Raw genomic sequence first — 72089 nt, forward strand, 5'->3', positions numbered from 1 at the left:
TGCTTATACTGCTTCTTGTATATTGAATTCATAATATTATACAGTTCAAATAAGGTAACACAGTAACATATAAGTCGTAGATATTAATGTATTAATTTCATTTACTGGGTAAGTACTGTACACAATATTCCAGCTAGTCATTACTTAGTAACTGGAGATCGATTGCACAGCAAGGTTTGAAGGCAAGAATCCACCGACAGAAATGTCAAGTCTTGTTTTTCTGGACTTTCAGGATCTTTTCATGCACAGTATATAATGAGAAACATGATTCACTTAATACTGTCTGTTATCTTATGACAGGTTTGTTCGTTGCAATGCTGTAATATGATTTTTTAAAATTTACTTATTCTTTTCATGCCATACTTCTGTTCAAAGTAATGTGCTTGTTGATGTGCATAACACAAACTCAAATGGACTTTTGAGTGTTCATGAAGTTTTCGTAAGGCAAAGTACGAAATTTCATTTGTATGACTATGAAGATGGGCACATTTTAAAACAAAATACTAAACAGTTACGTCAACAAACATAGCTACAATTCACATACGACAAATCCAGAATAGTCTTTTCTGCGTTCAGACTGTCGAGCCTTGTTATCTGAGAATTCTGTGTGTGTGTGTGTGTGTGTGTGTGTGGTCTTACCTAATTGTATCTTCACAAGAATGAGTCAAGGCATACACTATTTCATTCGATAGTGCATTCCACTGATCAATTGCTCTATTTCTTCGTGTCTTAGATCCCTTAAGCTTGGTACCCATCTTATATCGGCCCTTTGAACTTTTTCAATCTTGTCTATGTGTTTTTTAAGATGAGGACTCCAGACTACTGACGCATACTCCAGGGTTAGTCTGATGAATGATGTTATCTTTTTTAGCACGTCTTCATTTATGTTCCGTACCTTCTCACTGATGTGGTCAGCCGGAGATAATCTGTTATTGATAATCACCCCTAGGTCCTTCTCTCTTTCTGATGTGTGTAGGGTTTTATTTCCTAACTTATAATCCCAATCAGGTCTATTTCCACTTTTACCAAACTTGATTACATGACACTTGTCCACATTGAATTCCATTTGCCATGTATTACTCCATTCATGTAGTTTATTTAATTCTTCTTGTAGCTCTTTACAAGAGTCTGTGTTAGTAATTCTCCTTTGTATTTTTGCATCATCTGCAAACATTTTTCTAATACCTTGCTTACAACACTGGTTAGTGGTAGTGGTCGGTAATTGAGTGGATTTTGTCTATTCCCTTTCTTAAATAAGGGAACAATGCTTTCTTCCAAATATCAGGTAGTTTACCTTGTCTCAAGGATTTCTTAAAATTATAGATAATGGTTTACTTAACTCCTTTGCACATTCATGTAGCACCCAACATGAAATTTCATTAGGACCATTTGCTTTTCCTTTGTCCAATTTACTTAACTCCTCCTGTATTACTTTATCTGATATTTGTATATCTGGTAGTATGTGTGGGCATGCATGTTCCACATAGTCCCTCTCAAAATTTTTTTCTTCTGTAAAAACTTAATGGAAATTCTTATTTAATGCTTCACAAATATACAATTATACTTCCCTTGTGTGTAAGTGATTCCCTCGTCCGTAATGGATTGTATTTTATCTTTTACTTTGGTTTGGCTTTTGATGTAGCTGTAAAATAGCTTCGGCTGGTCACTGCGTTTATTTATGATATCCTCTTCAAACTGTTTTTGGGCTTTCCTCCTTATTCTTGTTTAATCGTTTCTTGCCTGTTTATATTTCTTATATGCCCTTTCACTATTGTGTCTTCTGTACCTATTCCACAACAAATCTCTTTTTTCTTTATATTTCTTACATTCTGTATTGAACCATTTCTTTCTTTTCTTTTCTGTTTCTTTGTGCTGTGGGATGTGCTTCTGGACTTCTATTTCATAAAGTTCACAGAATTTTTTATATATAGCATTTAAATCTTGTCCTCTAAGCTCCTTTTCACAATCAGTTTCTAAGAAGTACTTCTTTAGGTCATGATAGTTTCCCTTTTTATAGTTTAGGCTCTTTATATAACTTTCATTGCTGTTAACTATGTCATATGCAATCCTGAAGTTGCAATTTAATACCGCATGGTCGCTTTTGCCGAATGGAGGGTGATATATTAAATTGTCAATATCGTTTTCTTGCCTAGTAAATATAAACTCTAGCACTGAGGGTACATCGAGTCCTCTTTTTCTGGTACTTTCCCTTACATGTTGCGTTAGGAAAAACTCCTGCACGAGATCCAGGAGCTTTTAGTCCCAGAAGCTTTCTTGGCTTATTATGTCTAGAGTATTCCAGTTTATATTTATATTAAAATCCCCAGTTAGTATAATTCTTTCAGATTTCTCTTCCATTCTGTGTAGTAATGCTCTTAAACTCTGGATTGTACTGTCCACCAGGTCCTGATATTCACCTCTTTCCCATGTGTTTGACCTAGGGGGCATGTACAAATTGGCTACAATTACTCTCCTTTCAGATGTATTGATCTCTACTGCAATCAGTTCTACTTGTGAGGGTATATCTAGTTCTATTTCTTTGACTTTTAGATATTTCTTAGTTAATATTATAATTCCTCCTCCTTTATTTAAGTTCCTATCTCTTCTCTATATATTGTATTCCTCTAAGTTTAGTATGTCATTTGATATCCTTGGTGTTAATTTTGTTTCAGTTAGGCATATTATATGTGGTTCATTTTCTCTGATATAATCATTCTTTTCTAATAATTTAGATATCATTCCATCCACATTTGAGTACATAAACTTAATCATCTTGTTTAGATACTTATCATTATTTGGTTCTACTACTTTCCTCCTTTTTATTCCCTCCTGTTTAGCCTATGTACCGCTTTCGTACCTGCAATCCAATTACCTTGTAAAAAAGATTTATTCTTCTCCTCCTCTGATCTTTCCTCATTTTTTGTTTTTGCTTCCTCCCTCTTCTCTTTCAGTAATTCCAGTTCCTCTTGCATTAGGCATCTTTTTATCCATACATTTTTTAACTCGTCTTTTTCCATATGATTCTTTGCATTTTTTGTTATCTCCTCCACAGTGTTTACACTCTGGAAGGTTACCTTTAGGGGTCTTGACTTGCTTCTCTCGTATTTCCCTAACCTTTTGTGTTCCTTTATGTGTACCACAGATTTCCTCTGATACTTCTTTCAATATGCTCATTACATTTGCCATCTCCTTTTTGTCTCTCGAGATATTGTTTCTTACTTCTTCCTCTTCTATACCAGTGATTACTATAGATTTGTTGATCTCTGCTGAATCTCTGACTAATTTATGATTGTTTTGGATTATTCTTTTCACTTCCTTTTTAATGTTTTTTTCTTCCACCCTTGTTTCTAAGTCTTTCTTTACTTTCACTATTTCAGCATATGTGGTTTCCACATCATTTTTGTAGCTTTGCACAGCTTCATTCACCTGTGTTATCTTCTCCTCAATATCACTGCTCTGATCTATGAGACTGCTTACTTGACTAATTGTCTCTGTATCATTTTTTAACTCTTCCATAATAGGCAGTGGCTGAATCGGTAGAGAGGCGGCCTGCAGTCCTGATGGACCCAAGTTCGAATCCCAGCTGGGGCAGGGAACAGTTTAAGGATTTGAATTTCATGAAAAAGTAGACTTTCCTGATCTACCAGATGACCCACCGACATGTCATAAAAGTACCTCCACTAATACCAATACACCAGTCCTTTATGAGACAGCCGTAGCATGTGTTCAAAATGGACGGTGGGTGCTAGCACCGAAGTGGTGACATGTAGAGAGGTGTATGGTATGTAGAAGGACTACTGGGCCTTGAGAGCAGGCTGTGAAGCCTATGCCCAGAGTTCGGACACATAAAAAGAAAAAAAAAAATCGTGGTTTACTACTGTACTTGCCATTTCACTCATTTTTCTCCTAAGTGAACCCAATTCTACTGTCAGCTCATCTATGGTTGTGTCTTGCTTGTTGACTTCCTTTCCTAATTTTTCTACTTCCTTTTGCAAGTGCATCTGTTTCTTAATTTCATCAATCTCATTTTGAAAAGCCATCTCTAGTCTGCGTACTCATTCCACCAGTTTATTGTGAGTCTCCATTTCAACCGGTTCTTGGTAAAAATCATCATCCTGCTTTCTACCTTTATCCCTTTTCTTCTCCAAATTTGCTTTACTAAAGTATGTGGTCATTATGCAGTACTAAAAGCACATACAGTAATTACATTCCCTGGTGCAGTTGTAGACTAAACAAACGATCAACTAATTTAGCGCATTCTTGCGCTACTTTGTTTTCTGTACTGTTTGAACAAGTCTTACTTAAAATTTCTTCTTTTTTTATATTAGAACACCATTTAGTCTAACGTGGTACAGAGCTTGACTCATATATAGATACTAATTTAGGTAATGCCACTGGCCAAGTTGGCCAGGTAAGGAGTTGTGTCAACGTGCGTCTGCTCCCCTCGGTGCCTCGTGTGTGTGTGTGTGTTCAGTTGTTACAAAGTGTTATGGAAAGAAGCTGGACTAATAAGGTAAATAAAAATTATAATCGTGATCGTTTCTTTACATTCAGGGCATAGACAAACAAAAACATGTCGTGGCTGTAAAATCGAGTACTGAACTATTATGTCAAATGTACTATTATATACTGTACAGTACATGACGTAGTGGTACTGGGCGAGAGTAGAATGGTAATAAATTATTAGAGTGGAATGGAGGAGTCAATGCTGCCAGTTTCTTTACGAACACCGGAAATATCTCTCTGCTTTTTTTTTTTTTTTTTTTTTTACGTGTCCGACTATGGGCAAAGGCTCAGGGCCTATTTCTTGGAGGCAGTCACCTGTCCCAAGGCCCAGTAGTCCTCCTACACCTCCACATGTCACCACTTCGGCGCTAACACCCACCGTCCATACTGAAGACATGCTAGGGCTGTCTCATACAGGACTGGTGTACTGGTATTAGCGGGGGTACTTTTACATGTCGGCGGGTCATCTGGTAGATCAGGAAAGTCTGCTTTTTAGGTAACATGGCGCTGTCAAGTAGGTGTAGGAAACTTTTGTTACTCTGACTCCATAGCAGGAAACAGAGATATGAACAACGTAACTACTGGGTGCATCACATTAACAGGACACGAACATCACTGGGTGAATATCACCACCTCTTTCCCCAAATACTTGATGACGAACATAGATGTGTGAAGTATATTCGAATGAAACCGCAGACATTCCGCCACCTGTTGAATCTTTCCAAAGATCTTCTAAAGAAGGAAGAAACAAACTACAGGAAACCAATATCTGCAGAAGAACGAATGGTCGTCACACAGCTCCACATAACGTTGGAATCAAACGGACAAACGAGGTGCGCACTTTTATGCGCCGCAAGATTCTGAGATTATTCGGACCACCGGTGTGAACGCTTCACCAGGTTCATGAAATATTTTAATGGTTGTTACCACGGCCGTTTGTTTCCGACGCTGGAGGTCGGACAATCCGCACCACAATATGTCTGGTTCCGGCATTGGTGTGAATGGGCCCTAAGACAGTTTACTGATGAGCGTTGCGGAGATTTAACAGAGAACCACGAGGGAATAAAGCACTGTGTTTTCACAACTAGTATCCAAAGTTATTGTTTTAGGAAAAATGCTTTCTCTCTCTCGTGGGGGAAGTGAATTTTTTTGCCACGACTATAATAAAACCATCAGTTTTATGGTGCACAACAGCTGAAATTCTAGCATTATAGAACCTTTTACCTGTTTCATGATTTGCATTCCTCTTGCGTTAATGTGTTAACGGCACTGATGTGTTGATTCACCCCGCCCGCAGTTCATTGCAGAAGGGATGTATGTGAACGTCGGCGTTTATTTATTAATTAATTAATCACTTATGTATTTGTTAGTCTGTGCATCGATTATATCTACAGCCAATGAACGGATCATCATCAAACTTTGCACAGAGGTTAGGTATGACTCATTGAGGAAGTGATGCGATTTTGGTGAAAATGCCCCAGTGTTAAGGGTGGGAGTTGGGGTTTCGAAATGTTAGACTCAATGATAAAGATAGGAAGCAAATTTTTCAAACTCTCATAGGAGGCAAACGATGAGAGATAGACACATGGTTACTCAAAATCACTAATAGGAAGTCATATATGGGGATTATATTGGCACCATTACATTTGACCTTGGGTGACCTTGAAAGGTTAAAGACACGATCACGCATATTTTGACAGCTTAAATCAGCCAAACGTTGATAGGCACATGGCTACTATTATCACTCATAGGAAGTCATATATGGAGATTCTGTTAGCACCTTAAGATGTGACTGTGAATGACCTTGAAAGGACAGCCTCAAGGTCGATCAAATTTTAAAGTTTTATATCTCATAAACTACCATTTCATTTGGTTTCAGTGCAATTATCAAGTCGTAAAATTCATTTACCCAGTTTTCCTTTCACCCTAAGTGACTTAGACCCCAGTTCAGCTGATGCAGGCGGGATGCTGTGACCTCGGGTCACTTTGCAGTAGTTCTACTGATGTGTTAGTCATTAATGTATTTATACCACTCATGCGTTATGTTAATGCCACTGATGAGTTGGTGCCACTGATGTGTTAATGTCATTGATGTGTTAAAGCCACTGATGTATTGATGCCACTGATATGTTGATGTCACTGTTGTCTCGGTGTACCCGTATTGTCACTGATGCGTTGATGCCACTTACTTAATGTCAATAATGTGGCGATGTCACTGAAGTGTTGTGTTAATGTCACTGATAAGTTGTGTTAATGTCTCTGGTGTGCTACTTTAATAAATGTGTGGATGTTGCCAATGCGTTAATGCTACAAATTTACTGATTTCACCGATCCACTGAAGTCGCCGTTGTGCTAATGCCATTGGTATATTGATGGCACTTCTTTTTACGTGACGATGTCGCCGATATGTTGATGCCGCTGATGTTTGATATCCTGATGTCACTGTTGTGCTGATAGCATTAATATGTTGATGTCCTAATGTGTTGGTGTCACATAAATGATGTCACTAATGTGTTGATGTCACTGATATTTTAGTACCACAGATGTCTATCTATCTATCTATTACCAGACGCCTCAATCCCGTTCGGGGTGGCCACAAACAAATCGCCTCCACGTCGCCATGTCCCCTGCCATTTCACTGCCCCGCTCCCAACTCACACACCCCTCTCTCATATACCTCTCCAACCCATCCCTCCACCTCATCCTCGGCCTATCCCTCCCTCTTCCCCCCTCCACCTCACTCACATACACTCTCTTCGTCAGTCTTTCACCCTCCATCCTCTCCACATGGCCAAACCACCTAAGTGTATTCCTCCTAACGTTTCCTACCACATCCACATCCACACCACAACGCTCCTTTATATTCTCATTTGTCAGCCTGTCTCTCCATGTGACTCCACAGACTCCTCTTAAATAACTCATTTCCACTGCTCTCACTCTTGACTAGTGTCCTTCCAGCAACGTCCAAGCTTCGCTTCCATACGTTAGAGATGGTATCACAATACTGTCATGTAGTAACTTTTTCACTTCCATGCTCACTTCCTTGCTTCATATCACTGCTTTCAAGGAACCAGCAACCTTTCTTCCCTGCTGTACCCATTCAAGCACTTCACCCTCCAAACCTCCATCCTTACTCATCACACTACCCAAGTACTTAAACGTACTCACATTTTCCAATTCCTTACCATTCAACCTCCCTGTACATTCACTGACTTCACCTCTCTCAAAGACAATCACTTTACTCTTCCCAACATTCACCTTTAGATTCCGTTTCTTACACACTTTCCCAAACTCATCCACCAAGCCTTGCAGCTCTCCTTCGTCTTCACTCAACAACACAGTATCATCTGCAAACAACAGTACAGGGATTTTCCAAACACTACCCTCTCTCACCAGGGCCACTCCAACATCCACTACTCTACCTTGTACCTCCTTTATTACCCCATCCATGTATAGATTGAACAATCATGGAGACATGACACATCCTTGTTTCAACCCAACCTTCAAAGAGAAAAATTAACTCAGTTCACCATCCACACGCACTGCAGCCTTAGCACCATCATACATACTCTTCACAGCATTCAACAACTTCCCATCTACTCCATATATTCTTAATACTTTCCACAATCCTTGTCTATCCACCCCGTCATATGCTTTCTCCAAATCCATGAAAGCCACATACAACTTCTTTCCCTTCTCTAGAAACTTTTCCACTAATGATCTAAGAATGAATATCTTATCTACACAACCTCTTCCCTTCCTAAAGCCTCCCTATTCTTCTCCAACTAATTCCTCTGTTCTTTCTCTAACTCTGTCAATAAGTATCCTACCATACACTTTTCCTATTATACTAAGAAGACAGATGCCCCTATGATTACCACACACTTCTTTTTCTCCTTTTCCTTTGTACAAGGGAATAATTATACCTGACTTCCAATCCTCCGGGACTCTACCTTCCTCCCAGGCCAATCTGCTCATCTTCCACATCCATTCTACTACTATCTCTCCCCCATACTTCAGCATTTCACCACACACTCCATCAATTCCTGGGGCTTTCCCCAATTTAACTTTCTTCATTGCTTCCTCAGCTTCTATCCTACTGATTTCGTCCTGTCTTCTCACCTCCCTCCTCCTCCCAGGCATTCCCCAGCCACTTATACTCGCATTACTTCCATCCTTTATGTTCAACAGTTCCTTAAAGTGTTCTCTTCATCTGCTCACTTTTTCTTCCTTCTCCTTTAGTAATCTACCATTTTTATCTTTCAATCCCCTGCTAACTTCACTTCCACCCTGTCTTACTCTTTTCACCTCTCCAGAACATTTTCTTACAGTCCCTCCACTTTACACTGAAGTTCCTTCCAAATTCCTCATCCGCTCTCTTCTTACTCTCTCTTACTAATCTTTTCACCTCGCTCTTTCTTTCTACATCTAACTCTCTCTTCCCCTTATCAACTTCTTCCACGCCCCTATTTCTCATCAATTCATTGCATGCTTTCTTCTTTTGTGCCACAGCCTTTCTTACCTCTTCATTCGACCACGCTGTTCCTTGCACACCCTTCTGTCTTCTCTTCATCACACACCATATCACATGCTGCACATATTTCTTCTGTAAATATTCTCCACACCTTCCACCTCCCCCATCTGCTCCAATTTATATTTGCCAAATCGTTCCTCCACTTCTCCCTTATACTCTGCCTTTTTCTCGTCCTCTTGTAACCTTTCCACTCTCCTTACAAATACTCCTTTTTCCCGTCCCTCCCTTCTTCTATTTCTCCATCCTAATTGGACCTTGATTCTGGCCACCACCAAGTAGTGGTCAGAAAGTCCACTCCCCCAACCTCTATAAGCTCTTGCATCCATTACACATTTTTGCATCCTTTCATCCACACACACATAATCAATCATTGCCTTCCTTTCATTCAATTCACCACCCACCCTTCTCATTACTCGCCATGTATACGTGTGGATCATTTTGTGCCTGAAGAGGGTATTGGCTATCACCAACCCCCTCCCAGAACAAATGTCCACTAATGCACTGCCATTCTTATCTATCTCAGCAGGCACAGCCCACTCACCAACTATTCCTTCCACCTTCACATTCCCTACTTTACCATTCATATCGCCGATCAAAAACACTCTCTCATTCCTTTCAAACTTTTTCATACACACTTCCACATTTGCCCAGAACTTTTCTCTCACTCTGCTTGCACGATCTTGCGTTGGCCCATACACACACACACACACAATCGCCCATATTTGTATTCCAACTTTCAATCTTACCCATACAATCCTTGACCCAACTGATCCATACCCTCTTATGCTCTTCTTCCATCTTTTGCTCACAACTATACATACTCCTTCTTTTGCCCTCTCATTCTCACCTACTTCTGCACATATACCCCAGCCATACTCCCATTCTTTCACACTCTCACCTCCCCATTTCGTTTCAGTTATTCCACATACATCAACTTTCGCACCCTCAAGCACCTGGACAATCTTTCTCTCTTTCATCTCATCAATCGCTCCCCTTACATTCCAAGCTTCGATAACCATGTCCTTTGTCCGGTTCTTAGTCGTCATCTTTTGGTCAGTCCTTGTCCGAGGCTTATTGTTTGTCTTTTTAGTTAGTTGTTTTCCGGGGAGGGGCACTAACCCTCCGTCAATCCTTTTAGTCGCCTTTTACGACAAGCAGGGATACCGGGGGAGTATTCTTGAAAAAACCCTCTACTTCTCTTATTGTTGTGATGATCTCATTGTTGTCTTGAGGTTACTGAAATATTGATGCCACTGATGTTTTGATGCCAGTAATGTGTTAATACCATTGATGTGTGATTGTCAGTGGTGTCTTGCTGTCACATGTAGTATCACTAATGTGCTTAATGCTGATATTTTAATGCACTGCTGCCATCGAGGTGTCTGTACCAGTGATGTGTTGATGTGTTGTCACTAATGTGAGTGTCATGTTGTGTAGATGTCATTGATGTGTTGATGTCACTGACGTATTGATTTTACTGATGTATTCATGTCAACAGCTTTTCTGATGAGCATGATGTTTTGACGTCACTGATTTCATGCAATCAAGGATGTGTGGTGCTTTGTTGTCACCTGATACGTTGATGAACTGCTGTCACGAAGGTGTTGATGCTACTTGATGTATTGTTATTGTTGTGTTCAGGTGTTGATGTCACTGACATTGTACAGCTGATGTTTTGTTGCAGTGATGTATCGATGTCACTGATGTGATGCTCTGACTGTTCTGTTGATGTGTTCATGCAAAGATATGTTGTCACTGGTTTTCTTACTTGAATGTTGATCTATCTATCTATCTATCTATTGCCAGACGCCTCAATCACGTTTGGGGTGGCCACAAACAAATCGCCTCCAAATCGCCCTGTCCCCCGCCATTTCACTGCCCTGCTCCCAACTCACACCCCCCTCTCTCTACGACTGATTAACTAATATCACCGATTAATTCCACAGATTTGTTGATGTCAAGATGGCTGGACTGAAGAGCTACGCCAGCAGTGACCCTTTGGTGCAGTACACAGTTCAGCATTCGATCAGGTTAGTAACCTGGATCATTTTCACTTACTTACTTTACATCTCACTTACACCAACAAAATTTGACTGTATTTCCTTAGTTTCTTTCTTTCTATATTTCAAACACGTCTCTGTAGATATATATATATATATATATATATATATATATATATATATATATATATATATATATATATATATATATATATATACTGTATATATATAGATAGATGGATAGATAGAGATATACAGATAGATAGATAGATAGATAGGGCTGGTCGAAAGGAACCAACTTAGGGTTCCCAGGTTGAAACAGAGTCAGAATGGTGCTCCTTTACAATGATAGTAACACTACGAAAAAAAATGTTTCGATATTGTTACGGAACAGAGAAAGATAATGTACACTTTAAGTGAGAATACGAAGAGTCACTACTGTCCCGTAAAGTTCCAGGTTCAAAACAAAAGAGTTAGGTAAAATTACAAGTTAAAGTTTAATGCTTAAACTAACAACAAAACATTCAGGATTCATAAGGATAATGTAATGGCAAATAAACAGGTTAAATATATGGTTAACAGCAATAGCCTCTATTAACACGAAATTAGCATGAGTAAATTTATCTAAGTCAGCCCTGATAAAATGAGATACCAGATAATACTCAGTGAATGCCAGATAAATTATTACAGTTACAAACTATTATCAAAAATAACTGACACAACCCAACATTAATCAAAACCACACTAGGCCTAAGAATTAACCTTATGCTACACAGTACAAGAAAAAATGCAAGAACAGTGATACTCAAATTACACACAGCTGCTAGATGTTTGGAGATTTCTTGAGCACTCACAATAATAATATCTGTACAGGGGAGGACAGAGATGTGAACAAAATGAGGAGCAGATCTAAGTGGCAATGATGCAGAGACTGAGCTCATTATATAGGGGCCAGCAGAGCTTGATACAACTTGAAAGAAGGACGCGCAAATGAAGCCATGGGAACAAAAAGCTGAAAATCCCGCTCTGAATAACAGAGAGAACGACTTACTCTACTATAACGGTAGAAGGGGGACACTGAGGCAGAACACGCTCGTGATCAAACATGCAGCAACTGTGCGTTAAAATTACACAAAGGATGATGAAATCATAGGCTATGTAACACCTCCCCACAAAGAAAAAAGAAATTTACAAAGGAAATTTCTTATTACTCTAAAACAATCTGTACATGGCATTACAGAACATGCAAATGTCTTTCCTAGTGTTACAAAACATGAGATCTCCCTAGCACATTCTGTCATAGGTACTTGCCAGTATCCCTTTAACAAATCAAACTTACTTATGTACCTAGCCTTTCCGATCTTGTCTATGCAATCTTTCACACGAGGGAGAGGGTAAGTGTCTGTTTTGGTGATCTGATTAACACGTCTGTAGTTGATGCAAAGCCGCTGTGACCCACCTGGCTTAGGGACTAGAGTGACAGGAGAACTCCACTCGCTCTGGCAGGGATCAATCATCTTGTGGTCCAACAGGTAGCCAAGCTCCTTCTGGATGAGGGGAACTTTCACTGGGTTCACACGGTAAGGAGGCAATTTAATTGGCTTTGCGTCTCCAACATCGACATCATGCATCAACACAGTGGTTCTTCCTGGAGTGGCACGGAACACTTGCGGGTACTCCTGCAGTAATGCCGAAAACTCCTGCCTTTCCTTGGGAGGTAGATGAGAAAGCTTAGTCTGGAGATCATTCATGATATCAGGATTCTTCCCCAAACTATCACTCAGGCTCATACTGCATGGGAGAGCTTCACTTGCAGACTCGGGTGGAACAGCTACAGTGCAGACTGGATTATTTTCGTCCCGCCTGTGATATAACTTTAGCATATTGATGTGACATAGTTGCTTGCTCTTTCTACGATCTGGTGTGCCGATGACATAGTTGACATCACTGAGTTTCTTCTCCACGAAATAATGACCACTAAACTTGGCTTGAAGAGGTTGCCTATGAACTGGTAGCAGAATCAAAACCTGATCTCCTGGCTGAAAGTGGCGTAACCTGGACTTCTTATCATACCAAGTCTTCATCTTCTGAGCAGCTCCTAAATTCTCTCTCGCCAGCTGTAAAGCAGTGGACAGCCGTTCTTTGAACTTCATCACATACTCCAGCAGGTTGACGTCATCTTCCTCCGACAGCCAGCATTCCTTGAGTAACTTAAGGGGTCCTCTTACTTCATGGCCAAACAGTATTTCAAAAGGTGAGAAGCCCAGTGATTCATTTGGAGATTCTCTTGCGGCAAATACAACGAATGGAAGACCTTTATCCCAGTCTTTCTGATGTTCCAAACAGTATTTCTTGAGCATCGATTTGAGTGTTTGATGATATCTCTCCAACGCTCCTTGAGTCTGGGGATGGTAAGCTGAAGACGTGATCTGGGTGATGCCCAACTCTTTCAGAGACTGCTTGAAAACATTTGACATGAAATTACTTCCTTGGTCTGACTGTACCTCCTTGGGCAGACCAAACTTTGTGAAGAACCCTAGCATTTCCTTAACCACGTTCTTTGCTGAGATATTTCTAAGTGGAATGGCTTCAGGATAACGAGTAGCCATATCAATCAGGGTCAACACATAAGAAAATCCTGAAGAAGTCTTAGGAAGAGGGCCCACAATATCCACCAACACACGGGTGAAAGGCGCCTCAAAAGGAGGAATGGGAACTAGAGGTGCAACCTTTTCGGTCTGATTACACTTCCCCACAACTTGACAGGTGTGACAAGACTTACAATACCAGGAAACATCCCTGAAGATACCTGGCCAGTAGAAGTGTTTCAAAATGCGTGCCACAGTCTTCCTCACTCCAAGGTGTCCTGCCAAACTGGAATCATGAGCCACTCGAATGATATCCTGCCTACAAACACGAGGGATGACAACTTGATGTACAACCTCCCATTCACAGTCGGCTGATGCTGTTGGGGGTCTCCACTTCCTCATAAGTACTCCTGACTTTACATAATAACAAGTAGAAGCACCGGCTGACTCTTCTTCACTGTAAGCAGAGTTAGCTAGACCTTTCAACTCAGGGTCAGCAACCTGGAACTCAACCAACTCTTGACGAGACAAATTATCAACACTACGGGGTACTGCCTCATCTGGTGAGTGGTCCAATCAGCAAGAAAAGTGTCAGCTAGGATAACATCATCATCATCATTATCCTCTAAATCACCAGTAACTTTAGACTTAGCCCTAGTGACAGCACATGCAGGGAACACATGAGGGACATCACAATCCTGGGACACAGCCACTGGCTCACTAGACAACTGAGGAGCTGGACACACTTGACTTCCACCAATATCATTTCCAAGTAAGAATGTTACACCTGACATTGGGAGTGTCTCAACCAACCCAACCATAACGGAACCATTAACAAAACCAGACTCTAAATTCACTCTGCACAGAGGGACAGAGAAGTAATTATTCCCTACACCTTGTAAGATTACAGTTTCATCAGAGGAATTAACATTAGAGCCTAGAACACTGGTCAGCATAAGGGATTGGCAAGCACCTGTGTCACGATATATTTTAACTGATTTCCTGTCATTACTGTCCAGAGGACTGACAAAACCATCAGACAGGAAATTAGCACATGAACTCTTGAGAGTGTCACCCACGTTACTGCTCAAAAGAGGAGCTCCATCAAGAGAATTTAAGTTACCCCTCAAAGCAGGTTCAGTTAACTCAGTTAAAGAATTCTGGGAACTCTCAAGAGTGGACACTAGACCAATTGACTGAACATTTAAAGACTCCTTTTTGTTCACATCACGCTGTCTCCTGAAACATCTCTCCGTAGTATGACCAAGCTTACTACAATAAGTACATTTACTTTTCTGAAATCTAGAGGTGAAGCTGGTATTTACTTCCTGAGAAACATCATCTTTATTTTCTTTCCTGTTACCTGTACTCTGAGTAGAGGCAACGTACTTACTCTCAGCTTTCCCTTTTTCTCTAGAATATCTCTTGTGAGTGAGAACATACTCATCAGCTAAAACTGCAGCATCAGACAAATTATCTATTCTTTTCTCATCAAGATATAGGCTTACATCTTTATAAATACACCTTTTGAAGTCCTCCAGCAAAATCATCTGCTTAAATTTGTCAAAATCAGAATCCACATTCTTAGAATTTAACCACTGCTCTAACAAATCTTCTTTGATTTTTGCATACTCAACATGGGATTGCTTATCTTGCTTGTAAGTTGTCCTAAATTTTACTCTATAGGCTTCAGGAACAAGCTCATAGGCCTTAAGAATCAAGCTCTTAACTACATCATAATTATCAGACTGATCCTGAGGCAAAGATGCATAAGTTACTTGAGCTTTACCGGCGAGAACAGTTTGAAGAAGTACTGGCCAATACTCCCTAGGCCAATTAAAACCTGTAGCTACCCTCTCAAACAACTGAAAATAATTTGTTAAATCAGATTCATTAAAAGGAGGGACAAGTTTAACATTTTTAGCCACATCAAAATCATCAGAGCTAGATGATCCAGTTCCACCTTGTTTCATGCGATACTCATGGTCTGCCTGAATCCTGGCAAGTTCAATTTGTGCCTGAGCCTGTACCTGTGCCTCTTGAATACGAGCATTTGCCTGAAATTCAGCCTCCTTAGCTTTTGCCTCCTGCAGGGCTAGCTGTAACTTAGCTAATTCAATCTGCGTTTGCTCATTTGGAGGAGTTACATTAAACAAGCTTTCATTAATCATGTCAACAATTTGATCTTTAGAATGATGAGAGCGAACAGCAATTCCCAATTGTTGAGCAACAAGCTTAAGTTCATTCTTTGTTCTGTGTTCTATATCACACACTGTTTGCACATTTGACAAAAAATCTTTGGCTTCATCAAGTGTAGTAATAGTAGACATCATGAATAAGTAACAGTCACAAAATATCAAGCAATATCCTTATGATAATATCCTGAATATCCTGATATGAGGTCGCCAAATTTATGTTACGGAACAGAGAAAGATAATGTACACTTTAAGTGAGAATACGAAGAGTCACTACTGTCCCGTAAAGTTCCAGGTTCAAAACAAAAGAGTTAGGTAAAATTACAAGTTAAAGTTTAATGCTTAAACTAACAACAAAACATTCAGGACTCATAAGGATAATGTAATGGCAAATAAACAGGTTAAATATATGGTTAACTGCAATAGCCTCTATTAACACAAAATTAGCATGAGTAAATTTATCTAAGTCAGCCCTGATAAAATGAGATACCAGATAATACTCAGTGAATGCCAGATAAATTATTACAGATACAAACTATTATCAAAAATAACTGACACAACCCAACATTAATCAAAACCTCACTAGGCCTAAGAATTAACCTTATGCTACACAGTACAAGAAACAATGCAAGAACAGTGATACTCAAATTACACACAGCTGCTAGATGTTTGGAGATTTCTTGAGCACTCACAATAATAATATCTGTACAGGGGAGGACAGAGATGTGAACAAAATGAGGAGCAGATCTAAGTGGCAATGATGCAGAGACTGAGCTCATTATATAGGGGCCAGCAGAGCTTGATACAACTTGTAAGAAGGACGCGCAAATGAAGCCATGGGGACAAAAAGCTGAAAATCCCGCTCTGAATAACAGAGAACGACTTACTCTACTATAACGGTAGAAGGGGGGGACTGAGGCAGAACACGCTCGTGATCAAACATGCAGCAACTGTGCGTTAAAATTACACAAAGGATGATGAAATCATAGGCTATGTAACAATATATACGTGCTCATTCCAGCAACTTCATTCTGGAAATAGAGTTATTTCTTAGAAAACTTAGAAACACATGCTATTTTTTATGAACTGAAATGCAAATTGTGTTATTTTTCAATTTTAAAAATAAAAGTAAAAGTTGAAATAAATGTATTCAAATCATATGAATGGCATTATTTCATGAAAAAGAAAAAGAACAGTAGAAATGACATGAACAGTTGTACACATCAAAAGTCTTGTTTACTTTCACGCTTCGGGAACAAGCTGCTTACACTGGACGAGCATACTATGAAGTGATTCATGCCCAAATACAGAACTTTACTTGTGGCGGATGTGACGTCCTTGACGCAGCGTTCCACTCCTTGGGAATGGCAAGGGTATACGTCCAGTACGATGGGTGGGCTTTCGTCCATTTGGTCCAGTCTGTTCTTAAGGAATGGAGGAACTGCGGCAGAAGAAAGCTGTACCAGCTCACTGTACTTCTTGGCATCGAAGTTTATCTTCGGTGTCGATTTTTCAAATATTCTAATTGAGGCTTGGTCATCATTCTCATTCATCTGAACTTGTTTCATTAACTTGATCGCCATCGGGCGTACGCCAACATCATCAGCAAAAGCTGACAACATGATGTTCTCTGGGTGACAGAAGTAGCTATTATTGGCAAGCACGGGGCGATTGATCGCCTGATCCTCCAACGGCAGCTTTTGAAGGAGCTCCACCATGAAGAAGAAATTTTTGGCTCCATCCTGGCACGAGCTGTTGGCTTTCACCCTGAACCACACTGGAGCATAGCGGTTCACAGTGAATGAAACGAGACGTTTTAGGGTTGGTGATGGTTGCTTCTTTGACATGTAAAGTCGCAGTACGCGATTAGCTTCCGTAAGCCACTTTGCATGATTTAGCGGTCCTGGTGGTGCAGATGGCCCCACACATTCATTAGTATCTCCACTTGGCAATTGCACTGCTAAACATGCACGGTACAGGTAGCCCTGATCTTTGCTGAGATCACTTACAACTTCTTCCGGTGAAATGCAAGTTTTTCCAGCAGTACGTTCATAACCAACTTGAAGATCTTTTGGGTCAAATTCAAACGATTGACCTACTTCTCCTCTGCAGCCTCGTGGACCTGTTTGTCGAACCATTAACTGCCTCGAAATACCATCGGAAAATGATTTCAACAAGATGCAACAAACAAACAAGCCACTGTAGTGGTCTGCCATGCTGTGTTTCAAGCTCACGGATCACTCCATTTCTCTTTCTAGTATTGACATTTTGTCCCATCACAAACGATAGCTCCCAACGAATCTGTTGAATTTGTTCCTCGAATGACATACATGACTTCCTTGGTAATATCTGCTGCTCTTCCACCTCGGGAGAAACGTGGTCTATGTAAACGGCGTCAGGAAATGCAACTATTGAGTAATGATCTTCCTTCACGAATATCTGACCATCTGGGGTTTTCTTGAGCGTCTGATCGATTTTTCCATCGAAACCCATGCAAACGATCTCCTACAAGTCATTTTTATACTGTTGCAATGTGACATCTCGCCAGTATTTTCTCTGACGAAGGAGTTTACTGGGATCAACTTTATTCTCTTCACAAAGAATATTCATATTTTTCAGTGTTGCATTCACAATGGAGCAGATGTCTCTATTGCTTACTTGACATCGATCAGCTACACGACTCAGATCAGGATAGACTAATCTGTTCTGACACTGTTCTGACTGTTTGCTTCCATCTACTTCTGCAGTATCATCATCAACATAATGATCATATTGTTCATCACAGGCATGAATTTCGTCAATACATGTTGTCCTTATATCTCCAGTATTTTGTTTAGTATCTCTAGTGAACTCTTCATAGAGCTTCCTTTTCATCACTCTGTTTGCTGCACACTTATTTTGTGCTGTCTTCTTCCGGTCTCTTCAACCAATATACATTTTTCTGCAACTATTTTGGTTAACCCAGAAAGGCCACTCCTCAGGCGATGTCTTGTCTGCTCTAGTGCAATGACACTCAGACCTCTCACGTCCTTTGAAGTTTTTTAAACATTTGCAACAACTAATGTCAAATAAAGTGTCAAAGCTGGCGAGATTCTCTATGTAGGTGTTGGAAGTCCTTTTGCTCACTGGATATTTCCTAAGCTTTTATGCCTTTGCTATCGGGCGTTTCACACGAATAACAACACTAGTGTAATCAACAGGCGAGATGGAAGCTGTCTCGTAAATTTCTGCTACTTCAAGTGCAACAGTTTCCGCATAGGCTTGGGTGCTCAGTGACGGATTTGTGGATTTATGTTCCAAATATGCCCTTATGACATCACAGCTAGTGGGCAACTGATTTACCGGAAGACTGCGTGATGAGCCGAAAACAGTCTTTCGTGCTTTCTCGTGTGCTGCAACTGGCCATGATTCCAGTAAAATACGCAAACTCATACAAAATTCAAAACTGTAAACCAGTACCAGTTCGTGTAGTTGGTAACAGAAATGCAAAACAATGGGTTATCATTTATAGAGTTGCCAATCACCTGTAATCACTGAATGCTTGGAGCATCAGTGCCGTAAAAACTAAATTGAAAGTTGCTGGAGTACCACCGACTGATTTAAAAAAAAAATACAGTTAGTTCATGTGCAAACATACTATAGGTCTTCAAAATAGTCATGTTTCGTCATATTTAAATTTTTTGTCCCACCCTAATATATATACATCCAGGGGCAGGATCTCACTGCTACCTGGCGCGTCCCCGGGTGGCAGATAGGGGATAGCCTTGGAGATATTCGAGGTACCGTGTTAGACGGTGCGTACCATGGGATCCCCTGTAAGTATATAGGGCTCCACTGAATATAATGAATAAGGTGGCACAAAAATTACATCTCACCAGAAACTATGTGGCAGGGAGGTGAGATTATTTGCCACAATCCTCCCAACCAAAACATGAGTTCCATTGCAAATTATTTGATAGGCTTTCCTGTTGGATCATCGTCTATTAAAGGTCCAACCGCACTGCATCCTGTGCTTACGGCAGTTTCCCACCGAAAGTGATTAGGCACTGTGTTGGCAAGTTAGAGACTGGGATATTAAACGATCTGAAATCCATGAAGACCTATGCATACAATATAAGAAGCCTCACAGAAGATTACAAACTTGATAACTTAGTGTCTGAACTGGAAAACATTAGTTGGGATATTGTAGGTATCAGTGAGACTCACAGAAAAGAAGAAAAAGTTATTCAACTCGAAGACAGCAACCACCTATTTTACCACAGAGGAAGGCAAAATGAAACAGTAAGTGGTGTAGGATTTCTAATTAACAGGAATCTTGCAGACAACATTGTTAAATTCAGCAGCGTATCTGACAGAGCAGCATTAGTTGTAATTAGACTGTGCAAAAAATATACCTTGAAAGTAATACAGGTATATGCACCAACTTCTCAAAGCTCAGATAAAGAAATTTAAACATTCCATGACGACATCTCCCAGATTATGGAAGAAGAAAAGACCACATAAACTATACTCATTGGAGACTTCAGTGCAAAAGTTGGAAAGTAAAAAACTGGAGAAGCATGTCTGGAAAAATTTGGAGTGGGAGAAAGGAATGAAAGAGGAGAAATGCTGGTAAACTAGGCTAAAAAGTATAACATGAGAATAATGAACACATTCTTTCACAAAAGAACAGGGAGAAAGTGGACCTGGAGAACCCCAATTGGAGAAACAAAGAATGAAATCGACTTCATTATAGCAGATAAGAATAACACAATCACAAATGTCACAGTTATCAACAAAGTAAAAATCGGAAGTGACCATAAAACGGTGGGTTGCACAGCCGGATTTAGTTTCAAAAGTGAAAGAAAGAAAATGATTAAAGATAAAAAAGTAAATGAAAACACAGTAGCCTTTCGTTGGAAATAAAGAACAGATTTCAGGCCCTAAGTAAAGTTGAATGTGACATTGATCAGCTGAATGATAGATTAACAAAAGTGCTAAGAGAATCAGCAGAGGTACGAGTAGCAGGAAAACCTAATACAACCAAAGTAAAAAAATATTCAGAAAAAACACTCCAGCATATGAAAAAAGGAAATGAAATGAAAGTAAAAACAAAGATAGATGAAATAGAGCTAGAGGAATTAAATAAGCTTATCAACAAAAGACAAAGGGAAGAAAAAAGAAAGAGAAACATGGATCAGATGAAAGAAACCATCAAAAAAGGAAAAAGTCTGAAACAGGTCAGAAGTAAAATGCCACTAGGAAAGCAACATATTACATCACTGAAAGACAAAAACGGTGAAGCCATTAAATGCAGAGATAAGATGCTGAAGAGACTTGAAGAATTTTACAAAGAACTGTATACATCAAAGACTGTAGCACCAATAGCTAACTTTTCAGTTGACACAAGTGAAATATTTGATGTAACACTAGACGAAGTAAATATTTCTCTTAAAAATATGAAAAGAGGGAAAGCTCCGGGAGAAGATGGAACAGTAGCAGATTTACTGTTCGATGCAGAAGCAGAAGTACAAAATAGGCTTGCCCACTTATTTACTCAATGTATAAAAAAGAAGAAAATTTCCAAAACATGGTGTAATGCGATAGTTATTATATTTTACAAAATAGGTGACTCAAAAGATCTTAGTACTTATCGAGCCATTAGCTTATTATCAGTCATTTACAAACTCTTCGCTAAAGTCCTTACGAACAGAATCATTGCAAATTCGGAAGAAACCAACCTCGTGAACAGGCAGGATTCCGAAGCAGGTATTCGACTACTGATCATCTACACACAATGAATCAGCTAACTGAGAAAACTACAGTATATAATAAACCACTGAGCTTAGGTTTTGTTGATTACGAAAAGGCTTTCGACTCAGTGGAGCATATAGCAATTATAAATTCATTGCGAGAACAAGGAGTGAATGAGAACATTGTAAAACTGCTAGAAAACATATATAAAGAGGGAACTGCTACACTCAAATTACATAAGGACTCGGGAAAAATTAAGATTGAGAAAGGCGTGCGTCAGGGAGATACAATTTCACCAAAATTATTTACAGCATGCCTAGCAAGTAATTTCAGAAAGCTAGACTGGGAAAACAAAGGAATGAACATAGATGGAGAAAAGCTAAATCATTTAAGATTTGCAGACGAAATTGTACTAATCTCAGAAACAGCAGAGTCATTGCAAGGAATGCCAAATGGCCTAAACAGAGAAAGTCTCAATGTAGGGCTAAAGATGAACCCGAGTAAAACTAGAGTAATGTTTAATCCACAACACCAAAGAGTGTCATCAGAGTAAGTGGAGACATTCTTGAAGAAGTCGAGGAGTATAATTACTTGGGACAAATACTAAAATTAATGAAAGATAATGATAGCGAAATGAAAAGATGCATTACAATAGGATGGAACGCTTTCAGTAAACATAGAGACATTATGAAAAGTAGCTTGCCAGTTTGTATGAAAAGAAAAGTATATAACAAATGTATATTTCCAGCTCTTACTTATGGTTGTGAGACCTGAAAACTGACAAAATCGATGGAAAATAAATTAATCCATTCTCAGAGAGCAATGGAAAGGTCAGTGTCAGGAATATCTTTAAGAGACAGGAAAATATCAACTTGGGTGAGAGAGCAGACTAAAGTCAAAGATATTATAGAAGTTATAAAAGAACAGATATGGAGGTGGGCAGGCCATGTAGCAAGAATAAGGGACACCAAGAGATTGTAAGCGTAGCAGAAAAAGGCCAGACAGGAGGTGGAGAGATGAGAGAGAAAAATTTGCAGGAAAAACGTGGCAAAGATTGGCTTAGTCATGGAATTTGTGGAGAAGGTTCGGGAAGGCAATTGTTCAGCAGTGGACTTGTAATGGCTGATGATATATATATATATATATATATATATATATATATATATATATATATATATATATATAGATAGATAGATATAGATAAATTAGATAGACAGAAAATGACAGAACAGGGGAAGGAAAAACAAATGAATAACAAAAACTAATCCATACACCACAGTACTGGCATCCTTCATTCATAAAATATCTGTAACAGTTGGACTTGAACAGCTGTAGGTTGAAGTTTCGGGGGAAACAACTCCGGGGAAGCGAGTTCCAGAGAGATGCAGTTCAGGGAATGAAAGAATTCTGATAGCCAGAAGTTCTGCAATATGGCTTAGTGACATTCCAATCATGATCGCTACCAGATGCCCGTGTAGCACAAGGGAAGGCATGGAGATGTATCACGATGGATGCAGCTTCTGAGCATTTGCTGTAATAGTATCTGTAAAATAATGCAAAGGAGGCAACATTCCTTCTTACTTGTAGGGGAAGTAGTTTATTTATAATAGCAGGGTTATTAACCCAAAGCGTCCTGTCAACGTGTATACACGTTGCAACGTTTTGTCACAGTGACTCCCGATGACGTGTTTACACGTTTTGCAATTGCGAGGTCCGTCATTTGCACATTTTTCAAGTTTCGCGATTGATTTTTGGTAGGCTTATGTGGGAGACCTTTCTCTACCCACCGGCAGGTGGCAACACTGCCTGAACCCACGTTACCTGCCCCCCCGCATGCCATTTTCTCAGCAACTCACCTGTTAGCAGTGACCTGGCCAGTGAAGACATGTCACGCTATGGTCTCTCCGACGACAAAATTCAAGGTGAAAGTGATTCCCGATGTGGAGGACAAATATTACGTGGCATTAGAGGAAGAAAGTTGCAGAAGTGATGAGGAGGTAATGTCGCCAAGGAAGGTGCGGTATGTTGATGTGTTAGGTGAGTGAAACAATGCTTATATTGCCTGCATTACTGTGTGAAAACCAATACTGTTGTACTACATATAAATTCGTACCAAATAAATAAATATCTACCTATTCTGAGTGGTTTGGAATAGTTACTCCACCCATAGAAAACGTCTTTTCTGGAGCATGGCTCCATGTGAGCTCTTTCTCCCTGAATTTTCGATGTTTCTCGTAAAAAGCGGAGATTTTAGCCAAAAAATAAATTTTTCAAAAATCTGCCAAGATTGGGGGAGGGGGGGGGGGTCACTGGTGAAGAATCTGTCAGGACATGGCAGGTTAATAATTCCAACAACTTTGTTCTGAATTTTGCCTAGTTGTTTCAGTGCAACCTCTCCACATCCATTCCAAAGGGTGAGCACTATTCAAGTTGAGAGTGCACATGACTTTCATAAATTATAGATAACTGCTCGTTAGTGAAGAAGATATGGACTCTCGACAATAATCTAAGTTTCTTTGAGGTGGTTTTAGCAAGTGATCTGACATGAGAGGTCCAGCTGAGGGCACTGTTATGTGAGACACCAAGAATTTCAGTATTTTTGGAAATTGGATTATTAATAGCACTGAAGAGAATATACGAATCTGGCAATATCTGTCTGTTAGAAAAGTGTATATATTTAGTTTTACTAGCATTGCATCGAGACAAGGTTGTATTGTCCCCATTCATTGATTGTAGATAAGTCTTTATTTACGGAGATGGCTGTAATGAGTTGAGAGTTAGAAATATTAGACTTTGTAAACACCCATTTACATGTGTGAATGAACTGTGAAGTGTTGAGTTATCTGCATATGAATGGATGGGATTGTGGGTGAGATCATTAACATGAGCTAGGAACAGGGTTGGTGCCAGAAGTGATGCCTGTGGCACTCCGGCATTAATTGAGTGGAAATTGGAATATACATAATCTATTTTTACTCTTATTTTTGTGTCACTGAGATATGAGGAAAGCAGAGGAACAAGAGACATTATTCCATAGCAAGGGAGTTTGGCCAACAGGAACGGTGCCATACTCTGTCAAAAACTCTAGAATTATCAAGGGCTGCTGCATGAGTTTCTCCATGTTGGTCGATTGACTGATAGATGGTATGAGTCAGAAAATTGAGTATGTCAATGGTGGATCTTTCGTGGCGAAAACCATATTGTGTATCACTAATTAAATTGTTGGTTTCAAAATGTTTAACTATGTGCTTATTAAAATTTCAAATTCATTACCAAGAGAAGTGACAGCTATTAGTCTGCAATCAGAGGGGTCAGGGGAACTTCCTTTTTTTGTAATTGGTGGGATATTGACTTCTTTCCATGAACTGGGGAATGAAGAAGTACGTATGAGCAGTCTTAATAATTTAGCTAGAACAGAGGCAAGTTCTGGGGAACACTTTTTCAAAACAATTGGAGGAATTCCATCTGGACCTGGAGCTTTGTTGGTTGGTAAATTGTCCAGGATGAATTTTACATATCTTGGCTGCATTATAAGTGGAATAATTTTGGAAGAGTCATGTTCTAGTACTGGAACGTTCTGGCTGATTTCCTCTATGGTAGAATTTCTGGCAAATGTACTGGAAAGATTTTTGCTTTCCCACGTGGGTCATTTGTAATGTTGTCATCTGAAGATTTTAGTGGGAGAATGGATGATGACTTTTTAAAGTTATTACTGAAGGAACTGAAAGTTGAACAGAATATTCTATTGTCATTAGGGTTGTTAAGTACTTTTGATGCTTGATTTTGAGGAAGGTTTGATTTAGTGAGATTTATTAAAGCTTTTGGAAGGTTTCTGTCAATTTTAAATTGACAGTGATTCAGATGTTTTTCATTTTAAGTAAGAATTGTATGCTAATGACTTTTGGGCTGTTGCTCTGGCACAGTTGTTATCAAACCATCTTGGACAGTTCGATCTTTTAGTGAACTGTTGACTTGGTATGAATAAATCCATACCAGCAAGTATTAAGTCATTTATGTGGGACTGGGTAAAACTGACAACACTAAAGAAGAATGACTGCCTTGGAATGTCAGCAAGATAATTTCTAAATCCATCCCAGTTTGCCCAACCAAAGTGTCTTCGTGACACCCTGACAGGTTCAGAACGAGGTTTGGAGGTTCTAACTAACGAGGCTTTAATGAGATTGTGGTCAGAGGATCCAAGTGATGACAGTACTTCTATTCTGTATTGATCTGGATTATTTGTCAGGAATAGATCCAAGAGATGGGCATTATGGTCAGGATTATCTGGTATTCTGGTTGGTTGCTTTACCAACTGCATGAGATTAAACGATTCTGCAAACAGCTTGCACTCTAGAACAGCATCATCAGTCCTGACAGAATGCAATAACCATTCAGTATTATGTTTATTAAAATCACCCAAAATGGTAATTTCGGTGCTAAGGGCAAGGTTAAGGTTACTCAAGTGTGTGGATATAGTCAAATAAACTGGGTTTTGAAGAATCATTGGCAAAGTGATAGACTACACAGATATATTTGGTAATAATAGATAATTTACTTTAAACAGTGAGTTATCAGAAATAGCTGAAGTTTAAAATAGTGTCAACTGCATAATGAGATTTGATATAACAACAGGTGCCGCCCTTGTTACGAAAGTTTGTGAGGAGATGGTAACCAGGAAAACAAAATGGAGACATTTCCTTGGAGAAGAGGTTTATGATTTTGTGTGAAACAGCACTTGAGGGGATATGGACTGTAGGGAAAAATGAACTGAATTTTGATTGGTGCTGAGACCACGGATATTGGTGAAAAATAAGGCTGTACCCGCACTTCTCCGCTGATGAGCATGAACAGAATTAGCAACAGTTGCTGACGGCACAGTCGCTTGATGGCGACCGGGAGGACCCTGTGCCCCCAGCCCTACCCTGCCGGTGGTGGCAGTCCGAGATACCACCTTGTTTGCTGGTAATAATGCTGTGGCCACTGCTCAAGGGAGTGGGAATAGGTGTGATATCTTACGTGCATGTAGTGTGGTGTAAACAGTTGAAGATAGAGGTATTAAGAGCATCGAAAATGTTCAGCAAAGGGAGGTGTCAAGAACAAGTCCTGAGGGCTGGTAAAACGAGAGCTCCAGCTCTCCTTATCACCAGTTTGCCATCCACCTCAGGAATATTGCCCTGTTCGACTGGCGCTACAGTATACTCTTTATATATATATATATATATATTCTAGTTCAGTCTTTCTTTCTACTCCAGAAAGACCAAAGGGAGTAGACTGTAGCACCAGTCTAGCAGGGCATTACTCCCCGAAGTGGATGGAAAGCTGAGGACAGGGAGAGCTGGGGCTCCCGTTTTATCAGCCCTCAGGACTAGTTCCTGACCATCACCCTTTGCTGAACTTTTTCAGTGTTTCAGTAACACAGAGAGTAGGTCAGCATGTTCTCCAACACAAGTTTCTCTAACTGTCAACAGCAAACTACATGCACATTACACACTGCACTTCCTATTCAAAAAAGAAAAAAAAGAAAAAGGGGGGCACCTAATAACCAAGCCCCGGAGTTCCTGGGGGGGGAGACCATAAATGCCCCCACCATCCGCCCCTCTCCCGGTGAAGACTCAAAGACTCAACGAGCTGCCTGCAACCACTGTCTGACTATTTTCTTCATTTCTGCAACATTCACCGCCTTCCATCAAACTTTCTCTCTGTGAAGCACTACCTCTCCTCTAAACCTCACCTTCTCTTCACAACTGAGACTCAGCTGTCTGAGGCAACTGACAGCAAACCCTTTTCTTTATCCTCCTAATTCTCTATACTCATTTTAGAGCCAAAGGTAGATGTCGTGTATTTGTGTGCAATGACTTATCTTGCTCTCGTGTTCCTGAACTTGATTCTTCTGAATTCTCAATTCTCTGTCCTATGTAAGCTCTTTCGCCTATGTCAATCAACTTGTAGACAGTACCTTTACTTCTAGCTGGAAGTTTGCTCTCATTCAGCCAGTCCCAAAGAAGGGTGACCATTCCCAACCCTCTATCGCCCAATTGCTTTAACATCCTGTGTCTCAAAAGTCCTCAAGTCCATTCTTAACTGAAAACTTTTAAAGCACCTTTACTATCACAACCTTCTTTCTGATCGTCAGTATGGGTTCCATCAGGGATGCTCCACTGGCGATCTTCTCACCTACCTTTCAGACTCCTGGTCATCCTTCTTCCGGAACTTTGGCGAAAGCTTTGCCATTGTACTTGACATCTCAAAGGCTTTCGATCGAGTCTGGCATAAATCTTTAATTTCCAAATTGCCCTCGAACGGTTTCTATCATTCTATGTGTACGTTCATCTATAGCTTCCTTTCTGGTCGTCCTATAGCTGCTGTTGTAGACAGCCACCGTTCTTCTCGTAAATCTATCAACTGCGGTGTTCCTCAGGGCTCTGTCTAATCACCAATTCTCTTCCTTTTATTCATTAATGACCTTCTAAGCTGTACATCTAACTCTATCCACTCATACACTGATGATTCCACCCTTTACCTTTCCATTCGGTTTCTGCAACGTCCATTTCAGCAGCTACTTCAACAAACAAGGGATGAGGTTATGACTTGGCTCGTAATTCTGACTGGAGTAAAATAATCTTGTTGTTTTTAATGCATCAAAGACTCGGTTCATACACTTATCAACACGACAAAATCTTCCACAGGAGTACCCACTAATGATTAATAATATCCAGCTCAATCCTGCATCATCCCTAAACATATCTGGGGTTTCATTCTCTCAGGACTTATCTTGGAAAGATCATATCACATCTCTTGTAAAATCTGATTCCAGGAGATCAGGTATGCTAAGCCGACTCCATACTTTCTCTACCCCTGGAATGTTGTTGACTTCATACACGAGTTTTATTCGCTCTTGTGTAGAGTACAACTCTCATGTATGGGGAGGCTCTCCACATACAGCTCTTCTCAATAGGATGGAGTCAAAGGCTCTTCATCTCATTAACTCTTCTCCTCTTACTGGCACCCTTCAACGTCTGTCTCTTAGTGGCACTCGTCTCTTTGCGGCACTGTTCCATCTTTATCTCTTTTCTATCGTTACTTCAATGTTTGCTGCTCCTCTGAACTGTATGCTTCCATCTCTCCACCTCTACGACGGGCACGTAACACCCGTTTAGAAACAAACTCTCATCCCTTTTATGTCCAACTATTTAATGCAAGAGTTAACCGTTACTCCCAGTCCTTCATTTATGTAATAGGTCAACTCTGGAACTGTCTCCCTCTGTCTGTATTTCCTACTTCCTATGATCTCCAGTCTTTCAAAATCTGTGTCTAGGCATCTCGAAATGAACGGATCTTGAATTTGGCTCTCTTTTGTATTGTTCTTGTTTTTTTTTTCTTGGAAGGAACGGTTTATGGGCTCCTGGCCTTTGGTTCCTTCTTCCATGCATTAAAAAAAAAGTAACTCATGCTTTTGAAGAGGGATTATGAGGTCAAGGAATTTTCTATTTCAGATTTTGCAGACTGACGCACAGTATTTGCGCGCATTTGTTTACTATTACTGGTGACCTCAAATTACCTCGCAGGTCAACCTCACATAACCTATGTTGTAACTGGAGGTCATGTGAGTCTTTATGCCAAGAAGTGGGCTGCTGGGTCCAGTCTTTCAAGCGTGTATTACCAGTGACAAATGACCTCCAACCGGTGACCTCAAATGACCTCAGAAGCCAACCTCTCATAGCCTGTGTCCAAACTGGAGGTCACGTGAGTATTCAAGCGTGTATTACCATTGACCTCAAATAACTTCCGACCAGTGACCTCAAATGGCCTCGGAGGTCAACCTCATAGTCAGTGTCAGAAGTGGAGGTCATGTGAGTCTCAATGCCAAAAACTGGGCTGCAGAGGTATCCAGCGAACACTACCGGTGACCACAAATGGTCCAGAACTGAATTTTGACCCCGTAAAACCATCCTTGAGCCACCCTGATTCAGAATACATATGGGTCATTGGGTCTCTGGCCCTTGGTTTGGCTGTGATTGAAGGACAAACAAACAAATAATAAAAAAAAAAAACAATGTGGCTCTTCTATATACACGGATATATGTAATTTCTGGGCTTGATTTCCGTCCGGAGCATTAATAATTTTCCACATACTGTTGCAAGTGTAATGTGTGTTCTTTCTCATATATATAAATTGTTACGGAACAGAGAGAGATAATGAACACTTTAAGTGAGAATACTAAAATCACTACTGTCCCGCAAATTTCCAGGTTCAAAACAAAAGAGGTAAAATTACAAGTTAAAGTTTAATGCTCTAACAACTAAATATTCAGGACTCATAAGGATAATGGCAAAACAGGTTACATATACGGTTAACTGCAATAGCCTCTGTTAACATGAATTTAGCAAGAGCAAATTCATCTAAGTCAGCCCTGATAAATGAGAAAACCGGATAATGCTCAGTTAAAGCAAGATATATTATTACAGATACAAAATATTGTTAATAATGGCTGACATTAAAAACTCTTCATGAATCACAAAAACCTTACCAGGCCTACGAATTAACGCCTTAGGCCATACAGTACAAGAAAAATGGTAACAACACTTATACTCAATTTATACAGCAGCTAGATGGCTGGAGACTTCCTGACCACTCACAAAAATACACTACACAGGGGAGGACAGAGATGTGAACAAAATGAGGAGTAGATCTAAGTGGCAATTAATGCAGAGACTGAGCTCATTATATAGGGGCCGGCAGAGCTTGATACAACTTGTAAGGACGCGCAAATGAAGCCATAGGGGACAAAGAGTTGATAATCCTGCTCTGAACAACAGAAAGAACGACTTACTCTACTATAAAGGGGAGAAGGGGGGAGTGAGGTAGGACACACAAGCCTGGTCACTATGGAAGCCACGAGGCGAATCGTGGTCAAACATGCAGCATACTGTACGTTAGAATTATACAAAGGATGATGAAATCATAGGCTATGTAGCAATATATATATATATATATATATATATATATATATATATATATATATATATATATATATATATATATATATACAGGGTGTCCCATAAGTCTGGACCCATAGGGAAAAATTAATAAAATTACAAAACAGTCTAAAAACTCATTACATAATCATTCTTCAGCCACTTCCTGGTGACTGCGGGTTACGACCAGCAAATAACTTGAACTCTCTCCTCTCTAGTCAATGACATGGGTTACCTACAACATAATAAAAAAATATCAGAAATCCCTATGGGCCCAGACATATCGGACACCTTGTGTATATATATATATATATATATATATATATATAGTACCCTCGCGTCCAACACGCGTTAGTCCAGCACGATTCGGGTCCAGCACGGAGAGCAATTAATTAGTATTATTTAATACGATTTAATTACTGCAACACGAGTGTTAGCATAACACGCACAAAGCTCCGAGAAGTGGGCGAAATCCGTAGAGTTCACTCTAGCACGATCACCCCCGGTCCAACACGGTCATACTGGACATTCCCATGATGATAGCCAATGAAAACTTCTGATCAAGTAGCCTTCCCCTCCCGCTATCGTGACGTGATCGTGATGCCGCCCAATTAAAAACGCTTCTGGTGTCACGTGATGTTTTGTTTAAATTTCTCCCGCCACAGCGCCACTCAGTCATATAATTGCATTGGAAGGTGCTTTCTTCTTGCTGCATTTTCTGCCCTTGTTACTGCATTTTACCCTGCTCACGATGCCTAGGAAGCCTTCTGAGAACCCCAAGAAGCGTCGACACCTCCCTCAGGCCACCAAGCTAGAAAGCATCGAGAGGAAGAAGAAAGGGGAGAGGAAAGTTGACATTGCCAAGGCCTAACCTGGGCTCTAGTTGGGAAATTGGGAAACTAAATCCACTTTTGTGTACGATGAGTTTCTTCCATTATGCCCAAAGCAATCGTAGGTACGGCTTAAAGAACGTGATAAAAGAGAAAATCTTTCAGCAAGAGATGGTAATTTACTACCCTCAAAACAGAAAAACACAGAAAACAAACTGGAGGAATATGAAGTGAATTGGTGAAGTCTTTAGGCTGTATGCTAAGACGAAAAGTAATGGGTTTCCTAGTTTTAGGGAACGAAATGAAACAAGAATGCCTGCTAATCTGAAAAAAACAAAACAAAAAATACTCATCTCATGTGTTCTCGTAAGTTAGCATTCAGTTCTGCATTCTTCGTTAGGTATCGCGCCTCCCAACACATTTCGGACCGACAGAGCATTGTTATTTCTTCCTCTTACATTTACTGTTCACTCTTTTGTTTGTTCTTAAGTGTACTGTATGTATGAGAGTATTAATACAAACAATAATGCATTCCATTAACCCCATCATAGCTGTCAGCCTCAGCCTCAAACAATGGTTTACTGTACCGGTGTCAGGGATGTTGGGTTAGGGAGAGCTATAAAATACTGCCAACAATTATGGGAAGGGGACGAAGGTCACTGGTATGTTTTCACGACCCTCCTCTACCATCTCAAACAGTCAGGCGGCCTGCCACTTCATTTCAGATGTTTTCGCCGATATGTTTAAATGCTAATGTAACATGCACCCTAATTATGAGTAAGTTTCTTCCATTATGCCGGAAACAATCGTAGGTAAGGCTTAAGGAACGTTATGATAATAAGAAAACAAACTAGAAAAATACAGCAAACAAACTAGAGAATATGAATTGAATTGGTAAGGTTATTAGGGTGTATGCTTGGACGAAAATTTACGAGTTTCACAATTATAGGGGACGAAATGGAACAATTATGTTTACTAATAAGAAAAAATACTTTCATCTCAAGTGTTCTCGTAAGGTGGCATTCAGTTCCACATTCTTTGTTCGATGTCGCTTCCCAACACATTTCGGACCGACAGAGCATACAGTTATTTCTGCTCCTTACAGTTAAGTGTACATTTATTTCACATTCTTTTGTTCGTTCATGTATGTGTGAAAGAGTATTGATACAAACAATAATGTATTCCATCAACCCCTTATGGCTGCTAGCCTTGAACAATGCTTTACTGTACCGGTGTCAGTAACGTTAAGTTAGGGAGAGCCATAAAAACTGCGAACAATTATGGGAAGGGAACGGTCACTGGTATGTGTACACGACCCTACTCAACCATCCCAAACAGCTCGGCGGTCCTTTCATCCCAGATGTTTTCGCTGATATGTTTAAATGCTAAAGTAACATGCACCCTAACTTTATGTTTAAATTCTAATGTAACATGCCCCCTAATTTTCTTTCACGAATCATAGCAAATCACAAGATGGGTTTAGTGAGGAGGGCAAAAAGCCAGATGTACCAGACGAGTCTTTTCAAATCTGTAAGAAAAAGAAACTGACTTGATAACTTTGAAAAAATGGTTTCAAGGTCTGCCACGGGAGCACACAAATGTCTGAACTCACGAACATTGAGGATTTGAGGGGGGTAAACATACGCTTTGCTGTAAGCATTAAAAGCACCTTACCAAATCAATTCATCCTGATAGTCTGTTATATTTTTCTGATTATTTCTGGGTTGGTAAATAAACATTTCTTGTTAAATCTTTCCCTACTGTTTTTAGCTGTTCTGGTGCGACGACTCTTTGATTCGTTAACGTAACGGCAGAAGACACTGTTCTAATCTAAGTGTTTAAACCTGGCCTAACCTAGCTTAACTGCACCTAATAATGTAACCTAACCTAATCTTCAGTTGGGAAGTTGGGAAACGAAGTCCACATTTGAGTACGATGAGTTTCGTCCATTGTGCTGGAAACAATTGTAGGTACAGCTTTAGAACGAGACGATACTAACAGGGAGGAAATCTTTCAGTAAGAAAACGTGATTTACCGAACTGAATATAGTCTGAAAAATACTGAAACAAGCTGGAGGAATATACATTGAACTGGAAAGGTCTTTCTGGTGGTAGGTATTTAGGGTGACTTTTCCGAGGGTTGCTGACATAATTCATTTTTCTCCATAAGCTCTTAGCCCAACACGTTTTTGGTCCAACACGTGACCCATGCATGACAATATTACCGTGCTGGACGCGAGGTACTGTGTATATATATATATATATATATATATATATATATATATATATATATATATATATATATATATATATATATATATATACACCACGTTCTTCCCGTCCGATCAGCGAAGTTAAGCAACGTTGGGTCTGGTTAGTACTTGGATGGGTGACCGCCTGGGAACACCAGATGCCGTTGACATCCCTACATGTCAAGTGGGGTTGGTGGAGGATTAGTGCCCCTCCCTGTAAAACAATTAACTCTAAGCCCTTGGCCACCCTATTTGGGATACATGGCGTCTGGCAATGAATGAATGAAATATATATATATATATTATATATATATACCTATCTATCTATCTATTGCCAGACGCCTCAATCCCGTTTGGGGTGGCCACAAACAAATCGCCTCCAAGTCGCCCTGTCCCCCGCCATTTCACTGCCCTGCTCCCAACTCACACCCCCCTCTCTCATATACCTCTCCACCCCATCCTTCCATCTCATCCTCGGCCTCCCCCTCCCTCTTCCCCCCTCCACCTCACTCACATACACTCTCTTCGTCAGTCTTTCACCCTCCATCCTCTCCACATGGCCAAACCACCTCAGTGTGTTCCTCATAACGCTTCCTATCACATCCACATCCACACCACAACGCTCCTTTATATCTTCATTCGTCAGCCTGTCTCTCCACGTGACTCCACAGACTCCTCTTAAATAACTCATTTCCACTGCTCTCACTCTTGACTTCTGTCCTTCCAACAATATATATATATATATATATATATATATATATATATATATATATATATATATATATATATACTGTATATATATATATATATATATATATATATATATATATATATATATATATATATATATATATATATATAATTACTTTTTCTCTTACTCTGTTATTCAGCCACTCGTTCTTTTTCATTCACTCATTTCTTCCCATTAATTTTGAATCAGTTACTCATTGACTGAATTCATCTCATTCACTTAGTCCTTCACTTACTTTTAAAAGTCACCCACTTTCATTCATTAATTTTTATTCACCAACGTTCTCAACGCTTTGACACTCATAGGCCCTCGTTCTTCCTTTTTTTTTTTTTTTTTTTTTTTTTTTTCCCAGCCACTCTCACTAACTTTTTCAGCCACTCTCGCAGTCACTCACTCATTTACTTTCATTTTTCCAACCACTGTTTCCATCAGTCCCAATTAATCCTCATTTACTTTCTGAACAACTCTAAATACCACACTCATTTCCTTTGTTTCTCTCACTCAATAGCTTTCTTCTTCAGAAGAGGTGTTATATCAGTGGCGTATATAGGTCCGTGGAAAGGGGGGGGCCACAGGGGTGAATCCAGAATTTTGTTAAGGGGAGGGGAGCGAGCGAAGAGAGCCTCTACAGCTGGGGGGTCTGGGGGGGGGCTGTGTAAGCCGCCCCAGGAATTTTTTTGGAAATCAAGCACTATTAGGGGCATTTTGAGGCCTCAGAAGGGATACATTGCACTTATTTGATATTCAGTGGCAAAACAATATAAAGAAGTTTAAGTATCTTGGCTGAAACAAAAATGAGCTGTTTGAAAAACATTTGAATAGGGAATTCTACAGTACCCGGTATGTATTAAAAAAAAAAAAAACTAGTAGATCATATGCAATTGTTGATTCCTACATTCCTGGAAGCTGCAATGTTCATTTTTATATGAAACATTTAAAAAAATTAAACTAAAACTCGCATTAATGACTTAGAGAGAGAGAGAGTACTATATAAGAAACATTGAGCAAATTAAACTATAACTCGCATGAATGAAGTTGAGAGAGAGAGAGAGAGAGAGAGAGAGAGAGAGAGAGCTTACTAAAGTCGTGTGAAAGTTGATCATTTGAAATCAAGCAGCCTATTTTTACGGCTGAATTCATTGATTACTTGTATATGTATTTAGATCTGCAGATATGTAGGCCTACTGGAACAAAAGGGGGGGGCCATGGCCGAGTGGCCCCCCCCCCGTATATACGCCACTGTGTTATATGTGGAATAAATTGTCCTCCAATGTAGTAAGCTCTGATATATTATTAATTTTTGAAAATCCTTTGGATAAGCATTTCTATTTAGACCCCAGCTAAATATGTTCACTTCTGAATAATTCATTTCTGAATTATTTATACATCTATATTAAGTATATTCATTTCTTTTTTCTTTTTCTTGCTTAAAACCTGGAGGACACAACCGCTATTGTTCACTTTGTTGTTTTCCCTTTTGAGTTTGTGTAGAATATATTTATTCTTTCTTCTATATGAAATTTCCATGACAGCTTTTCCATGCTGCATGCTCGTTCTTCGTACTGTTTCCTGCCGGCTTCGGTTAGAGGGTTGTACAGGCAAAGGGGGGAGGGGTTGCCTCCCTGCTTTTTGCTCTTTGTATTTAATTCATACTGTTGCCTGTAATAGTTTTGTTAGGTATAATTTTCCCCAAAACAAGCAACTTCGAAACAAACAAACAAATAGCTCTCCTTTGCATTTCTTTTACTTTCACAATCACTCATTCAACCACTATCTCACTCAGTATTCCCTCCACTCTTTTTGCTTTACCGTAACTTTATTCACTTTACTCATAAGCAAACTGCTACTCTCACTTTTATTTAGTGACTATTACCCTTATATTCAGCAAGATAACAGAAATACATTCACTCTCTTTGTCACTGGCTGCGGGCAGTATCTCACATAACTACTCAACCGTTATCTTACCCACTTGCTTACATGTTCATTCTCCCTCGGTAATTTTCTTACCCAAACTATTTCACATATGCAGTTCCCTACTTAGTCTCCTTCTACACACCCAGTCGGGTCACTCTGTCAAATACACTGACACTGTAATTTCTGCATTATCACTTATACTCACTGTCACTGTCACAGTCTCACAAGTCGTTTCCTTCTGAGCCTCGCACTCGCATACATACTCATTCACTCACCTTGTCGCTTTCATTCCTCGTATATATTGTAGATATTTAACTAACCAAGTATACCAGTCAGTCGAATCAACTATTTACAAAGCTAATTCTCTCTCTCTCTCTCTCAGGCAGACGGAGGTACAGAAGCGTCTGATGGAGGAGACCCTGAAGCACCCTCTGGCCGAGTGTCTGGGAGCACCGGAACTGCTGCAGCTCAACGCCAACCTCATGCAAGTCATCGGGGCAAAGAAGGTCAGCCAGAGCCTCTTCAGTCTGATGACGTACAGTATTTTTTTAACACTTTCCCGGGCCAGCCATACGTAACTTTCCTACGCCGTTCCTGGGCCAGGGGTGAGTTGCCAACGAAATGAGGCAGTGTTGCCTTTGGGGGCTCTGCACATTTACCGTTCATGCTCTGCCCATAATGTTTTCACACTGTTTTGCTTGACATTGTGTAGCACCCTTTTTCATATATGTTGTTACGAGATGGGAGTAGGCAACACAAGGTAACAAAATCTGACTGCGTAAGAACTGAGAAAAACAAAGTGAAAAGGGAACTGAACAAAGACTTAAGTGATGAAAAACAATTTAAAAAAATTAACTCCAATCTCGTAACACAGGTCCGAAAGTAAATAAAATTAGCTGACGTAAGCAAGGGCAAAATAAACACAATGAAAAATGCCTAATACAGTACAAGCTAAAAATATTTACAATATTTACAATGAGATAATGGAACACAAAAGAATAAGAAAAACATGCAACCTGATAATGCCCTGAATAATCACACTAAAGTCTGGGAACAAACTTGCCAGACAAAAGAAATAATATCATACAAAAAGAGATAAATAAAGTGCATTCTATAATTGCCTCAAATAATAATAATAATTATAATTATAATTCAGTAATAATAATACTTGCGACAGGATGCTGATACGAAGTGAAAAGATGTTCAGAAATATGTACAACACAAAATACCGCTTCTCCTCCCTGTCTGATCTCCAGTCCAAACACTCCCTCTCTCGACGCCAATCCCACAAAACTCTTGCTCCAATGGTGGTGAACAGACAAGGAAAGTAAGCTCCCAAACATTCCCCCAGAATACGACACGCAACCGTCGATTTTACATCCGGGTACCTATTTTTAGTTCTAGGTACGAACAGGCTAGGGCAAAGGAGACCGTACCTAAAGGTCTCGTCGTCGACCCGGGAATCGAACCCGGGAACTCTCGCTTGCGAGGCGAATGTGCTACTGTTACACCATCGTCCACCCCCTCGCTCCAATCAAAATTCTCCACCTTATATATGCTCCGGCTGTATGCATGCGTCAACATGCAGCCGGAGACCAGTCGAGAAATATACAGAAAAGAGCTAGGCAAATTAATCTCTCCCCCATACTCCAAACATTATAAAGATCGCAGGTGAATACAAATCTTATGTCACCAGTTTAAGCACCACCAAAAGTCACTGATATTAAAAACAATTTTAGTCACACCCGCATCGATAGAGCAAACAGAATTAACTAAGACTTTATAAATGTGTACACACTAAACAGGCAACAACATGAGTGAGTGCATGTGCGTAGATGCTGGCGTACACAGCATCGACGCACATACACACACGCCCAACGACACGCACACACTATACATACAAGCACAATATACACAAAAATATATATACATTCTTACACATGTAACACACCCACACCTAAGAAAGAATTTTCCCTTAGGAAAATTCGTTCTTCAGAACGCGACAAACATTCACCGGTGATATTGTCAGCACCCTTAATATGTCTAACATCCAAATGAAACTGCTGAAGGAACAAACTCCAACTGTGCAGTCGCTGCTTCTTCATCTTCAAATTATTCAGAAATTTGAGTGGGTGATGATCAGCATATACAATGACAGTAGGTCCAAATGCAGGGACATACACAGAAAAGTGCTGCAGGGCGAGGATCAAGGCTAATAGTTCCATTTCGATAACAGAATAATTATGCTGAGGAACAGATAACTTCTTACTGAAATAACAAACAGGATGCTCTATGCCATGATCGTCATCCTGCATTAACACAGCTCCTGCACCCACATTACTAGCATCTACAGCAAGTTTAAATGTCTTATTAAAGTTTGGTGCAACCATAACTGGATAATTACATAAGATCTCCTTGGCTGCATCAAAACTATCATGACACACATCAGTCCAGACGTATTATCTATCTTTCTTACGCAGTTCAATGAGAGGGGCCACTATTGTTGCAAAGTTCTTCAAAAAACGACAGTAGTAACCAATACTGCCATGGAATCTCCGAAGCTCGTACCTGTTTTGTGGTGCCTTAAAACTCTTTATTGCCTCTACCTTAGAGTCAAGGGGGCCTACACAACCATACCAACCACATAACCAAGGTATTGAACTTGTGCACAAACAAATTTGCACTTCTTTAAATTTACTACAAGGCAAGCCTCGGAAAGCCCGGACAGCAAAACACCTAGTTCTCTTAAGTGGCTTTTCCAGTCATCAGTAAACTCTACATCATCCAAGCATTTTTTTTTATGTGTCCGACTCTGAGCATAGGCTTCACAGCCTGCTATCAAGGCCCAACAGTCCTCCTACATACCATACACCTCTACATGTCACCATTTCGGCGTTAACACCCACCGTCCATATTGAATACATGCTAGGGCTGTCTCATACAGGACTGGTGTATTGGTATTAGCGGGGGAATTTTTACGACATGTCGGCGGGTCTTCTTGTAGATCAGTAAAGCCTGATTTAATGAAATTCAGATCCTTAAACTGTTCCTTGCTCCACCGGGGATTTGAACCTGGGTCCGTTAGCACGGCGGGCCACCTCTCTACCGATTGAGCCACGCCTCCCCCACACAATGTTTCATACCACTGACAACCAGGTTCATTAATCGTTGGAACATTGCTGGGGCATTATTCATACCACATGGCATCACATTACACAATTATGTTTGTCCATCTGCCACAAAACACGAGACTTCCTTAGTCCGTTCAGTCAAAGGCACTTGCTAGAAGCCTTTCTTGAGATCTAACATGGTGATATAACTAGATGAGCCGATGCGATAGATGCAGTCCTCAAGCTGGGGCAATGGGTACGTATCAGTCTTGGTTTGCGCATTCGCCCATCTGTAGTCTATGCAAATCTTGCGATGTCATCTGATTTAGGCTGCAGTGTCACAGGGGAACTCCAGGGACTAACACAGGAGGATATAAGCCCGAGGTCCAACATATAACTGAGCTCCTGATGCATCACGCCAACACGCTGAGGACTGATTCGCTAAGGAGACAACTTCACAGAAACGGTGTCACCCACATCCACGTCATGCTGAGTTCAATCGGTCTTCCCAGGGGTACTGCTGAACACTTCCTTGTAAGCTGACAAGAAGACACCCAACTGTGATGCTCAGTCTCGAGGCAGATATGCTAACTTGGAGCTGAGAGTGGACTCCACCTCATCATTCTTCATCCAGCTACAATCTGGAAATTCGCAGTCCACCTCAAACAAGCCGCTATCATCACCATCCTCAGCAGCAGCAGCAGTGGCGGAGACAAGGTGTAAGGGAGACGGAGAATCTGGTGCACGATGGTACGGCTTCAACATGTTCAAATGGCACAGTTGGTGCTTCTTCTTTCTGTTGGGGATCTCCACCAGGTAGTCAGTGTCTCCAATATGCCACACTACACGGTAAGGACCACCAAACATCGTGGGCAGCGGCTGACCCTGCAGTGGCAGTAACACCAAAACCTTGTCGCCGACCTTAAACTCATTCAGCCTGGCCTTTCACTCGTACCACACCTTCATGTTTTCCTATGCCTGCTTGAGATTTTCCCTGGCCAGCTCCAGAGTCTCACTCATACGGGTCTTGAAGTCCTGCACGTAACGGAGTAAGGTCTTGGTCTCAGCGAGGTTACTGCTCCAGGTCTCCTTAACCAAGCTCAGAGGACCCCGAACTCGATGGGCAAACACGAGCGCAGTAGGAGAGAAACCCAGACTCTCCTGGTGTACTTCTCTCGTAGCTAACAGGAGGAACGACACACCACAGTCCCAGTCCTTAGAGTGCTCCAGACAGTACTTGAGGAGCATATTCTTGAGCAACTGGTGGTAATGCTCCAAGGCACCTTGCGTCTCCGGATGGTAGGCACTGCTCTTGATGTGTGTGATGCCAAGTTGAGTTAATGACTGCTGGAAGATGCTGGAAAGGAAATTAGACTCTCTATCTGACTGAACCTCACAGGGCAAACCAAACTTTGTAAAGAAATGTAGCAAAACTCTAACCATTGCCTTAGCTTTGATAGAATGTAGAGGTATTGCCTCAGGGTACCTCAGGGAAGGGTCAATGATGGTGAGCAAATATGAGTTACCGCTAGAAATTGGAGGCAAAGGTCCCACCACGTCAATAATTAACGTGGAGAAAGGGGGATCAGTGGCAGGAATGGGAACAAGCTGGGCTTTTGGGGCAGACTGATTTGGTCACCCACTACTTGACAGATATGACAACGTTTGACAAACTTAGCCACATCCACTGCCATGCAAGGCCAGTAGAATTCCACACGCAGCCTCTCCATGGTCTTCCTTACCACCCATGTGACCTGCAAATGAAGTAGAATGGGCTAGTTGAATTAACTCCTGCCTGCACACATTAGGTATTACGATCTGATGGTAGTCCCACATCTCATCATCTACATTCACATGTGGAGGTCTCCACCGTCTCCACAAAATCTCATCTTTCACATAAAAATATCAACCCTTCTCCTTCTCAAAATCATCCACTACACACAACTTCAACCTCTGAATCTCCTGATCTCCACACTGCAACTCCTTTAATTTCTCAATGTTTACATTCTCCAATAGAACAAGTGGAATATCTTCCAAAGAAGCCATAAACGTATCTGCCAAAGACATCTCATTGTCCGAATGTTTCATGTCCTCAGACGTAGGACTAACTGTTGCCTCTGGTACAGTAACGCTGAGCACGCTACAAGCGGCCTTCTCCTGTCGACTCCTCTCTGCATGTGACGTGGACCTAGTCACTGCACAAACTGGGAATACCTCTGCATCACTGGGATCAACCTGCAGAGGAAGTTTGGGCACTGGCACCTCTGACAAAACTGGAGTGGTAATCTCACCTCTAAGTAGGTCATTGCAAGGCATTAAATCAACACCACTCTCTAGTAAATAATCCACATCATCCAATCGTGCCAATTCATCAAACAAATGACATTTAACCTCACAAGAAACTAGCAGCACAGTCTTTGCACCTGTTACTCCCCTAATCAGAACAAACTCTCCTCGTGCAACATCAAGAACTTCATTATTTGGCCTTGCCCACAAAGAAATCGAAGGACCAGTGTCACGAAGAATGCATACCGGATCCTGCACGCCATTAACTTTCACTGAACCAGAATACAGATAGGGGGCATATGAAGAAGCTGGGGCAACACTGCTCGTCACTGTCTGTGCCACACCTCCTGAAACAGTGGGCTCCAACACTCTTCCCACCTTCTGGAACAACATCAACCCTAGAAGAGGGTAAAACATCAGATTTTCCCTGACTAACAACAGGGGAACCAAGTGAAGAGGTAACCACGGGAGCTTCACGAGAAACAAATCTCACTGGCTTCACAACACCTGACTTTCGCCAACATCTATCTATAGTGTGACCTGGCACTTGCAATATGAGCAAGTAAATGGGCGGCGTGTAGATTTTGGGGAAATGTGAGGTATATCAGGTTTGAGCATGGAGTAATTCGTAGAGCTGGGCTTCTGAGATGGTTGTTTGGGTAGCTGAGAGAGGTAACACTTCTGAGGAACACTTCTAGGAGCTTCCTTACCCTTATTCAAGTTCTTAAACAATAAATTATCATCTACATAAACTGCAGCTTCAGCAGCATTCTTAACTTTCTTATCAACGAGGTACGTTCTTAAATCTGTATCAATCATATCAAAGAAGTTCTCGAGGATAACAAGTTCCTTAAGCTTAACATAAGATTCTGAGACATCCTCACTTAGCATCCACTGATTAAATGCATCAGTCATCTGCCTACTGAAATCTACAAAAGTGTCATGAGGGCTCTTCCTACAGTTCCTAAATTTCTGCCTGTAAGTTTCAGGTCTCATCTCGTCTGCACGTAGTATGGCTTTCTTTAGTACCTCGTAATCCTGTGATTCTTGGTGGCTAATACTGTCATAGGCCTTCAGTGTTTTACCCTTGATTACTGTCTGAATTGAAGATGACCAGCTGTCTCTGGGCCACTTGTTACCCGTAGCAATCTTCTCAAATCGGTCAAAGAACTCCAGGACTAAGCGCTCATCGAATGGGGGAAATAATTTAGTGGGGTCAACTGCTCTAAATTCTGAAAAAGAATGGGGGAAATTGGTTGGGACACTTGGGCAATTCATCCGCATTTCATAGCTAAGCTTCATCTGCTCCAGTTTTATTTTCTACTCCTGTAGTTTACTATTCCCCTCCTCCTTCTTCTCCCTTTGAAGCTGTAGCTGAAGCTGTAACATCCTATACTCATGATCGCGCTTAGCCTGCTCTGCATCAATAGAGTCTTTCTTGTGGATGACAGTGACCTCAGCTAAACTATCATGGGATGAATGAACTGATCTCGAAACTAATTCAAGGTCTGGCAAGGATCCTGGGACTTCGTATGGGTCTGTGCCAAACAGTCGGTGACAGATTAGATTAGTTAACGGGAAGGCATTACCTGACTCATTCTGAATATCAAGAGCTTGAGCGACTAAGGTTAACTCCTGCCTCTGCAACCTCCTAACCTTATCCTTCATTGGTCCTGAGTTGATGAGGTCAACTACATCTTGCTGACTTACTATATGTAGAGGCGCCACAGTAACATCACTAGTCCTACCCTCCATGATGACACACTACCACAATGACACAATAATAATAAAAATAACAGGGTATTATCCTGGCGAGGTAAAGCCAATTTATATGTTACGAGATGGGAGTAGGCAACACAAGATAAAATCTGACTGCGTAAGAACTGAGAAAAACAAAGTGAAAAGGGAACTGAACAAAGAGTTAAGTGATGAAAAACAATGAAAAAAATAACTCCAGTCTCCCAACACAAGTCCGAAAGTAAATAATATTAGCTGACGTAAGCAAGGGCAAAATAAACACGGCGAAAAATACCTAATACAATACAAGCTAATGATATTTACAATATTTACAATGAGAGAATGGAACACAAAAGAATGAGAAAAACAAGCAACCTGATAATGCCCTGAATAATCACACTAAAGTCTGGGAACAAACTTGCCAGACAAAAGAAATAAAATCATACAAAAAGAGATAACTAAATGCATTCTATAATTGCCTCTAATAATAATAATAATAATACTTGCGACTGGATGCTGACACGAAGTGAAAAGATGTTCAGAAATATATACAACACAAAATTCTGTTTCTCCTCCCTCTCTGACCTCCAGTCCAAACACTCCCTCTCTCGATGCCAATCCCACAAAACTCTCGCTCCATTCAAAATTCTCTGCTTTATAATACCTCCAGCTGCGTGTACACTTCAACACCCAGCTAGAGGCCGGACGAGAAATATACAGAAAAGAGCTAGGCAAATTAATCTCTCCCCCATACTCCAAACATTATAAATATCGCTGGTGAATACAAATCTTTATGTCGCCAGTTTAAGCTCCACCAATAGTCACTGATATTAAACACAATTTTAGTCACACCCGCATCGATAGAGCAAACAGATTTAACTAAAACTAGGTGTATGCACTAAACAGGCAACAACATGAGTGATTGCATGTTCGTACATGCCGGCGTACACAGCATCAACGCACATACACACACGCCCAGGGACACGCACGCACTACTGTATATATACACGCATAATATACACAAAAATATATATATACAGTACATTCTTACACACGTAACATTGTGTATTTACTATTTTTGTTGTGATAGCAGCGTATAATGTATCATGCATATTAGATAAATTTATCCAATTTTGACCATAAATAACCGGAAAACATCTGAGTTGAAAAAAATAATGCAAATGCATAAGAAAATACGATGTGCATTCACACATCAAAAGAAATTACTCAATATTTGATGATACAGTGACCAGATACAGTTAATTTCACACTTCCCATAAAATTTTCAGGTCTTTGATTATATTTGACAAAAATAAATAAATAAATAAAAACAACGTAAGCTTAAAAAATATACGATGCAAAGTTACACCCCAAAGATTTTTGTTACTTACAGTATCATGATCTCAAAATATATGAAATAAGGTGTATATCATATAATTATGAAATAAGGTATATATCATAAAAATCTGAGCAAGGGAAAATAGCTACAAAATGATGAGACATGACCCAATGTAAGATGTGCATTTACACATAAAAAAATATATTGATTCAGTATTTGATTATTCGATATTTGATGATGCAGTGACAAACTAGAACTAATTTTACACTTCCCGTAAGAATTTCAGGTTTTTGTGACGATAATTGACCAAAAAAAGCATAAATAATAAAAAAAAGTATGCGTGCAAAGTATACGATGTATAATTATACACCCATTATTCGTGCTTATTTGCTGTATCATAATATGATACCAAACTATATGAAATAAGATAAAGATAATAAAAATTTCATTCTCTAGGATGAAAATAATGAAATAAAAGAAATGACACACCGCTGCATCATCGGCCCTGATTCGGTTGGCCAACAAATGAAGCGTTTGACCCAGAATACTGTTATGTCCTTCTTGATACCACCTGGCGATTTTATTCAGCTCAAGGCAGCCGTATTGCAATAAAAGGGGCGAGGGGGATAAACTTCTCTGGTTCAAAAAATCTCTCCAAAGTTGCATGTTATCGTCTGGTGGTAGTAATAACTGAGTATAAATTAGCCCATGTCGTCCGGGTGAAGGGGATGAAGGTCGTATTCTAAGAGTCCTTGATGATTTTATTTTTTACCCATCTTCCTTAGCGATTTATTCTGTACAATACACCTTAATATTATTTTTGTGGTAGGTGGAGGCGCCCATCATGTTGTAGGTGGAGACGCCCATCATCCACCCACTTAGTGTACTGTAGTGGTACTGTGTTTTTACGGTAGCTCTACACTACAGTAAGTGGCAAGCCAAATGATTTCCTGCAAACCAGGAAGGCATTTACAATGCTGGGTGGTAACCTTATAACCAACCAACACGTGTTCCCTACATGGCAACAAGTGGGTTGGTGGAGGGTTAGTGCCGCTCCCCGGAAAACAACTAACTAAAAATAAGAACACGAAGCCTCGAACCAGGACTGACCAAAAGGTGACGACTAAGGCCCGAACTAGGGAAACGATACGGATTGCGACGTGGAATGTAAGGGGTGCAAATGATGAGGTGAAAGACAGATTGTCCAGGTACTTGAGGGTGCGAAAGTGGATGTATGTGGATTAACTGAAACTAAATAGAGAGGTGAGAGTATGAGAGAATGGGAGTATGGATGGGATATATGTGCTGGAGTAGTGAGCTTGAGAGGGCAAAGGAAGGAGTGTGTATTGTTGTGAGCCACAGATGGAAGGAGAATATAAGAGAGTATGGACCAGTTGGGTCAAGGATTGTGTGGGTAAGATTAAATGTTGGACTACAAATGTGGGCAATTGTGTGCATGTATGCGTCAACCCAAGATCGTGCATGCAGAGTGAGAGAAGAGTTCTGGACAAATGTGGAAGCATGCATGGAAAAGTTTGAAAGGAATGAGTGTTTTTGACTGGCGATATGAATGGTAAAGTAGGGAATGTGAAGGTGGATGAAGTAGTTGGTGAGTGAGGTGTGCCTGCTGATAGATGAGAATGGCAGTGCTTTAGTGGAAATTTGTGCGGGGAAAGGATTGGTGATAGCCAATACCCTCTTCAGGCACAAAATGATCCATAGGTATACGTGGCAAGTGATGAGAAGGGTGGGTGGTGAACTGAACGAACGGAAGGCAATGACTGATTATGTGTGTGTGGCTGAAAGGATGTGAAAGTGTGTAATGGATGCAAGAGCATATAGAGGTTGGGGGAGTGGACTTTCTGACCACCACTTGGTGGTGGTAAGAATCAAGGTCCAAGTGAAATATAAATAGAAGAAAGGAAGGACAAGAGGAAGCAGTATATGCAAGGAGGGTGGAAAGGTTACAAGAGAATGAGAAAAAGGCAGAATATAAGGGAGAAGTGGAGGAGCAAATCGGTAAATATGGACTGGAACAGATGGGAGACGTGGAAGGTGTATGCAAGATATCACAGAAGAAATCTGTGCAGCATGTGAGGTGGTGTGTGGGGTGAAGAGAAGACAAAAGGAGGTGCAAGGAACAGCATGGTGGAATGAAGAGGTGAGACAGGCTGTGGCACAAAAGAAGAAAGCATACAGCGAGTGGATAAGGAACAGGGGCGTGGAAGAAGTTGAGAGACAGAAGAGTTATATGTTATATATAGAGAGGAAGAGGTGAAAAGATAAGTAAGGGAAAGTAAGAAGAGAGCTGATGAGGAATTTGGAAGGAATTTGAGTGTAAAGTGGAGAGAATGTAAGAAAATGTTCTGGAAAGAGGTAAAGAGAGTTAGAGAAGGTGGCAATGAAGTTATTCGTGGAATGAAAGATAAAAATGGTAGATTATTAATGGAGAAGGGAGAAAAAGTAAGCAGATGGAGAGAACACTTTAAGGAATTGTTGAACAAAGAGAATGAAAGTAATGCGAGTATAAGTGGCTGGGTAATAGCTGCGAGATGGAGGGATGTGAGATGAAAGGAAGAAATCAGCAGGATGAAAGTTATGGAAGCAATAAAAAGAACGTCAAAATGGGGAAAGCCCCAGGAATTGATGGAGTGTGTGGAATGTGGAAGCATGAGGGAGAGATAGTAGTAGAATGGAAGTGAAAGATGAGCAGATTGGCCTGGGAGGAAGGTAGAGTCCCTGAGGATTGGAAGTCAGGTATAATTATTTCCTTGCACAAAGGGAAAGGGGAAAAAGAAGTGTATGGTAATCATAGGGGCATTTGTTTTAGAGTAATAGAAAAAAGTATATGGTAGGATAATTATTGGCAGAGTTAGGGAAATAGCAGAAGAATTTTAATTGGAGAAGAACAGGGAGGTTTTATGAAGGGAAGAGGTTGTGTAGATCAGATATACTTCTTAGATCTTTAGTGGAAAAGTTTCTAGAGAAGGGAAAGAAGTTGTAAGCTACCTTCATGAATTTGTAGAAAGCATATGAGAGGGTGGATAGACAAGGATTGTGGAAGGTATTAAGAACATATGGAGCAGATGGAAGTTGCTGAATGCTTTGAAGAGTATGTATGAGGGTGCTAAGTCTGCAGTGCGTGTTGATAGCGAACAGGGTGAATTTTTCTACTTGAAGGTTAGATTGAAACAGGGATGTGTCATGTCTCCATGGTTAGTCAATCTGTATATGGATGAGGTTATAAAAGAGATACAAGGTTGGGCAGTGGATGTTGGAGTGGCCCTAATGAGACAGGACAGTGTTTAGAAACTCCCTGTTCTGTTGTTTGCAGATGATACTGTGTTGTCAAGTGAAGACGAAGGGGAGCTGCAAGGCTTGGTGGATGAATCTGGGAGAGTGTGTAAAAAACGGAATCTAAAGGTGAATGTAGCGAAGAGTAAAGTTATCGTCTTCGAGAGAAGCGAAGTCAGTGAGTGTACAGTGAGGTTGGATGAGGAGGAAATGGAAAATGTGAGTGCGTTTAAGTTCTTGGGTATTGTGATGAGTAAGGATGGAAGTTTGGAGGGTGAAGTGCTTAACCCCTACACTGCGGGCTTGTTTACCAATGACTTGCGTGTGCCGCGGGGTTATTTGGGCTCCGACAGACTCTCAAAAAATATTTGCCAAAAATCAGTTATTAGTCCTAGAATAATAAAATTACATATGCTTATGGCACATACCTTCAGCTTTCTCCTGGAATGATTGTTGAGCCTTCGTCTGTTACCGTAGGACTTGTGGAGACCTATGAAGTAGGGTAACGAAGTCTCCACTTTACACTTCCCGACAACCCGTAATATGATTACCACAGCCAGATACAAACACTATAAACACTATTCTACAATTTTCAAGTAGTTTGGGATCCATACTCAAAAAAAAAACACTGTGAAAGCAATGTAAATTATGAGCGCGTCTGATCGTCGCACTGGCACTAGTTCGCTTTTGTTACTCTATCATTCATTATTCATAAAACCCCTCACACTTTATATTTCTATTACTATATAAAACTTATATATATCTACAGTCTTTATCCATAAGTTTCCTTCAGTAGTATTAGTTTATTGTCACTGTAGGGATTCAATTTCTTTCAGTAAAATACGTAGCATTCACTTTCTCGTCCTGTATACTGGCATTGAGAGTGAATGTCACTTTCATCTTCACTCTCATAACTCATAGCATTCAGACATGCTAGAGTGAAACTTTCACTTTCATTACTCCTAGGGTATATACTCGTATTCTTATAATACTACTCATTTACATTTCTATTTACGTTCTCTATTTTATTTACGTTATTTACATTTCTATTTTATTTACACTGTGTTGTGCACTGTCACTTGAAATAACTTATAAAACTATTTTCCATTGTTCACGTATATTTACATTCATTACTTTCACTTGCTGTTTACACATTATTTACACATTATTTACAATTCCACTTGCACTGTTTTACTCAATAGAAAGATCGTAGTCACTCTTTTATCAATTGTCAGCCCTTTATCTCTTTCCACACGAGGTTTAGTAGGGAGTAAAGGTCACAGGGCCATTTGCATGGGGGTGAAAAAAGGCCTTGAAGTCAGCAAGAAGAAAAATACGTATCCTCGCTTCGGAAGATGAGAGTAAACTGATAACGGAGGGCCAGCGTGGAGGCCTGCTTTAGGGGTTATTCAGAGTTACCAATATTGGTTCTTGAAACAGCTAAGTCTAGCACTGATATGATTGGCAGGAAATCTAGACAATACATTATAAATTTGGTAGTTCCAGGTGAATGTAAATATCACTTAGGCTTCTCCCTTCCCTCCTTACATGTATATTTATTACGAAAATAGATTAGAGGCCTACTTAGGAGATATATATTCAGAGCTACCAATGTTCGATCTTGAAACAACTCGGTCTAGCACTGATATGATTGGCAGGAAATCTAGACAATACATTATAAATTAGGTAGTTCCAGGTGAATGTAAATATCACTTAGGCTTCTCCCTTCCCTCCTTACATGTATATTTATTACGAAAATAGATTATACGGCATATTTCAAGGGGAAAAAAACAGCGAAAATTAGCGAACGAGTGCACGTGAGGTGTTGTCAGGTGATAATTAGCCAATTCCAGGTGTATGGCACTCTCACTTACCTTATTTCTTTCTTGTATATATTATTTGGTATAAGAATAGGACATAGGGCTTATTTCAATGGATGAAATCAGTAAAAAATTCCAGGGAAGATTTACTTAGCGTAGCACGGCCGGGCAGGCGAGAGGATAGGGTAATGGAGGGGGGGTAGGGAGGGGAGTCAAGAACGGGGAGAAATGGCTAAATTGTCAACAATGGATGGGAGTACAGATGAGATTAGGAGTGCTGACTAGTGTTGGACATTGGCAGTACTGACAGATGATACAAGCCCCCACTTGGAAGCCCGGGTGAATTCAAAATAACACAGAATTACAAAAGTGACGCCCCTCGGTATGATCCCTTGCTCCCAAGCGTCACGAAAGTGACGCACCGCGGTTAAGGGGTTAAAAGGGTACAACAAGGAAGAAAGGTTGCTGGTTCCTTGAATGCGGTGATAAGAAACAGGGAAGTGAGCATGGAAATGAAAAAGTTACTACATGATAGTATTGTGATACCAACTGTAACTTATGGAAGTGAAACTTGGATCTTGTTGGAAGGACACAAGTCAAGAGTGAGAGCAGTGGAAATGAGTTATATGAAAGGAGCCTGTGGAGTAACATTGAGAGACAGACTGACAAATGAGGAAGTGAAGGAGCGTTGTGGTGTGGATGTGGATGTGATAGGAAGCGTTAGGAGAAACACACTGAAGTGGTTTGGCCATGTGGAGAGGATGGAGAGTGAGAGACTGGCGAGGAGAGTGTATATGAGTGAGGTGGAAGGGAGGGGGGAAGAGAGAGGGGGAGGCCAAGGATGAGACGATGGGATGGAGTGGAGAGGTATATGAGAGAGGGGGTTGTGAGCTGGGAGCAGGGCAGTGGACTGGCGGGAAATAGGCGACATGGAGGCGATTTGTTTGTAGCCACCCCTTACGGAATTGGGGTGTCTTGCAATATGTAGATAGCCTGATGCAAACCATATCCATGTTGAAAAATAAAAGCAATATACAAGAGAAACCTAGTGTGTTACATGCGAAATACATCACGAAGGAAGCTGCACTCCAAAGCCTCCGAAGCCACACAGAATTCGGGCCTTGACACAGCTTATGGTCTTCGAGAGAAATGAAGTCACTGAATGTACAATAAGGTTGGATGAGAGGAAATGGAAAATGTGTGTGCATTTAAGTACTTGGGTACTGTGATGAGTAAGGATAGAGGTTTAGAGCGTGAAGTGCTTGAAAGGGTACAGCAAGGAAGAAAGGTTGCTGGTTCTTTGAAAGCAGTGATAAGAAGCAGGGAAGTGAGCATGGAAGTGAAAACGTTACTGCATGACAGTATTGTGATACCAACTCTAAGGTATGGAAGTGAAGCTTGGACCTTGTTGGAAGGACACAAGTCAAGAGTGAGTTCAGTGGAAATGAGTTATTTGAGAGGAGCCTGTGGACTCACATGGAGAGACAGACTGACAAATGAAGTGAAGGAGCGTTGTGGTGTGGATGTGGATGTGATAGGAAGAGTTAGGAGAAACACACTGAGTGGGTTGGCCATGTGGAGAGGATGAAGAGCAAGAGACTGGCGAGGAGAGTGTATGTGAGAGAGATGGAGGGGGGTAGAGGGAGGGATGGGCCAAGGATGAGGTGGAGGGATGGAGTGGAAAGGTATGAGACAGGGGTGGTGTGAGCTGGGAGTAGGGCAGTGAAATGGCAGAGGACAGGGCGACATGGAGGCTATTTGTTTGTGGCCTCCCTGTACGAGATTGAGGCGTCTGGCAATAGATCGATAGACTGACACAGTTTAAGGAAGAAGGCTTCGATTTATATCCATAAATTACAGGTTCATTACCCCTTATGATCTGCAGTCAGTTAATATTATTCAGTATAGGAACTGAAGTATTATATAAACCTCTCAGTAACACTTTCCAAACATGCGACTCGCCTAATTTGAATAAGGTTATGTGACCTCATCAAGAATAAACTGAAAATACAGCATCAAACTGAAAGCGATAAGGAAGACAATACATCCTTAACTCAGTCACATTCTTCCCCTATAATATGACCGGACGAAATAGCTTTACATCCAGGATCCCTAGAATACTACCAGGTGAACAGGAATCGCAGTTAACCTAGCTTGTCTAGGAACATGACAGAACAGAAAGCTCAACTAGGGTTCTTCCACTTATCATCTAGATGTTCCAATCTATGCACTACTGATCGCTCCCCACAGTGTTGTCGAGGGATGATAGCAGGTAATTAAACTGCCAAACACCCTTTATGGCTGATCACTCTGACACGAGACAGCCAAGGGGTCCTTGTTGTTGGACACCTTGAACAGAATCTAAACAATCACCAGACTCCAACAAGACCTCCACAGAAACGCTATCAGAGCCTCATCCCCTGACATAACACTCTGTTCCCTTACGGTTGCCATGCAAACTTCCTGGAAAATAGTACATGATCTCTTACTATACCACCTCCCTATCATCATCTATCTATCAATCTATCTATATACCTAGGCTGCTTCCCCCAAAGAAAGGGAAGTAGCCGAGACAGGACGACACACTCCCCATTTACTCATCCATTCAAACACATTCATTCGCATCTTAGCCCCAGAGGGGAGAAGGGACAGATCCTCACCGCACCACACCGCACAAGGGTCAAATGCGCAGTGCAATCAGTGACATCCGCAGCAGGGCCTGACAGCAGAGCTGGTTTGCCCCTGCCACATCACAATAGACCCATCCCCTTACCCGCACCCTATCATCATGCCACACACAATAAAAGCAAAACCAGACAAAATGAGGAAAACCTTCACCAACTCCAAGAAGACAGATTGGGTACAGTTTATTCAAAACATAAAGTATTCCATTCCAAGTAACACTCTGTAATTTTGCTTAGCTGAGAGTGGGTCATAGGAACCTGATTGTTAAAATGTGCTTCTTATAAAAAAAAGGGACTACTTGGAAAAACTGGCATCGTGCTATAAAGGTAGGTGAGACGACTGATATAATTAGCACCTATATTTTGTTAGTATAACAAATGAATAAATTGTGTTATTATAATGAAGGCTGAAGACGGAGTTGTGGTGCTTCAGGTGCTGGATGTGGGAGTGTTCACAGGAGCAAGCGCCCTGTCTGCTGCCCTGGCACTGCCCTCAGATGGCGAAGTTCATGCACTCGACACCAGCGATGAATTCACCAGCATTGGTAAAGGAACTTCCCTTTTGTCATTTTTGATACTTTCCAGAAGTAGCAAACTGCTTGCAGTCTAGTTATCTACTCGTAACCAGAAAAGTCTAAAATAGTATGAACAGTATCAGGCATATTGTAAATTATATGAACTGTATCTATACATGTACAGGACCACACAAACTACCAAAACACGGATATTCTATAGTCGTTCCTAGAATAACCAGTCTGACGAACTCTTGTGATCATTTCTTTTTTCCCTTTAGGGAAGAAGTTCTGGGCTGATGCGGGTGTGAGTCACAAGATCATCTTGCATTTGGCCCCGGCAGTCGACACGCTCCAAACATTTATTGACGATGGTCAGGCTGGTACCTTCGACTTCGCCTTCATTGATGCTGACAAGCCTAATTACGACCGATACTACGAGCAGTGTCTGGTGCTGGTGCGGCGAGGCGGCATCATCTGCTTCGACAACACGCTACTCGAGGGCAAAGTTCTCGACTCCAACAACCATGAGGCCAAAACTCTTATTGTGAGGCGGCTGAATGAGAAACTGCGAGACGACCAACGGATCAATCTGTCCTTCCTCACAGTTGGTGACGGCGCCAGTCTCTGTTTCATCAAGTAACTACGGAAATATGACCTCACCATGTTCACAGAAAAGTTTCAAGTGATGAATGACACCACTAATCTCTTATGAGCGCTTTTCCTCATTTACTCCTTGAATTGAAGTCTAGGTAAATAAACTCATTTATGAAACAGGGCCTTTGAAACAATTTTGGATGACTGTAAAAGTGTGTGTGTGTGTGTGTGTGTGTGTGTGTGTGTGTGTGTGTGTGTGAGAGAGAGAGAGAGAGAGAGAGAGAGAGAGAGGGGGGGGGGAGATAACCAGTTTGAGGTCATATGCATTGAAAAATGCATAGAGCATATTTTAAACTTCTGGATGGAGTACTTCCAATACCACAGACATGCATTTTTATTTAAACATTTGGTAGTAGTAGTAGTAATGGTAGTAGTAGTAATGGTAGTAGTAGTAGTAGTAGTAGTGGTAGTAGTAGTTATAATGGTAGATCAACTGTGGTCTCTGGCCAAGCAGACCCATCAACCATAGGAAAGCAATCACCCTCTGCAGGGCCATCCCGTGTAGTGAACTGATGTTCCTTTGCAGTTGATAGCACCTCGCCACAGCGAGGCGTGGGGAAGTGTGGAGGCTTGTTTCCTGGATGGACGCTGCATTTGCGTCTCCCCACTCAGTTTACCATAGTAGGCTCCACATCACCCCGATGTTTGGTTACATGATTACCACCCAGCTTTGTAAATGCTTCTCTCGGTTACAGGAAACAGTTAGGCTTGTCATTCACTGTAGGGTAAACAAAGGAAGAATTAGGCAGCACTACATCAAGCGAGTTGATGATGATCTCCACCACCTACCACTATTATTAAAGATGTATGATAGCAATCTGTGTTACCTTCAAACTGTGAAGGAGAGCATTGCGTGTTTTAGTGAAGGTCACCGTCAAAGCAGGCTGCTGTGCGGCACACACATAATTTGTATGAATATACCGTATGTTCTTGGCAAGTTGCTTTTACCTGTTTCAGTAAACCAGACCACTGATGAAGTTAGAAGGGATTAAACTCATCATGTGATAAGTTTCGCCTCAATATTACTAATTTACCAACTTTTATTTCCCTTGACAGTGTAATGGGCATCATAAATAGATTGCATATGAATTTTTATAACTAAGTAATTATTTTCTGAAGGATAATAATCAGGGCTAAGATATTAATCTAAATATTCACATATAAGAATCTGTAGCTTTACATACTGGTAATACACACATCGTATCTGAGTTTTTTTACGACCCATGTTGAGTTCACATGAACAGTGTATTTGCATGGATCTTAAGTGTGTTTGAGGGGGTCACACCACTCCACACCTCCATCCGCATTTCGCACTGGAAATTTAATTTCAAAAAAACGTTGGCTGCCGCATTTCCTTATATCTATTAAATATACAAAAAGCATCATGCTTTGTACTGAAACCAGCCTCGTTAGGAGTAACATTCTTTTCACAATTTTCGCATCTACTGTTAACAGGCATTGGCACTGGGAGGAAAATCCTTTGTCCTAAGAGATACAGACCCTTTTTGCAGCACTATTAAAAGACCTTCAGTCTGATTCTCTCTCTCTCTCTCTCTCTCTCTCTCTCTCTCTCTCTCTCTCTCTCTCTCTCTCTCTCTCTCTCTCTTTCTAATTGTAAAGTCATTAAAAACTGGCCCCAGAATACACACATTATATACTCGCAGACAGCTAATTATACTGATTGAAGCATTTAAAATTATTATGATCTCACAAGGATCGAGAACTCATGCAACCTTATTATAAACTGGTAATCTATAATTTGTTAATATTTTAATCTCTCACACACACACACACATATATATATATATATATATATATATATATATATATATATATATATATATATATATATATATATATATATATATATATATTGTTACGGAACAGAGAGAGATAATGGACACTTCAAGTGAGAATACTAAAATCACTACTGTCCCGCAAAGTTCCAGGTTCAAAACAAAAGACTTAGGTAAAATTACAAGTTAAAGTTTAATGCTCAAACTAACAACTAAACATTCAGGACTCATAAGGATAATGTAATGGCAAAAACAGGTTAAATATATGGTTAACTGCAATAGCCTCTATTAACAAGAATTTACCAAGAACAAATTTATCTAAGTCAGCCCTGAAAAATGAGAAAACCGGATAATGCTCAGTGAAAGTAAGATATAATATTATCACAGATACAAAACACTACCCACACTGGCTGACTTTAAAAACTTTACATGAATCACAAAAAACTTTACCAGGCTTACGAATTAACGCCTTAGGCCATACAGTACAAGAAAAATGGTAACAACACTTATACTCAAATTATACAGCAGCTAGATGTTCTGGAGACTTCCTGAGCACTCACAAAAATAATAATACACTATACAGGGGAGGACAGAGATGTGAACAAAATGAGGAGTAGATCTAAGTGGCAATTAATGCAGAGACTGAGCTCATTATATAAGGGCCGGCAGAGCTTGATACAACTTTTAAGAAAGATGCTCAAATGAAGCCATAGGGGACAAAGAGTTGACAATCCTGCTCTGAACAAGAGAAAGAACGACTTACTCTACTATAAGGGGGAGAAGGGGGGAGTGAGGTAGAACACGCAAGCCTGGTCACTATGGAAGCCACGAGGCGAATCGTGATCAAACATGCAGCATACTATACATTAGAATTATACAAAGGATAATGAAATCATAGGCTATGTAACACCTCCCCACAAAGAAAAAAAAATTTACAAAGGAAATTTTTTTTTACTCTAAATGTCTAAAGTCTAGATAAGCAATCTGCAATAACATTTTCTTTCCCCTTGACATGTTGTATGTCTAATGAATACTCCTGAAGAAGTAGACTCCATCTTGTCAATCTCTGATTTTTATCTTTAAACTTACTAAGGAATTTCAGTGGGTTATGATCGGTATAAATGACAATGGGGTCAAAACCAGAACACAAATAAAATGAAAAATGCTGTAAACCCAAAATCAAGGCCAAAAGCTCTTTCTCAATAGTGGAGTAGTTCTTTTGAGGTGGAGTGAACTTCTTACTGTAATAAGATACAGGGTGTTCAATACCCTGATCATCCTCTTGCAGCAAAACAGCCCCAGCTCCTGTATCACTTGCGTCAACAGCCATCTTAAAAGGCTTAGCAAAATTTGGAGTAGCGAGCACTGGCTGACTTAATAGGATAGCTTTAAGTTTACTGAAAGAGGATTCACAGTTATCGGTCCAGACAAATTTAACTCCCTTTTTCAGTAGGTCAGTAAGTGGTGATACAAGAACTGAAAAGTTAAGAACAAATCTCCTGTAATAACCTACCATTCCCATAAATCTTTGTAGCTCTTTCCTACTTTTAGGTCTGGGAAGATCACTTATAACCTGAACCCTAGCTCCTGGTGGTGCAACGTATCCATCACCAATCACGTACCTAAGGTATTGAACTTTAGCTTGCCCAAACTCACACTTTGATAAATTAGCTACAAGATTAGCCTGAACCAAACGCTCAAGAAATTTACTGACATGGCATAGGTGATCTTTCCAGTTGTCACTGAAGATTAATACATCATCAATATAAACAACACACCCTGCCAAACCCTATTTTACAACATTCATGAGCTTCTGAAAAATGGCTGGTGCATTCTTCATACCATATGGCATTACAGAACATGCAAAAGTCTTTCCTAGTGTTACAAAACATGAGATCTCCCTAGCACGTTCAGTCATAGGTACTTGCCAGTATCCCTTTAACAAATCAAACTTACTTATGTACCTAGCCTTTCCGATCTTGTCTATGCAATTTTCCACGCGAGGGAGAGGGTAAGTGTCTGTTTTGGTTATCTGATTAACACGTCTGTAGTCGATGCAAAGCCGCTGTGACCCACCTGGCTTAGGGACTAGAGTAACAGGAGAGCTCCACTTGCTCTGACAGGGCTCAATCATCTTGTGGTCCAACAGGTAGCCAAGCTCCTTCTGGATGAGAGGAACTTTCACTGGGTTCACACGGTAAGGAAGCAGTTTAATTGGCTTTGCGTCTCCAACATCGACATCATGCATCAACACAGTGGTTCTTCCTGGAGTGTCACGGAACACTTGCGGGTACTCCTGCAGTAATGCCGAAAACTCCTGCCTTTCCTCGGGAGCTAGATAAGAAAGCTTAGTCTGGAGGTCATTCATGATATTAGGATTCTTCCCCAAACTATCACTCAGGCTCATACTGCATGGGAGAACTTCGCTTGCAGACTCGGGTGGAACAGCTACAGTACAGACTGGGTTATTTTCGTCCCGCCTGTGATATAACTTTAGCATGTTGATGTTACAAAGTTGCTTGTTCTTTCTACGATCTGGTGTGTCGATGACATAGTTGAGATCAATGAGTTTCTTCTCCACGAAATAAGGACACTAAACTTGACTTGAAGAGGTTGCCTATGCACCGGTAGCAGAATCAAAACCTGATCTCCTGGCTGAAAGTGGCGTAACCTGGACTTCTTATCATACCAAGTCTTCATCTTCTCCTGAGCAGCTCCTAAATTCTCTCTTGCCAGCTGTAAAGCAGTGGACAGCCGTTCTTTAAACTTCATCACATACTCCAGCAGGTTGATGTCATCTTCCTCCGACAGCCAGCATTCCTTGAGTAACTTAAGGGGTCCTCTTACTTCATGGCCAAACAGTAGTTCAAAGGGTGAGAAGCCCAGTGATTCATTTGGAGATTCTCTTGCGGCAAATACAACGAATGGAAGACCTTTATCCCAGTCTTTCTGATGTTCCAAACAGTATTTCCTCAGCATCGATTTGAGTGTTTCATGATATCTCTCCAACGCTCCTTGGGTCTGGGGATGGTAAGCTGAAGACGTGATCTGGGTGATGCCCAACTCTTTCAGAGACTGCTTGAAAACATTTGACATGAAATTACTTCCCCGGTCTGACTGCACCTCTTTGTGCAGACCAAACTTGGTGAAGAACCCCAGCATTTCCTTAACCACGTTCTTTGCTGAGATATTTCTAAGTGGAATGGCTTCAGGATAACAAGTAGCCATATCAATCAGGGTCAACATATAAGAAAATTATGAAGAAGTCTTAGGAAGAGGGCCCACAATATCCACCAACACCCGGGTGAATGGCGCCTCAAAAGGAGGAATGGGAACTAGAGGTGCAACCTTTTCGGTCTGATTACACTTCCCCACAACTTGACAGGTGTGACAAGACTTACAATACCAGGAAACATCCCTGAAGATACCTGGCCAGTAGAAGTGTTTCAAAATGCGTGCCACAGTCTTCCTCACTCCAAGGTGTCCTGCCAAACTGGAATCATGAGCCACTCTAATGATATCCTGCCTACAAACACGAGGGATGACAACTTGATGTACAACCTCCCATTCACAGTCAGCTGATGCTGCTGGGGGTCTCCACTTTCTCATAAGTACTCCTGACTTTATATAATAACAAGTAGAAGCACTAGCTGACTCTTTCTCACTGCAAGCAGAGTTAGCTAGACCTTTCAACTCAGGGTCAGCAACCTGCAACTCAACCAACTCTTGACGAGACAAATTATCAACACTACGGGGTACTGCCTCATCTGGTGAGTGGTCCAAATTAGCAAGAAAAGTGTCAGCTAGGATAATATCATCATCATCATTATCCTCTAAGTCATCAGTAACTTTAGACTTAGCCCTAGTGACAGCACATGCAGAGAACACATCAGGGACATCACAATTCTGGGTTGCAGTCACTGGTTCACTAGTCAACTGAGGAGCTGGACACACTTGACTTCCACCAATATCATTTTCAAGTAAGAAAGTTACACCTGACATTGGGAGTGTCTCAACCAACCCAACCATAACGGAACCATTAACAAAACCAGACTCTAAATTCACTCTGCACAGAGGGACAGAGAAGTAATTATTCCATACACCTTGTAAGATTACAGTTTCATCAGAGGAATTAACATTAGAGCCTAGAAAAACTGGTCAGCATAAGGGATTGGCAAGCACCTGTATCACGATATATTTTAAATGGTTTCCTGTCATTACTGTCCAGAGGACTGACAAAACCATTAGACAGGAAATTAGCACATGAACTCTTGAGAGTGTCACCCACGTTACTGCTCAAAAGAGGAGCTTCATCATGAGAATTTAATTTACCCCTCAAAGCAGGTTCAGTTAACTCGGTTAAAGAATTATGGGAACTCTGAAGGGTGGACACTAGACCAATTGACTGAATATTTAAAGACTCCTTTTTGTTCACATCACGCTGTCCCCTGAAACATTTCTCCGTAGTATGACCAAGCTTACTACAATAAGTACACTTACTTTTCTGAAATCTAGAGGTGAAGCTGGTATTTACTTCCTGAGAAACATCATCTTTATTCTCTTTCCTGTTACCTGTACTCTGAGTAGAGGCAACGTACTTACTCTCAGCTTTCCTTTTTTCTTTAGAATATCTCTTGTGAGTGAGAACATACTCATCAGCTAAAACTGCAGCATCAGACAAATTATCTATTCTTTTCTCATCAAGATATAGGCTTACATCTTTATTAATACACCTTTTGAAGTCCTCCAGCAAAATCACCTGCTTAAATTTATCAACATCAGAATTTACATTCTTAGAATTTAACCACTGCTCTAACAGATCTTCTTTGATTTTTGCATACTCAACATGGGATTGCTTATCTTGCTTATAAGTTGTCCTATATTTTACTCTATAGGCTTCAGGAACAAGCTCATAGGCCTTAAGAATCAAGCTCTTAACTACATCATAATTATCAGATTGATCCTGAGGCAAAGATGCATAAGTTACTTGAGCTTTACCATGAGAACAGTTTGAAGGAGTACTGGCCAATACTTTTTGGGCCAATTAAAACCTGTAGCTACCCTCTCAAACAACTGAAAATACTTTGTTAAATCAGATTCATTAAAAGGAAGGACATGTTTAACATTTTTAGCCACATCAAAATCATCAGAGCCAGATGATCCAGTTCCACTTTATTTCATGCGATGCTCATGGTCTGCCTGCATCCTAGCAATTTCAATTTGTGCCTGTGCCTCCTGAATACGAGCCTGAGACTCAGCCTCCTTAGCACGAGCCTCCTGCAGGGCTAGCTGTAACTTAGCTATTTCAATCTGCGTTTGCTCATCTGGAGGAGTTACATTAAACAAGCTTTTATTAATCATGTCAACAATTTGATCTTTAGACTGATGAGAGTGAACAGCAATTCCCAATTGTTGAGCAACAAGCTTAAGTTCATTCTTTGTTCTGTTTTCTACATCACACTCTCTTCGCACATTTGACAAAAAATCTTTGGTTTCATCAAGAGTAGTAATAGTAGACATCATGAATAAATCACAGTCACAAAATATCAAGCAATATCCTTATGATAATATCCTGAATATCCTGATAAGAGATCGCCAAATTTATGTTACTGAACAGAGAGAGATAATGGACACTTCAGGTGAGAATACTAAAATCACTACTGTCCCGCAAAGTTCCAGGTTCAAAACAAAAGACTTAGGTAAAATTTCAAGTTAAAGTTTAATGCTCAAACTAACAACTAAACATTCAGGACTCATAAGGATAAAGTAATGGCAAAAACGGGTTAAATATCTGGTTAACTGCAATAGCCTCTATTAACAAGAATTTAGCAAGAACAAATTTATCTAAGCCAGCCCTGAAAAATGAGAAAACCGGATAATGCTCAGTTAAAGTAAGATATAATATTATCACAGATACAAAACACTACTCACACTGGCTGACTTTAAAAACTTTACATGAATCACAAAAAACCTTACCAGGTCTACAAATTAACACCTTAGACCATACAGTACAAGAAAAATGGTAACATCACTTATACTCAAATTATACAGCAGCTAGATGGCTGGAGACTTCCTGAGCACTCACAAAAATAATAATACACTATACAGGGGAGGACAGAGATGTGAACAAACTGAGGGGTAGATCTAAGTGGCAATTAATGCAGAGACTGAGCTCATTATATAGGGGCCGGCAGAGCTTGATACAACTTGTAAGAAGGACGCGCAAATGAAGCCATAAGGGACAATGAGTTGACAATCCTGCTCTAAACAACAGAAAGAACGACTTACTCTACTATAAGGGGGAGAAGGGGGGAGTGAGGTAGAACACGCAAGCCTGGTCACTATGGAAGCCACGAGGTGAATCGTGATCAAACATGCAGCATACTGTATGTTAGAATTATACAAAGGATGATGAAATCATAGGCTATGTAACGATATATATATATATATATATATATATATATATATATATATATATATATATATATATATATATATATATATATACAGTATATATATATATATATATATATGTATATATATATATTTACAGTATTTATATATATATATATATTATATACATATGTACACTATATGTATATATATATATATATATATATATATATATATATATATATATATATATATATATATATATATATATATATATATATATATATATATATATATATATATATATATATATATATATATATATATATATATATATATATATATATATATATATATATATATATATATATATATATATATATATATATATATATATATATATATATATATATATATATTATATATATATATTATATATATATATTATATATATATGTACACTATATATATATATATATATATGTACACTATATATATTTATATATATATATATATATATATATATATATATATATATATATATGTATATATATATATATAAATACTGTTGTTTGCAGATGATACTGTGTTGTTGAGTGAAGACGAAGGGGAGCTGCAAGGCTTGGTCGATGAGTTTGAGAGAGTGTGTAAGAAACGGAATCTAAAGGTGAATGTAGGGAAAAGTAAAGTGATGGTCTTTGAGAGAGGTGAAGCCAGTGAATGTACAGCAAGGTTGGATGGTGAGGAACTGGAAAACGTGAGTACGTTTAAGTACTTGGGTAGTGTGATGAGTAAGGACGGAGGTTTGGAGAGTGAAGTGCTTGAAAGGGTACAGCAGGGATGAAAGGTTGCTGGTTCTTTGAAAGCAGTGATAAGAAACAGGGAAGTGAGCATTGAATTAAAAAAGTTACTACATGACAGTATTGTGATACCAACTCTAACGTACGGAAGTGAAGCTTGGACCTTATTGGAAGGACACAAGTCAAGAGTGAGAGCAGTGGAAATGAGTTATTTAAGAGGAGCCTGTAGAGTCACATTGAGAGATAGGTTGACGAATGAGGATATAAAGGAACGTTGTGGTGTTGATGTGGATGTGATAGGAAGCATTATGAGGAACACACTGAGGTGGTTTGGCCATGTGGAGAAGATGGAGGGTGAAAGACTGACGAAGAGAGTGTTTGTGAGTGAGGTGGAGGGGGGAAGAGGGAGGGGGAGGCCGAGGATGAGAAGGAGGGATGGAGTGGAGAGGTATATGAGAGAGAGGGTGTGAGTTGGGAGCAGGGCAGTGAAATGGCAGGGGACAGGGCGACTTGGAGGAGATTTGTTTGTGGCCACCCCAAACGGGATTGAGGCGTCTGGCAATGGATAGATCGATATATATATATATATATATATATATATATATATATATATATATATATATATATATATATATGTATATATATATATATATATATATATATATATATATATATATATATATATATATATATATATATATATATATATATATATATATATATATATATATATATATATATATATGAGCCGCAGTTTGTTTCTTTGTTTGTTTGTCCTTATATCACGCTCAAACCAAGGGCGAGTGACTCTCAGGCCCATATATATTCTGAATCAAGGTGACCCAAGGATGTTTTTAAGGGGGTTGAAATTGTGAACTGGGTCATTTAAGATCACCGGTAGAGTTCTAGCCTTATTGGCCCAGGTAACGTCGGGTACCTCTGCAGCCCAAAATTTGGCAAAGAGACTCACATGACCTCCAGTTCGGACATAGCCTAAGCAAGGTTGACCTCCGAAGTCATTTGAGGTCACTGGTCGGAGTTCATTTGAGGTCTACGGTAAAACACGCTTAACGGCTGGACCCAGCAGCCCACTTTTTGGCATAGAGACTCACGACCTCCAGTTCGGATATATGCTATGTGGGGTTGACCTCCGAGGTCATTTGAGGGATCCAGTTGGAGGTCATTTAAGGTCACTGGTAATAGTAAACAAGTGCTCAGAAATACTGTTCGTTAGTCTCCGAAACTTGAAATAGAAAGTTCCTGGACTTTCTACAATCTCTCTTGAAAAGCATAAGAGGTACATGGTCTTTCTGGAGTAGAAAGAAAGATTGAACTAGAACAAATAGGATTTGAGTGTTCGCCTTTTTGGCCCTGCTAGTTTACTTACATATACCAAATCCATGATCATGTACTTCTCCTCACAACATTCATCCAGCCAGCTCGATCTCTTGTCAGTTCCCTAACTTCACCGACTTCCAAACCTCTCTTCCTCACACACTCATCCACCATATCCCGCCACCTTCTCCTTGGCCTACCTCGCCTCCTCCCTTCTTCAAATTAGCTCAGGTATACCTTTTTCACCGTTCTATTGTTATCCATTCTCTCCACATGACCATACCATCTCAGTACACTCTTTTCGATTCTGGTGTCCACAGACTTCTTCATTCCACATCTTTCACGACTCACATTATTTCGTATCCTATCCACCCTTTGTACTCCACACATTCCTCAGCAGTCCCATCTCCACTGCCCTTACTCTTGACTTTTCATTTTCATGTCACTCCATAGTCTCACATACATATGTTAAAGTTGGCACTAACACTCCATGTAAGCCTCGTGCAGCTGCAACACTCAAGCATTTGTTTCTTATCAAGGCCTTCATTGTACCAACTGCTTTTCTCCTTGTGTCAATCTACTTTCCACTTCTTCTGCACATTTTCCTCTTTTCTATCACTACCCAGGTATTTGAACTTTCTCATCAATTCCAGTCCCTCCCCTTTCACTGTAACATCGAACTGGGAGTCACCTTCTCTCTCAATAACCATCACTTTACTCTTTTCTACATTTACACTCAAGGCGCAACACTCACAGACATCAGCAAAACTCTGCACTAGCCAAGCTCTTGTCCGGTGTTTGCAAATAGTACTGCATCATCGGCATACAACATTTTTGAGACATTCCATCCATCACCATTCATTACCAACGCCATCTCCCTCTCCATTACTCGTGTTTTTACTTCTTTCATCACCCCATCCATATATATTTTGAACATCCATGGGGACATCACACAACCTTGTCGCACGCCCACACCGATCGTGAACCATTCACTTATATCCCCATCAACCTTGGCACATGCTTCACTACCATCATAAAAACTCTTGACGGCACCTAGCAGGTTACCATCTACACCGAACATGTGCAAAACTTTCCACAGTGCTTCTCTGTCCACTTTGTCATATGCTTTTTCCAGATCCATGAATGCCATAAACACCTTATGGTCTTTCACACAAGCCTTCTCTGCTATCTATCTATCTATCTATTGCCAGACGCCTCAATCCCGTTTGGGGTGGCCGTAAACAAATCGCCTCCAAGTCGCCCTGTCCCCTGCCATTTCACTGCCCTGCTCCCAACTCACACCCCTCTCTCTCATATACCTCTCCACCCCATCCCTCCATCGCATTCTCGGCCTCCCCCTTTCTCTTCCCCCTCCACCTCACTCACATACACTCTCTTCGTCAGTCTTTCACCCTCCATCCTCTCCACATGGCCAAACCACCTCAGTGTGTTCCTCATAACGCTTCCTATCACATCCACATCCACACCACAACGCTCCTTTATATCCTCATTCGTCAGCCTGTCTCTCCATGTGACTCCACAGGCTCCTCTTAAATAACTCATTCCACTGCTCTCACTCTTGACTTGTGTCCTTCCAACAAGGTCCAAGCTTCACTTCCGTACGTTAGAGTTGGTATCACAATACTGTCATGTAGTAACGTTTTCACTTCCATGCTCACTTCCCTGTTTCTTATCACTGCTTTCAAAGAACCAGCAACCTTTCTTCCCTGCTGTACCCTTTCAAGCACATCACCCTCCAAACCTCCATCCTTACTCATCACACTACCCAAGTACTTAAACCTATTCACATTTTCCAATTCCTCCCCATCCAACCTCGCTGAACATTCACTGACTTCACCTCTCTCAAAGACCATCACTTTACTCTTCCCTACATTCACCTTTAGATTCCGTTTCTTACACACTCTCCCAAACTCATCCACCAAGCCTTGCAGCTCCCCTTCGTCTTCACTCAGCAACACAGTATCATCTGCAAACAACAGAACAGGGAGTTTCCAAACACTATCCTCTCTCACCAGGGCCACTCCAACATCCACTACCTTACCTTGTACCTCTTTTATTACCTCATCCATGTACAGATTGAACAACCATGGAGACATGACACATCCCTACCAACTTTCAAAGAGAAAAATTCACTTAGTTCACCATCCACACGCACTGCAGCCTTCGCACCATCGTACATACTCTTCACAGCATTCAACAACTTCCCATCAACTCCATATATTCCTAACACTTTCCACAGTCCTTGTCTATCCACCCTGTCATATGCTTTCTCCAAATCCATGAAAGCCGCATACAACTTCTTTCCCCTCTCTAGAAACTTTTCCACTAAAGATCTAAGAATGAATATCTGATCTACACAACCTCTTCCCTTCCTAAAGCCTCCCTGTTCTTCTCCAACTAATTCCATTGTTCTTTTTCTAACTCTGTCAATAAGTATCCTACCACACACTTTTCCTATTATACTAAGAAGACAAATGCCCCTATGATTACCACACACTTCTTTTTCCCCTTTTCCTTTGTACAAGGGAATAATTATACCTGACTTCCAATCCTCCGGGACTCTACCTTCCTCCTAGGCCAATCTGGACATCTTCCACATCCATTCTACTACTATCTCTCCCCCGTGCTTCAGCATTTCACCACACACTCCATCAATTCCTGGGGCTTTCCCCGATTTAACTTTCTTCATTGCTTCCACAACTTCTATCCTACTGATTTCTTCCTGTCTTCTCACCTCCCTCCTTCTCCCAGCCATTCCCCAGCCACTTGTACTCGCATTACTTCCATCCTCTATGTTCAACAATTCCTTAAAGTGTTCTCTCCATCTGCTCACTTTTTCTCCCTTCTCCACTAGTAATCTACCATTTTTATCTTTCACTCCCCTGCTAACTTTACTTCCACCCTGTCGTACTCTTTTCACCTCTTTCCAGAACATTTTCTTACAGTCCCTCCACTTTACACTCAAATTCCTTCCAAATTCCTCATCCACTCTCTTCTTACTCTCTCTTACTAATCTTTTCACCTCTCTCTTTCTTTCTACATATAACTCTCTCTTCCGCCTCTCAACTTCTTCCACGCCTCTATTTCTCATCCATTCATTGTATGCTTTCTTCTTTTGTGCCACAGCCTGTCTCACCTCTTCAGTCCACCGCGCTGTTCCTTGCACCCCCCTTCGTCTTCTCTTCCTTCCACACACCACATCACATGCTGCACATATTTCTTCTGTAAATATCCTACACACACCTTCCACGTCTCCCATCTGCTCCAATTCATATTTGCCCAATCGTTCCTCCACTTCTCTCTTATACTCTGCCTTTTTCTCATCCTCTTGTAACCTTTCCGCTCTCCTTGCAACTACTCCTTCCTCTCGTCTTTCCCTTCTTCTATTCCTCCATCTTACTTGAATTCTAATTCTGGCCACCACCAAGTAATGGTCAGAAAGTCCACTCCCCCGAACCTCTATAAGCTATCTGTCTAACTGAAAATATATTGATCCACGCATCCTCTGCCGCTCCTAAGCCACCCTGTTCATCACTCAGTAGGACATCTGATATCTCTCTTACTTTTTCTATAAGAATTCTTCCATATGCCTTCCCCACCACACTTAATAAACTTATGCCACGATAACTCTTGCACTCACTTCCCTCATCTTTATTTTTGTTCAGGGGTACAGTCACAGCTTCTTCCCACTCCACTGGCACAGTTTCACTCATCCTCTTCTTACATATCTCCAACAAGCACTTCATTCCACTCTCTCCACTACACTTAATCATCTCTGCATGCACCTCATCAACCTTAGCTACTTTCCTATTTTTCAGCCGCTTCACAGCGCTCTTCACCTATGCGAGCGTCACGTCTCCTGGCACTGCATTCCTTCTCTGCACCCCACCCCCCAAACCAACCATGTTTACAGCCGTTCTGCTCTCTCTATTCCCATTCATCAAACTTTCAAATATTCTTTCCATCTGGTCCTTACTTCATCCCCATGGGTAAATAATCTACCACCTACATCCTTCACACCATCACATTTCTTTCTGTTTTCACTTATACATTTCCGCACATCTTTCCAGAATAACTTCCCCATTTTCAGAGTAGTTTGCATTCATTTTTCTTCCTAGATCATCATTTATCTCCTTTTTTTCCCTCTTCACTAGTCTCTTTACGTGCTTCTTGCTCTCATTATATTCAGTTCTTATTTCAACTAAACCCCTGTCCTGTAACCACTTTAGCCACTTCTTCCTCTTTTCCTCCACTGCTTTCTGAACCTCAGCATCCTACCATGCCGTACCTTTCTTCTTTGTTGTTACTCTTGCCACACCACACACCGCTTCAGCACTTCTAGCTAAGCAATCCCTATACGCATTCCACAGGTTGTCCGGATCCATTTAATTCCAATTCACTGATTCTAACCCCTCCCCTACTTTGGTCCTACATTCATCTGCCATTTCTCTGATCCTCAAATTCTCAACTTTCAGTCTTTCTCCCTGACTGCTCTTATCTCTCCTGATCCACCTCACTCCTCTCAGCTTGATTATGCATACTACAATCATATGATGTGACCTCCACATCGCCCTCTCACGGCCCTCGTATCAGCAACCATTCCCAGCATCGACCTCTCTACCAGCACATAATCAATCAGGCTTCTTTCAATACAATCAACGTTCCCTCTATACCAAGTATATTTATGTTCCTCTTTGTGTTTGAAATATGAGTTACAAACGCACAACCTCCTCCCCTGACACATATCCTTCAGTTGCTTCCCATTATCATTTTCCCCTGGTACTCCATTACAACCCATTATGTTATCCTAAGGACCAGTGCCTAATCTTCCATTAATATCATCCATTTCGATCACTATATAGCTCCTGGGCATTTCTTCCACTACTTATATATATATATATATATATATATATATATATATATATATATATATATATATATATATATATATTTATGTGACCGACTCTGGGCATAGGCTTCACAGCCTGCTTTCAAGGCCCAGTAGTCCTCCTACGTACCGGACACCTCTACATGTCACCACTTCGGCGCTAACACCCACCGTCCATATTGAATACATGCTAGGGCTGTCTCATACAGGACTGGTGTATTGGTATTAGCGGGGGTATTTTTACGACATGTCGGCGGGCCTTCTGGTAGATCAGTAAAGTTTGATTTTTGTGAAATTCAAATCCTTAAACTGTTCCCTGCCTCAGCGGGATTTGAACCCGGGTCCGTCAGGACTGCAGGCCAACTCTCTACCGATTGAGCCACCGCCTCCCCCATATATATATATATATATATATATATATATATATATATATATATATATATATATATATATCGATCTATCTCTCTGTCTATCTATATATATGTATATATATAGATAGATAGATCGATAGATATATACTGTATATATATATATATATATATATATATATATATATATATATATATATATATATTTTTATCCATCCATCCATCCATCATCCAATCCTACATTGCCCCATGAGGAGCGTAGGAGCCCGAGGCTAGGCAGTTGGTCCCGACATTTAAGATGAGAGTGACCAGCCTCACTCATCCCTGAGTGGCATTACATGAGCAATCAACCCCAACCACCCCTTGGATATAAACCTTCACCGGCTCAATCCGATTGGAGCACAATAATTACCCACTAAACCACCAGGCGCCATAACTTGGTTATATGGTTACCACCCAGCGTAGTAAATGGTTTCCTGGTGCACAGGAAACCATTTGGCTTGTCACTCAGTGTAGAGTCACCCACAGGCTGAAGGAAGTGGAAAGAATGAAGGAAAGAAAGACAGAAGAGGGAGTGTAAAGTCACCCGTAGGCAGAAGGACAAGGAAAGAATGAAGGAAAGAAAGACAGAAGAGAATGGAAGGAAAGAAGGATGGAGAGGAAAGGGCAGACACCCGAGATCAGCACTACATCGAGTGAGTGGTTGGTAAGCGCCCACACCTACCACAATATATATATATATATATATATATATATATATATATATATATATATATATATATATATATATATATATATATATATATATATATATATATATATATATATGTGTGAGTATGTATACAGTATTCTTCCCACTGGTAACTGGCGCATCCCTAGTTATATGAGGTACCGTCTTAAATGGTTTGGACCATGAAACCCCCTTTAGGTATATAGGGCTCGACTTGTATACTGAATAAGGCATCATAAGAATTACATCTCACCAGAAACTACGTGGCAGGGAAGTCCGATTATTTGCCACAGTTCCACCAGCCAAACATGAATTTTACTGTTAATGATTTCAATAGCGTTCCTGTTGGATCATCGTCTACTAGAGGTCAAACCACACTGTCTCCTGTACTTATGGGCAGTGTTTCACTGCCTTTAGTTAGAAAGAACAGATTTTAGGCTCTAAACTATACTCAGATGTCACTGACGAGTTGAATGATTGACTAACAAAAATGTTAAGGGAATCAGCAGAGGTACTAGGGAGTGTTAACACAACCAAAGCCTCTAAGTATTAAAAACGACTCTCGAGCTCTTGAAAAGAAGAAAGATATTGAATGTAAAAACAAAGATGAAACAGAAATAGCAGAATTAAATAAGATTATCAAAAAAGCAACAGACAGAAGAAAAACGAAAAGAGAATTAGGGATCTAATCAAACCAACCAACAAAGAACAAGCCTGAAACAGATCCGAAGCAAAAATGACACAAGGAAGACAGCAAATTATTATCAATGAAAGACAAAAATGGTGAAGTCATTAAGTGCAGAGAGAAATGGTATGGAGAGTTGAAGAATTTTTCTAACAACTGTATTCATCAAAAACAAAGATACCATTTTAGTTGACACAAATGAAATACCTGACGTATCAACAGATGATGTAAAGTTTTCTCTTAAAAGTATGAGGAGATGGATGAGTTGCAGATTTACTGTCGGATGCAGGAGTAAAAGTTCTAAACCTGCTCGCCCATTTATTAACTGAATGTACAAAGATGAAAAATCGCAAAACATGGTATAATGCAATAGTTATATTGTTTTACAAGTAATACTGCTCGAACGATCTTAGTAACTATCGATGTATAAAGTTATTATCAGTTATTTCCAAAGCCTTCACTAAAGTCCTTACGAGCAGAATAACACACACACACACACACACACACACACACACACACAAATAAATAAATAAATAAAAAGCTCGTGAGCAGGCAGGATTGCGAAACGGATATTCGACCACTGATCATTTACACAATAAATCAGCTAACTGAGAAAACTTCAGACTAAAATAAACCTATGTGGTTAGGTTTTGCCGATTACCAGAAACCTTTGGACTCGGTGGAGAACATAGCAATTGTAAAGTCACTCCAGGAGAGTTTTTTTTTTTTTTTTTTTTTTTTTTTTTAATGCGAGGAAGAAGGAACCAAAGGCCATGAGCCCGCAGTAACAGTTCCCTCCAAGAGAAAAACAAAATACAATAGAGAGCCAAATTCAAGATCCGATCATTTTGAGATGCCTGGACACACTGCGTTTGAAAGACTGGAGATCATAGGCAGGAGGAAATACAGACAGAGGGAGACAGTTCCAGAGCTGACCTGTTGCATGAATGAAAGACTGGGAGTAACGGTTAACTCTTGCATTAGAGAGTTGGACAGAAAAGGGATGAGAGTTTGCTGCCAGACGGGTGCTACGCGCCCGTCTTAGAGGTGGAGGAATGCAAGCAGACAGTTCAGAGGAGCAGTGACCATTAAAAAGTAGCGATAGAAAAGAGATAAAGATGCAACAGTGCGGCGAAGAGACAGAGGTTGAAGGGAGTCAGTAAGAGGAGGAGAGTTAATGAGACGAAAAGCCTTTGACTCCACCCTATTGAGAAGAGCTGTATGTGGGGAGCCTCCCCACACATGAGAGTTGTACTCCACACAGGGGCGGATAAAACCCCTGTATAGAGTCAACAATTGTGCAGGGCAAAAGAAAGAGCGGAGTCGGCTTAGCACACCCAATCTCTTGGAAGCAGA

At 40.4% G+C, this 72089-nt stretch overlaps 1 protein-coding gene across 1 annotated transcript; it reads left to right on the forward strand.

Annotated features, from left to right (window-relative positions):
- Positions 1–29358: 29358 nt before the first annotated feature.
- LOC145397681 (putative caffeoyl-CoA O-methyltransferase 2) lies at positions 29359–53703 on the forward strand. Its single transcript, XM_080270719.1, has 4 exons — positions 29359–29439; positions 36611–36784; positions 52982–53093; positions 53342–53703. Exons 1-4 carry the CDS (start codon positions 29359–29361, stop codon positions 53701–53703), a joined length of 729 nt encoding a protein of 242 aa, XP_080126845.1.
- Positions 53704–72089: the final 18386 nt, after the last annotated feature.

Source organism: Coenobita brevimanus, chromosome 42 (assembly GCF_032717465.1).
Source record: "Coenobita brevimanus isolate Jiangsu-jjx chromosome 42, ASM3271746v2, whole genome shotgun sequence".
Taxonomy (NCBI): Eukaryota; Metazoa; Arthropoda; class Malacostraca; order Decapoda; family Coenobitidae; genus Coenobita; species Coenobita brevimanus.

Coding starts and splice junctions, on each gene's coding strand:
- LOC145397681 (XM_080270719.1), top strand. CDS start 29,359: ATGGCCTCGGAGGTCAACCTCATAGTCAGTGTCAGAAGTGGAGGTCAT. Junction 36,785..52,981: donor AAGTCATCGGGGCAAAGAAG/GTCAGCCAGAGC, acceptor GTGGTGCTTCAG/GTGCTGGATGTGGGAGTGTT. Junction 53,094..53,341: donor CGATGAATTCACCAGCATTG/GTAAAGGAACTT, acceptor TTTTCCCTTTAG/GGAAGAAGTTCTGGGCTGAT.